Below are 68,563 nucleotides of genomic sequence, written 5' to 3'. Positions count from 1 at the left end.
GTGTTGGTTGTGATCAACCCGTTGGAAGCTGTAGAGGAAGAAGCGGTAAATAAAAGACAGCCGTTCTGCAATACAGTTCTCCGTGTGTGTTTACAACATTTATACATTATTACAAAACCTACTCTCCCTTTTCATGTAACCGCCACTTCGCCATGCTAGAAGTTGTTGTTTACTTTAAGCAACTGAGGCGGTCACATGACATCCTGTTCTTCTGGTGTCTCCCTATGTGTGCGTGACTGCCTTGAGTTTCACCCTAGCGCCCCCTAACGCATAGCAACAGTAATCATCTTAATATAAACACAACACTCTCTTAGCAATGTAACATAACTTTTCATATTTCTCACAGTGCTCGGGTGAATCCTCTGGCTCATCTTTATCTGACGTAGCTCTGCTTTCAAGTAAACAGTACTTGTACTTGTACTTGTACTTGTACTTGTACTTGTACTTGAAATGTAGTGGAGTCAAAAGTACAATAATTGTCTTTCAGTGTAGTGGAACAAAAATCATAAGTTTCCAAAAAAATGTATATTCAAGTGAAATACATATTCTCAAGAAATATGATTAAGTACATGAACTCAAGTAAATGTACTTCATCACTGTCCACCCCTGAATGTAACATGTAGGCTAATTTGTCTGCAATGCCACATGTCTGTCTTTTTATCTCTTTTCATAGTTGTGAACAGTGAAAAAACAAGATGCAACCATTGCCAACAAACAGGACGAGCTTTACCCGTCCAAGGTCAGGCTGTAAAATGTTCTGACTGTCCTCAGCGTTATACCTTTCTTGTTCCTGGATTTCATACTGTAGACTGCAGTTTCTGTTTCAAGTGATATGATGCCATATGCTCTGCAGGGAGAAATCTACTCACATGTATGCTCCTGCCGCGGCTCCTGTTGGCACTCTGTCGGACCATGGCTACCAGAGTGACTATGGCTCTGACTCCGGCCTGAGGTAATAAGATAGTAGAAGTAAAATGATCCTTCTATTGTACTGTAGCAATAACTTTGTGAAAGTGGCAATATATTGATTTATAACTGTAGAGTATCTGTGCTAAGGGATATAAATGTACTGTGCTAAGCAAAACTAAATATCTCATAATGTTAAGAGACAGTGGGAATTAGAAAATCGAATAAAGACTTCATTATGAGTGCTCTTTGCCAGAGATACAAACATGTACCTTCCAGTCTCTATGGCTGCAGACGTAAGTGCAACTGAAATTTAACCTGATTGAAGAAGAAAGATATTTACAAGCTCTTTGATTTAAGTGTGACGTGGCCATGATGGCTCGTGATTTTGCTGTTAAAAGCAGGTTTTTCTCACCAAAGGGGCACAATACGGAAAAGAAAGGTTTCCACAGAAATGGCACTGAGACAGGAATCGCTGGTGTTTAGTATGTCTCTTTGTAAAGCTGCTAGTATGAGGAGGATAGAATGAACATTATGTCTATGAGGCATTTTCACATTAAAAATGAGAGAAATTGTGATGACACATCAAAGGTTGATAATTCAAATGATTCAACTCGTCATACTGTATGTTTATTTATTCTAGAAATGTGAGATGTTCATTTGTTTGTTCAACTTTCCCCATCCAAGGTCAGGCTGTAAAATGTTCTGACTGTCCTCAGCGTTATACTTTTCTTGTTCCTGGATTTCATACTGTAGACTGCAGTTTCTGTTTCAAGTGATATGATGCCATATGCTCTGCAGGGAGAAATCTACTCACATGTATGCTCCTGCCTCGGTTCCTGTTCGCACTCTGCCGGACTATTACTACCAGAGTGACTATAGCTCTGACTCCGGCCTGAGGTAATAAGATAGTAGAAGTAAAATGATCCTTCAGGTTCAACCACTGAATTCTCTTTCAAGAAAACAGTTGGAACATAGTTTATTTTACATTGTCAAAGCTATTCTATTGTACTGTAGCAATAAGTGATGACACATCAAAGGTTGATTATTCAAATCATTCAACTCCATATACTCAGTATTTTCTTTGTGTTTTTTTTAAGTGATATTCGCTCTACATGTAGCTCCACTCAGACCATAACAGAGAGTGACAAGTCCCGGGATACACCTCCATTTTTTCAAGACAAACCCAGACGTGTAAGGTAAGTTGACAGCTAAGGAGGATTCATTATTTGTATGTTATCATACTGTATGTTTATTTATTCTAGAAATGTGACATGTTCATTTGTTTGTTCAAAGGCAGAACAATTGTAGTTTTGTAGTTAGTTGGTTACATTTCAGATCATTATATTATGACAGCTATTATTTTCTTTCATTTAATTGTCCTAATCTGAGTTTAGTGTTAAAAGTCAAATTCATTTACCAGTAAATATACATTAAACTAAGTGACAGACATTTGAGTTTTTTGAAGTTATCCAAAGAATCTGAATTTAAGAGAAAGCATGTGACCACAACAGCAGTAATCAGGTGACGGTTCCTTGTGTTAGTCAGTATCTGCTGCTGCTTAGATAAACTGTTGAAGCGCTGTGCTACTAGAAAATCAGAGAACTGCCACAGACAAGAGACAAAGACATGGAAAACTCTTTCAAGGTCACTGGTTAAAAAATAAAATAAAAGTGAAACCAACTTCCTGACTTTAAGTATCATTTTCATAGATTTTTAACTTAAGACTGTATCACCTGACAGTCCCATATGTCATCCTGAGAGATCCATTAGAGAGGATGTTATTTAAGGGAGACAGGATGCAAACAGTTGAACAGCTGAGCCGAACTCCTACATCATGGATGTTCAATGAGAACTTTGTGATTTGTAGTGTCAAAGGCAATCTATAGGCAATATTGTATTGTATGTAATTCAATGGGACCAACTGTGTCTGGGCTATAAGATACTGTAGGTTTGTTAAAATAAGGTCATTACCATCATTTACACTAAAGATATCACGTATGTCAAAGTGGATAAAGATTTCTGTAGGTAGAAGGTGGTTTCCAAACACCTTCAACACCTTCCATTATAAAACTTTGAAATTGTATTTTGTGACTAAATTCCAATTTTTTCTGTGTCATTTTTTTCTGATTAGATCGAAAGGCAAAGACACGGTAAGAGTTTCCTCTGCAGCCAAGTGTAGCAGTAAGAAGCATTATCTCAGATCTCAGCTTTTCTTTTATCTAACGACTTCAATATAACATACATTGTCTGCCATGTTCTAAAAATGTAATAGGATTGTTGAGAAATGCAAATCATGAAGTAAAACAGATTATATTTCTGTGGATTTGATGGTAAAAGAAGGTAAAAAGTGCTGTTTCTTTTCCTTTTGATATTTCAAATGATGGATTAGTTAGACTTAATATACACTGTTGGCCACTTCATATACTTTGCATCAATCACAAATTATACTTGTCAGTTTGTGTTGATCATGACATTCATCTTCATGTGTCCTCTCAGACTCTGCTTTCTAAAATAGAAAGCATTGTGGCAGATCTAATGAAATGTGAGGCTTCGCCAGTTGTCGTTGCAGTTTCCCTCGTTGCAATAGCAGCAGTTCTCTGTTTCGTCGGCAGTCTTTTTACCCGAGGTACTGCATTTTTCTGATCATTTCTCTAATGTATTACTGATAAACATACTTAAATATTTGCTAATCAGGGAAATCATTTTATTTTTCAGAGAGGGGGGCGACTCCAGAGGTGAAAATTGTGCTGCCGAGCTATTCAGGAGAAGGGAAGATCACAGCAGAAACGGATATGATGCTGAAGCAAGTTATTGAAGAACTAAAAAAGGAAGTGGAAAGAAGGGTTCGATCAGAAATTCAAGCAAAGAAAGATACAAGCGAAGCTACAGAAAGTTCTGGATTCATCATGTCTATAATCAGTTTTTTTTTTCGATTGTTAATTGTTCTTTTTATTTTTATTTTTTTTTATATTTTGCAATTCTATATTCATTGGATAGTTGAGGACATTCCACCATTTACAGACATATAGCCCTCTGTTATTACAGAGAGAGTAAAAGAGAAATCAGCAGTAAATGATCAGTATGGCTAAGAACCCTTCCTTTTTCAACATCCTTTTTCCTTTTTCCTTTTTTTAATCAAAATGTATTCAGTAGAATTTCCCATAACTATTTTACAATTCTAAAAAGGGATGTATTTTAACACTTTAATACACTTTAATGTGTGCATTAATGTGTTGGGAGACAATCCAGTAAGTTATCTACATTTCAAGACAAAAAAATGACAAGAAATGTATATATACTGTAGCGGATGTACCTGTCCTGGCATCAGTCACAAGCCATTAAAGAAGTTAATTGTAAGGGCATGCAGGGTTCTGGACCCAAAATTGACACTTTCTTATTCTTCCCACCATCAATCTTTAAAATTGATAGGAAACAGAAACAAAGGACCCTTCTCCCACAAACAGACCATCCTTTTAGCATGTCAGAGAGATACACAACCAGACCATGGGTCAAAGGGTCAGCTCCAGAGGATCAATGAATGGACACCAGGCAACTGGAGAATATAGACAAAATCTCCAGTTTGGAACAATAAGTCTCTGTCTAATGATATTTGATTGTTTCTTTTATAGGAAAAGTAATACCATAAGAACTGATTATCATTAAGCCACATTCCAATCCTGGGTAGTGACCAGCAGAACACTCTTCACAGACACAGATCTGAGGAAGAATATAAAATCAAATATCTAACTGTTGTTGAGATGTTTCTAAGTAAGAGTTCAATCCCAAACTTCTATCCTATAGAATGTTTGAAATGTAACATGTAGACTATTAGCTTTAGGAAATTTCTATATTGTTTTTGGATCATTTAACCACTTGTATCATGATTAATTCCAGGTTTGAAGGATGTAATATGAAATCCACACTCGTATTACTCCTGTCTGTCATTATTAGTGCCATTAGGTTTATATGTTATTAGTGCCACGGGTGCTCAGCTCCGAGGCACTCCTCTACAGCTAGAATAGCTGAGAGGAGTGCCTCGGGGCAGAGCACACCATATTCTCCTTCGGGCTTATTATTATTATTAATTTTCTTTTAAAAACCCACAAAATTTCACCTTTTTTCTACAAAATTTCACCTTTTTTCTACAAAATTTCACCTTTTTTCTGAGTCACCCAGCTCCCTCATACCTGCACGTAGAAATGTGATTCAAACTATAAAACGGAGGAAAACTTCTGCTCTCTCCAAAACACAACAACTGTTTTTACATAACATGTAAACTTTTCAAACTATGAGCACTCAAAGGAGGAGTGGAAATCACTTTTTCTTCAAAGTTAGAGTGACAGCGTCAGTTGGCTAGAGTGCGTGAAACAGTAAAAAATAACCTTTATTTTTATTTTTAACTCGAGCTCACGGCCAAACCGTAAAAAGGAGATAAATAATTCTTTCTGAAAATGTAGACATAGTTGTTGGGATTCATAAAATGTAACTTTGACAGGCAGGGTCTGCACAAAATTTAAACGGGGGTGCCGAGTCCGGCAGCAATACCTGTCTCACTCTCATTGACACCTAATGTAATCGTCTTTTTTTTTCAAAAGAATCTCACTCTGTCTTCGCACTGAGCTTACTCACTTATTTTAAGGAATATCTGAATAAAATAGAGACTGTAAGAAACTTCTGGCTTCAGTGTCTCTCACGGTGTTTTCGGTTTTTGAAAAGAAGTAACGGTTTTCTCATAATTTGCAATTGTTTGAAGCCATGTAGAAGTCAAATTCTGGGCAGATTTTCACATTGCCATGGCAACGGCAGCTCCTGACCTGACCTCTGACAGCCAAGGGCTGCGTGATGTCATCGCTACAGTGACACAGAGAAGATTTTTTACCCTAACCCTAACCCTATCCCGGCAGTAGTCCCCGTGGCACTCAAAATTTCCCTGGAATTTTCTAGTTTCATTTAATGTTTTGTCGTCATGGTGGAAAACAGATGTGCGAGTTTATAGGTAAACTCTAGAACTAAACTATTAAAAAGTACCGTGAAAAATTACTCTCTTCTTCAAGTGGAAACACAGGAGGAGACGGGTGACGCCCCTGAAACGTGCATCTGCCCCCAGGGGAACAGTCTTGATCAATTCACACATTGCTCTGTAGCTATGTAGCTCCAAGCTCTAAGCCCAGCTGTGAATCATCGGCTCTTAGCTTTAAGTTGCTAGCCACAAAAACTCATGGCTCTTAGCCACAGGCTTTTGTCTGCGTCTTTTATTCTTTCTTTGCTGTATGCTCCAAGTAACATTCTTTTTGTCTACACACGCGATCCTTTAATTTTATGAGCCAAGTCAAGACCAACTGAACCAAAACAACAGAAGTGCTTAATAAGTAATTAATGAGAAGTGAATAATTTTGTTACTTTTGATTATTATCATGTTTTCCTTCTTGAAGATTTTTGACAGTTTTGAGTCATCTGGTCAACGCCAGTTTAATAAATTTCTTTATTTACACACAGCTGTTGTCCTGTGGTGTTCTTTTGACGTAGAGACTGAAGATCCATTGAATCGAGAAGTCATGGCTTCTGATATGAGATCGATTAATTTATCAATAAAGTAATTCATTGTTGTCCTCCCAGAGGACTGGTGCCCCATTTTAACAAGAATAAACTCTAAATTGTGGTGTTCATGCTACAGTAGGAGGAATTCTTTGCTGCAGTCCACACTGCTGCTCTGTGCACGCAAGAGGAGAACTGCAGGATGATGCCTCTAGTGCCATTCGGTTTCTTCATTCTGACACGGTGCACAGTACTGATAACACCCGGGAGACGTCCAGCAACCGACGGCAGCAGCACCTGGCAGATACAGATCACTTCTTTGCGAACATCTTTTCACTTCAGTCATTTGTCTGCAGACAGTCTCAATTTCTCCCTTCAGACTCGTGATTTGGACGGTGTTATTCTGGACCAAAGTTTTCAGCTCATCTGATCTGGCGTTGATTAACTCTGACAGAGTAGTGACAATATCAGCATTGGTTATTTCACTTTTACCTTTCTTGACAGGATGTTTCTCTGGAGTAACGGGCAGAGAAGGAAAATCTTCCTCATTCATCACAGAAAATCTTGTGGTGTCGTCACGGGTGGAATAGTTGTGGTAGTTGTCAGTAAGTGCATTAGAAGCACCGGCGACAACCTCCATTTCAATCCTCGCAGTGTTTTTTCTCTTTCCACTGGAGCTCGACATAACTTGCTAAAATTACCTAAAAAGTTAAGGAAAACAGTTGAGTAACAAAGACGAGTCAAAATTATATCCGAAAAAGTATATTGTGGGCCATACAAAAGCAGCCTCCATGTGTGAATGTCCAATTTGAAAGCTGCACTCGAGATCAAGACTGTTCACATCTTTTTTTTTCATAATTTTTATGCAGCAGTCTGCTGGGGCAGCAGCATGTAAGACATGAACACAAAGAGACTGAACAAGCTGGTCAAAAAGGCTGAGTCTGTGCTTGGCATGAGTAGGACTCACTCAAGACTGTTGTGGAGAGACCCATGCAATGTAAGATGGAGGCCATCTTGGACAATACCAACCATCCTCTCCACAACATTCTAGCAGGTCAGAGAAGCAGCTACAGCTGCAGCAAACGTCTCATCTCACTGCGCTGCAGAACAGAGAGGTTCAGGAGATCCTTTGTTCCCACTGCCACCAGGCTATACAACACCTCAGCCAAAGGAAGTGGACTAATCTAATTATTATTGTTTATTTATTATTAACAGTTTTTATTATTATCAACAATGAGATAATGGACACATGAATTTCCCCGAGGGGGATAAATAAAGTATCTATGTATCTATCTATCTTGGAACCTCCGATGCATGATCTTCACTCTCCACTGGCTTCACCAACTGGGAACCACCTCTGTGACGACAGCACTTCCTGATATCCTGATTGGCTGAAGGCTTCACTGACACACATGATGTGTTCAACGTTTTTATTCTAAGAACTTCAGATCCTCCTTTACAGAGGTGGACAAAGTAGCCTACACAGCTCCACTTGAGTCAGGGTACAGATCCTCCTGGTCAAATATTAATCCAATACAAGTAACAGTTCTTCAGTTAGGTTTTTACTTGAGTTAAAGTAGTACTTGATGTTAAAATACTTGAGTGTTCAAAAGTACTTTTTTTTTTCATGTCAACATATTGTTGTATTGTTCCACATTTACTGAACCTAATGACTCTGAAACAACCTGCTGACTGACTGACTGACTGACTGACTGACTGACTGACTGTAGAATCTGGAGAATGAAAGCTTGTAGAATATGATACAAAGACTTTAGACATGGACATAAAAACAACTGATCAACAAAAGGAGCCTTTGTTTTCGTATTTTTATTTAGTCAGTGATGGAGTCTGGTCATGATAAACACAGCAAACATTTCAAACTAAATGAATCTTTTTTTTAAACCTTCAAACTCAGACCTTGGTCTCTGCTGAAGAATCTTCTGCCTCATCTTTATCTAACATCTCCATGGTTAGGACACTGACAGGTTCACACATGACTGACAGTGGAGGAGTTGGCTGTGATTGGTTTTTCTCCTGTGGTGAACACAGTGTATGGTCTATCACATTTTCCAAAACAGAATAAAATTCATTTAACTGACTAAAATGAGTCAAGGACTCAAGGACTACAGGACTCAAGTAAATGTACTTTTGTACTTTTTTTTCATATGGGCATCAACACTATAGTTTTCATTTCCAGCAGAAAGCTGTAAAACAGTTCAGATCAGAGTTTGTTACTGTAAAAGAAGTGATGTTCTTATAGGCCATCTATGTCATTCTCTAGTTTTCTTGTCTTTTCATCTCCTGACAACATGGTGGGCCTTCTTTTGTATTCTCAAGTCTATGGTTCTCAATAAAACAGAAAATACAAACAGAAATAAAATTGTTATCTCTCTATAAGAGTTGCTCTAGCAGGTATTTCATGTGTGACTTTTCCCTCCACACACCTTAACCCATCACCCTCCATGTTTTCATAAAACATTACTAAGATTTTAAGTCAAAAAACAAAGTGCAAGGAGGGTGGTGATTTAAAAAGCCTTTATTTTCTCATGGATTCATTATAACAATAAAAACATGCCTATGCGTTTCAGCCTTTAGGCCTTCATCTGGGCAAGTATAAAATGGCCACCATTGGGCTCTTCCATTTATAAGGTAGCATTGATCAGAATAGACAAAGGAGTCGTAACATGATAGGTCCAGCCAGTCATATGGCAGACTCTTCAATTTGCAGGTTGGCAAACAATCACATGGTCAGCATGAACAGGTGTAGTCTATAACAATTAAAATCACAAAATCAACCATGTCAAACAGAGAGAACAAACAACAAATTGATATATATACATAACATCTTAGAACATCTCAATATTTCAGTAAACTTGAAGAAGGCATCAAATAGTAGTTTCAAGAGTCTCTTTTTCAGGGGCCCAAGAAATCAGATTCCTCAGTCAACAAGATTTACAAAGAAGCAACTTTTACAAAAAAGGAGAGAAATCAAGTTCCACATTTAAACCTGGGAATCATATAGCTTTCAAAGTATATATCCAGATCGATTCTCTTTGTAAGAGCCGTTTCAATCTCTATCCACCCTGTATTGAATGTTTTATATGTTCTATGCCAGAAATCTTTAGTGTGTTGCAGTTACCATGGTTAGCTTCTTTGTAATGTAGAGCCATGGGGTATCAGGGTTACCAGTCCTTAAAACGTGCTTATGTTCAGCCCGTCTTGCTTTAAGTTTATGCTTAGTTCTCCCAATATAAAAACAACCACATGGACATTCAAGTCTGTAAACTACATATGATGTATTGCAATCAATAAATGACCTTATGTTATACTTATGACCTGATGTAATGTCAGTAATTAGTAAAAGTAGTTGATGTTAGTAGTTACCTACTCTAGTACTTCACCAAGTTTTTTGCTGCACAGGGGGAAGGCAGCTTTTCAGCTCTTCTAAAGCTGGAAAAGCTTCTCTAAGTGAACTGTCCCTTTTCAAAATATCCCACTTTCTTACAATGATTTGTGTATTTCTGTTTGCTTCATTGCTGTATTGTGTCACAAAGTACACTGGATTTGAACTTGGTTCTGTTCACAGTTTTTTCACCAATAACTCTTCCCTAGGGAGATTTTTTGCTTTATTGTAAGTTGTAGATATAACGTTTCATTTATATCCTCTCCTCTCAAATCTTTGTCTCACTTCTTTCAAAATCTTCTTCTGATTCACAAATGTGTTTAAGTCTCTGAAACTGACCAAAGAGTATGTTATCTATCAACCAAGGAGGATGGAAACTGATGGAAACCCTGAGAATGGTGTTGTGTCAGTTGGTTTTCTAAACATGGTAGCATGCAAATCTCCATTGTTATCTTTAAAAAATCAAGGAAATGAATTTCTGTTAAAGAAAAATCTAAACTGAGTTTCAAATTATTATTTGTATTGTTCAAATAAAAATTAAACTGTAGAAGTTCTGTCTCTGATCCTGACCACAGTAAACGAATATCCTCTATGTATCTGCCCCACCATATAATCTTATCTAAGTATACATTGAGGCTTGAATACATAAATGTTTCCTCCCACAATCCCATAAACAGGTTAGAATAATTAGGTGCAAAACATACTCCCATCGCTGTGCCTTTTTTTGTTTATAGAGTTGATTCTGAAACAAAAACACATTATTTTTGTTATTATTAGATTTAAGTCCATTCTGCAAGTTGAAGGATGAAAGTTGCAGGAGGCTTCTGTTGTGTTGTCTCTCTTCCAAAAATATGATAAAGGCTCTAATCCCTCTCTATGGTCAATGTTGGTATATAGTGATTCCACATCCATGGTCACTAAAAATGACGATCCAATGTTCTTTATAGATTTCATTTTGTTTAATACACGTGTGCTGTCTTGAATGCATGATTGCAGGTTTAACACAAATGGCTTGATGAAAAGATTTGGAGGCTGGTTCTGTAACAGATTCATTTCCACTGATTATTGGTCTTCTTGGTGGATTCTCTAGGTTCTTGTGTATTTTAGGAAGCGTGTAAAATGAAGGGACTCTTGGGCTGTTGCACAATAGAAAATCACATTCTTTTTGTGTAATCCACTCGCCTGTAGGAGCATTTCTCTCAATTCAGTTTTAATTTGCTCTGTTTGGCTAGACAATAAAGGTTCATAGTACTCACAGTTATCCAGCTGTCCCATGGCCTCTGTGATGTACTTGTCTCTGCCCCGCACCACTACTGCTCCTCCTTTATCAGCTCTTTTGATTATGATGTTTTCATCTCAATTTTATTGCCTCTGTGGACAAATTAAAGTCACTTTTTCTCTTAGATGTAAAGACTTTCTCCACTTCATATGTCACTTTTTTTGTAGAAAGTGTTCAGAGTGTGATTAGATATGTTAGGCAAGAATGTGGCCATTTTATACTTGCCCCATGAAGGCCTAATTCAATTCAAATTCAAACTTTATTTATAGCGCGCATTTCATGCACAAGGCAGACACAATGCGCTTTACAGCATACAACAAAACAATAACAAACAGTACAAATAGCACAGAGTAGACAAGCGCACACACACACACACACGCACACACACCAGTGCAGGGTTTTAAGAACGGGTGTGATGTGTTGATATTTTTTTGTACCAGTGAGAATACGTGCTGCTGCATTTTGAATTAGTTGTAATTGTCGAGTGCTTGTGTTTGCGAAGCCAGTGAATAGGCCGTTACAGTAATCTAATCTGCTGGTTATGAATGCATGAGGTTTGCATGAGGAATGCATGCAGGTTTTGATAGAAAATTTTTTAACTTAGATATATTTTTTAGGTGGTAGAAAGATGATTTTGTGATGTGGTTAATATGACTCCTGAAGTTTAAATTGCTATCCATGATTATGCCAAGATTTTTTGCAACAGTTTTACTCTCCAGAGAGAGGGACTTGAGGTGTTCAGCCACTCTCAGTCTTTGAGTCTGTGCACCAAAGATTAGTATTTCTGTTTTGTCTTTATTTAACTGCAGGAAGTTTTCAGTCATCCATTTGTTAATGTCACTTATACATTGGGTGAGGGACTGTATGGGAGATAAGTCATCATGGTATAGAGAAATGTAGAGTTGCGAATCGTCTGCATAGTTGTGGTAATTAACATTATGGTTAGTGATGATATGTGAAAGTGGAAGCATATACAGGTTGAACAGTAATGGTCCAAGAATTGACCCCTGGGGAACCCCACATGTGACGTCCTTTTTTTTGGAAGAGAAGTCGCCGATGGAAACATACGACTTCCTGTCATGTAAGTATGAATTGAACCATTTAAGAACAGGACCAGATAAGCCCACCCATTTCTCGAGTCTCTCTAGCAGAATTTTATGGTCAACCGTATCAAAGGCAGCACTGAGATCAAGTAAAACAAGAATGGATATTTTTTTGGAGTCTGTGTTTATATGCAGGTCGTTTATTACTTTAATGAGAGCTGTTTCTGTACTATGGTGGGGACGAAAACCTGATTGATAAATATCTAGGAGGCTATTTGATGTGAGATATTTTTTGAGTTGAATGTAAACAGTTTTTTCAAGTATTTTACTAAGAAATGGCAGATTGGAGATGGGCCGATAGTTTGCTATATCATTTGGATCCAAATTCTTTTTCTTCAGGAGTGGTTTTATGACGCCTGTTTTAAGTGATGTGGGGAAAATCCCAAACTGAAGAGACCAGTTTATGATTTTTAAAACTTCGGGTGCTAAACAATTGAAGACGGTTTTAAAAAATGTTGTTGGAATAGGATCCAAGCAACAGGTGGAGGACCTGAGCTGACCAACAATATTAGAGAGATCTGTAGGATCTAAGCGGTCAAACTGAGACATAAAACAACTGGAGCCCCTGGAGAGAGGATGGAGAGGATCATTTTTTGGTCTGAGGGCACTGATGTTTTGTCTGATTGTGTTAACTTTGCTATCAAAAAATAAAGCAAATTGCTCACATTTTTCTGTAGACACCAAATGTGATGGGATGGTGGATGGTGGATTTATGAGTCTGTCAACAGTGGAGAAAAGTACTTTACTGTTATTGATATTTTCATTTATAATTTTAGAAAAGAAAGACTGTCTAGCTTGTTTAATAGCTTTGTTATATTCATTCAGTTTGTCCTTATAAATCTCATTATGAACCTTAAGTTTTGTTTTTCTCCACTGTCGCTCTGCCTGGCGACACTTTCTTTTAGACTGACTGACCTCTACGCTAGTTCTCCATGGAGCTTTTAGTTTTTCTACATATTTAGTTTTGACTGGTGCAATGTTGTCCAGGATACTCTGTATTTTTGAGTTGAAACTGTCCACAGGATCACCAGCTGACGATACATTGGACAGTGACAACTTATTCATGGTTCCTTGAAAACTTTCAATTGTGTTGTTGTTGATAATGCGTTTTTTGATTGTACGAGAACCATTATGGTATACAGAAGAAGCAGATACATTAAAATATATGCAACAATGGTCAGAGAAAGCTACATCTATTACACATGGTGTAGTAATATTAAGTCCTTTTGTGATGACGAGATCCAAAGTGTGTCCTTTGTTGTGGGTGGGTCCACGGACATGTTGGGAGAGATCAAATGCCTCCAACAAACTCAAAAAGTTAGTGGCATCTGGATCTGTTTCATTGTCAATATGAAAGTTGAAGTCACCTGATAAGATAAGGCAGTCATAGTCGGTGGAGACCTTGGCTAGTAGTTGAGAAAATTCTTCCAGAAAGCCACTTTTCATTTTTGGTGGACGATAGACTGTGACTATTAAGATTGAGGTTTTACAGTGTACAGATATTGCTAAGTATTCAAAACAATTATATACGCCAAGAGAGATGTCCTTACAGCTATAAATGTCGGAAAAGACGGCAGCAATTCCACCACCTCTCCTGTTAGCTCTGGTGGTGTGGAAAAAATTGAAATTGGGAGGAGCAGCCTCAATGAGTGTAGCTGCACCATTTCTATCTAGCCAGGTTTCAGTGAGCAGAGCAAAGTCTAGACTGTGGGTGCTAATTAGATCATTTATTAAAAAGGATTTATTTATGAGTGACCTGACGTTTAAAAGAGCCATTCTTAATATTTGAGGTGCATTTCTGTGTGGGGTGGTGGTGACTGGAGTAATATTGATAAGGTTGCTAAGGTTAGCTGATTTTGGGAGATCAAAAATGCATTTCATAGGTCTGACATTTGTGATAACTGGGATTAATGAGACAGTGCTACTGGAATGTTTATCGTGTGGATTAGCTAACCGTCAACCAGAGAAAGCTTTGCAGGAGTGCAAGGTGAGTTCAATGTTCAGGGCTAACAGGCGAGATCCAACAAAATTTGGGTGGAGGCGGTCGTGTTTGAAGAGGTCCGCTCTCTTGTGGAAAGAGGTGAAATTGTCAACGTATGGAATATTTTTGCTCTGGCAGTAACCTTTAAGCCAGATGTGGAGGTGTCTGAGTCGGCTGAATTTTACATCATCGAAACAGGGGGGGGCAAAGGGGCCAGAAACTACACATTGTTTGTTGGAGTCCATGATGGTGTGTATGAGGGAGATGTAGTCATCTTTAAGCTTCTCTGAATGGCTGAAACTTGTATGTTTTTATTGTTGTAATGAAGCCATGAGAAAATAAAGGCTTTTTAAATCACCACCCTCTTGAGTGCCTCAGATTTTGCCAAGAATCTATTTCTGAGATTTAATTTCATGTGTCAAAAGTCTAATGTAAACTTGTGTCTGGTCTAAACATTGTTTGGGGGAGTAAATAGTGTGAATAGATTTTGCAAAACAGTCATGTTTGTCACATATAGTAACATATTCAGGGAAACTCTCATCATTTCTAAATTTCAGTTTAAATTACATTAAATTAAAGTTTGACCCCGCCCCTGACATTGACGTCAGGTCAAGTCAGGGCAGTCAGCCCAAGTCAAATTCGAACACACCCTTATAAAGAAGGTGACGCATTACAGGCAGAATGCGTATGAAATTTCATACCACTGGCACTGCTTGTAATGAGTCAGTGGCATGAACCAGAGACAGGTGACTTTATACTATTTATAGTATACTCAACACATACACTGTAAAAAAAAAAAAAAACGGTAATATTCCGGCAGCTGTTTATAGCTTTAATTTTACATGAGATTTTCCGTATTTTTGGGGCTTTTTAATGTTTAATAAAGACCATTTACCCACATAAAAACAATGAAATTACCTATAAATAAGGTCTTACATTGCTATAATACAAATAAGGCTTAAAATTGCAGAAAGGTACTGTTATTAGTTGGTTTTTATTACATAATTTTACATAAAAGACTTGTATATTAATTCATATTTGATGTAATAAAATGATATACCACACATAAAAACATTTCATTTCTCTTTCAAAAACTGTTGAAAACCTCAGTAGGGGGTTTAAAATTGCAACAATCAACTGTTAATTTTTGGTTTTTACATGTAATTTTACATAGATTTCTTGTATATTTAACATACCTTTCATGTTAAAAAAGTATTTTATTAATAGTATCTTAGCCTGTTTTGGTAAAAACCCAAAGACCTTTGGTTATATAACACTATCTTACACTACTAAAAACATCAACGAAAAATACATACAAGGCAAAAGTTGGATGTAACACTTTAATGACCAAAAAGATTGTGAACATTAAAGAAGTTTTTAAAAAAAAAAATTAAAATACATGAGTGCTCAGTATGATACTTACAGATCATCTTGATGGTTAAGATTACTGATGTTGAACAGGCGGTTTGGGTTATACACTGTGAGTTGTATAACCCAGGTATACCCTGGCTTACTACTACAGTCCATAGGGAGATAGAAGTCCAAGGTTTTGAAAAGTCCATTGCCATAAAAGTGTCCTTTATTAGTCAAGATGTTTCCAAGGTGCTGCCTCCTCCTGTCCTGTCCTGTCCTGTAGCTGTTGATGCAAGGGAGCAGCAAGGGCGCAGCAAATGTTACTGTATGTGAACATCAAGGGTTTCAACAGGTTGGATGGACTGAGTTGCAGCAATGGACCTAACACCAGCATCAGGGAGAGAGCAGAGATAACAATTATTATATGATCAAAAGTTGTTTCATTGAAACTAAAGTTGTGATGAGAAATATTTATTAAAATTTATATCACAATATTTTTAGAATTTTTGACCATAATGGTATACAGTATTTCACAGCACCAAAATACTTAAAATAAAAACCAGTAGTGTCGGCTTAGGACTGGCAAATATATGGATATTATAGTGTTGTCTTTTGTCTCTGGCTGCATTAAAGTGATATAATTTTCTGAACTTACCAGACTATTCTATTATTTTCCTTTACACACTTAGTCATTACTGATGATTATTTATCAAAAATCTCATTGTGTAAATATTTTATGAAAGCACCAATGTCATCCCCACAATATAACCTAACAAGTAGTCAGATGAACAGGTAGCCAAATAAAATGTAGTTTTCGAATAAACTCCCAGTGCCAATATAATTTGCATGTGAACAAAACATAATGTACAAAATTTTAGAGAATTTAATTACTATGTTCCTCATTTTAACATTCCATCCATTCATCCGTTATTAATCAAAATGTTCATTTTTTGAGCTCAACCCACCCAACCCGCAGAGGTTAATGCAGATCCAAGCATCTAACTAGTGTTAATGTTAAGCCCCTTTTTACACAGCCTGTTCAAGGCAGGAATACTGTGCTTTGCAGTTCTGTGTATAACACTTAAGTCAACATTTACTGGAAGTGTGTATGAATTTGTGTTTGTATGGAATTACTCACCAGAAATGTGCCGACAGAATACAGAAACAGATCCACGTGAAGGCTCATGGATCTACCAACACCAGGACAACGCTGAGGTGAACTTGGTAGCTTTTAAATGGGCCAAGCTCAATGTCCTAACATGTGAAAAAAGAAAGAGTTTTAAAAATTTATTTATTTATTCACAATGTAGTCATCATTTACTTTTTCTAGAGTTGTATATCTTACCTAGAAAAGTAATAATATCAAGGATTCAGTTGAGGACCACTCAACTTCAGGACTTCAGGACCACTGGACATATTTGGCTCAGCCTGCTGGACAGCACAACAGATACATTTACTGACTGAACAGATGTTCCACAAATGCAACAGGAGTACATCTTTTAACACTGGTCAAACAGCCATAACATTATAATCATCAACAAATGAACAGTATAACTTAACTAAGGTAAATATGACACTTGGCCTGAAATACAGTATGTCCTGGCATGCAAAATCAGGCATTTTCTCAAAACACTCAACAGCCAGAAAAAAGCGGGAGTCTATAATAGCTGCAAGCATAACATTGACTTCCAAGGCAAATTTCAACCTCTGCAGCAGCTGTGGCCGCCAAATGTTAGAGAAAAAAAGATTGTCCACAGACCAGCTGATAATGTTACAGTCTATGAACCTAACAACCAATGACAGAACCAGCTGTAAGTTACCTTAGAGCTAACGTTAGCCTAATGGTAACGTATCTGGACACAGCTAAAATGCTTATCAATTTGCCCTTCACTGGCAACGTTAGCTAGTAGCAATTGAAAACACCTTTCAATTGCACAACAATTCCACCTTTCCCTGGCAGCCGAAGAGAGAAAGTTCTGGAGGAGCAAGTTAGCCGACGGACTTTTGGAGGAGAGCCGAGTGTAGCGTAGCTCACACACAACTAACCCGGAGATCGAGGAGGCGGAGCCGAGTGCAATGCTCTGATTGGACGGCAAAGATTCAAACTTTAATATTTGAATAAGGCGCCTTTCTGTCCAGGGTGTGTACTCAAATTTAAAATTCATATATTTATTACAACCCGTTTTCCAAACATTGACTTTACCTTAAAAGTATAATGGGGAAAAAATCTGAAAAATGTCAATAATAAAAACTATATTTCTATATAGTTTTTATACAGTTTACCACTGCTTATACATGTTATACATTGACAAAAACACATTTATTCAACATTTTTGTTGTGAAAAATTCTGTAATTACACAAGATTTTTGTAAATTAACAAACAAATCTCAATAAAATTACAGAACAAATACTTCTTTTACTGTTAATTGTCAGTAATTTTATCTCATTTTATAATCTTTTTACAGTATTAAACTTGTTTTTTAACAGTTTAATCTCTTAAATAACAAAGAAGTACTTGTGAAATTACGACAAATTTGCAAATGTATTTTAACAGTATTTTTATGTGAAAAAAAAACGTAATTTTCTTTTTAAAAAATGGAAATTTTATGGTTATTCACAGTTACTGTGTTTTCATGTTATTTTATATTTGACATGTAAAATCACAGTCTAATTTTGTAATTTTATTAATATTTTCATGTATTTTAAAAATACAGGAAAAGTCTGTAAAATATACAGTAAAAATTCTGTTAAATTACAGATTTTTTTTTTTTACAGTGTAGGCTACAAAAACTTTATGTATATGGTAATAGCAGACATGTCTTTGTGAATCTTTAATGTTTATTGAAACGGAATAATCACAATAGTGGCCGTAGAAGAGTGCAATTTAAATGGCTTAATCAGGCCCGACATTAAGCCTCTACATGATTAACAGTATAGTATTATTCCCAGTGTTTTTGTGTGTTTGGTATTTGTACAATCCTTTTTATACTTTGAAACAAGCCTGTTATTAACATGATTTATGGATAGGTTAGGCTGTATATAAAGGAATAAATGATCAGAAATTATCCTTATGATTTATGATTATTTTAGCTGCCCTGTGCGCCAGATTATAACCATTCAAGTCCATTTCACCTGCTGTGATACCTCTGCCAGAAAGTGATTACAGCATCTGCCTTCTTCTCAAGCGGCCGTGCGTGCTACCGCGGACAGCATTCACATTTGGCAGAGAATCACTTTCTGTCAGGAAACCTGTAGCCAAGTCAGGCAAACGAGCTGCAGCAGGAAAACGACTGGAAAGGCAAGTGTTTGTTTCAGTGCAGTTATCTTGTTTAACAAAAACAAAGAGCCACTGTTTTTGAATCACTTTAAAGTAGAAATGTTTTTCTTTTCACTCAGTTGTCTCAGTTGTCACACCCTGGACTGCAGTTGTTCTTGTATGACGCAGTAGCTACTGACCAACTTCCTCAAAGAAAGGGTCACTTCTCATGTTGAAAGATCTATCGTTAGTGTTATAATGTAATGTAACCAGAGGTGGACAAAGTACACAAATGCATTAGTAGAGTCAGAGTATGGATATTCAGAGTATAGATATATATCCTGGTCAAATATTCCTCCAATACAAGTGAAAGTTGTTTAGTCTGATTTTAGTAGTAGTACTGGAGTACTACATTTTAAAATACCTCAGTATTCAAAAGTACATTTTTCTATCAACACATTGTTGTATTGTTCCACATTGACTGAAACCTAATGACTGAAACAACCTACTGACTGACTGACTGACTGACTGACTGTTGAATAAAAGCTTGTAGAATATGATACAAAGACTTTAGACATGGACATAAAAACAACTGACTTCCTCAAAGAAAGGGTCACTTCTCATGTTGAAAGATTTCTACTGACCTGTAGAATAAACAGCTGGTAGAACATGATAAGTCTGTGAAAATGGCTATAAAAACACAACTCCAACAAAAGGAGACATTGTCATTTTTTTAGGCAGTGATGGAGTTTGGTCGTGGTGAAAAATGAAAGGTATTTTTCTTTATTTCTAAAATTTCAAACCTGGACTTAAGATAAGGCTGTGGTGCTTGGGTGAATCCTCTGGCTCATCTTTATCTGACGTAGCTCTGCTTTCAAGTAAACAGTACTTGTACTTGTACTTGTACTTGTACTTGTACTTGTACTTGAAATGTAGTGGAGTCAAAAGTACAATAATTGTCTTTCAGTGTAGTGGAACAAAAATCATAAGTTTCCAAAAAAATGTATATTCAAGTGAAATACATATTCTCAAGAAATATGATTAAGTACATGAACTCAAGTAAATGTACTTCATCACTGTCCACCCCTGAATGTAACATGTAGGCTAATTTGTCTGCAATGCCACATGTCTGTCTTTTTATCTCTTTTCATAGTTGTGAACAGTGAAAAGACAAGATGCAACCATTGCCAACAAACAGGACGAGCTTTACCCGTCCAAGGTCAGGCTGTAAAATGTTCTGACTGTCCTCAGCGTTATACCTTTCTTGTTCCTGGATTTCATACTGTAGACTGCCGTTTCTGTTTCAAGTGATATGATGCCATATGCTCTGCAGGGAGAAATCTACTCACACGTATGCTCCTGCCTCGGCTCCTGTTGGCACTCTGCCGGACCATGGCTACCAGAGTGACTATGGCTCTGACTCCGGCCTGAGGTAATAAGATAGTAGAAGTAAAATGATCCTTCAGGTTCAACCACTGAATTCTCTTTCAAGAAAACAGTTGGAACATAGTTTATTTTACATTGTCAAAGCTATTCTATTGTACTGTAGCAATAACTGATGACACATCAAAGGTTGATTATTCAAATGATTCAACTCGTCATACTGTATGTTTATTTATTCTAGAAATGTGACATGTTCATTTGTTTGTTCAACTTTCCCCATCCAAGGTCAGGCTGTAAAATGTTCTGACTGTCCTCAGCGTTATACTTTTCTTGTTTCTGGATTTCATACTGTAGACTGCAGTTTCTGTTTCAAGTGATATGATGCCATATGCTCTGCAGGGAGAAATCTACTCACACGTATGCTCCTGCCTCGGTTCCTGTTCGCACTCTGCCGGACTATTACTACCAGAGTGACTATAGCTCTGACTCCGGCATGAGGTAATAAGATAGTAGAAGTAAAATGATCCTTCAGGTTCAACCACTGAATTCTCTTTCAAGAAAATAGTTGGAACATAGTTTATTTTACATTGTCAAAGCTATTCTATTGTACTGTAGCAATAAGTGATGACACATCAAAGGTTGATTATTCAAATCATTCAACTCCATATACTCAGTATTTTCTTTGTGTTTTTTTTAAGTGATATTCGCTCTACATGTAGCTCCACTCAGACCATAACAGAGAGTGACAAGTCCCGGGATACACCTCCATTTTTTCAAGACAAACCCAGACGTGTAAGGTAAGTTGACAGCTAAGGAGGATTCATTATTTGTATGTTATCATACTGTATGTTTATTTATTCTAGAAATGTGACATGTTCATTTGTTTGTTCAAAGGCAGAACAATTGTAGTTTTGTAGTTAGTTGGTTACATTTCAGATCATTATATTATGACAGCTATTATTTTCTTTCATTTAATTGTCCTAATCTGAGTTTAGTGTTAAAAGTCAAATTCATTTACCAGTAAATATACATTAAACTAAGTGACAGACATTTGAGTTTTTTGAAGTTATCCAAAGAATCTGAATTTAAGAGAAAGCATGTGACCACAACAGCAGTAATCAGGTGACGGTTCCTTGTGTTAGTCAGTATCTGCTGCTGAAAACTCTTTCAAGGTCACTGGTTAAAAAATAAAATAAAAGTGAAACCAACTTCCTGACTTTAAGTATCATTTTCATAGATTTTTAACTTAAGACATCACCTGACAGTCCCATATGTCATCCTGAGAGATCCATTAGAGAGGATGTTATTTAAGGGAGACAGGATGCAAACAGTTGAACAGCTGAGCCGAACTCCTACATCATGGATGTTCAATGAGAACTTTGTGATTTGTAGTGTCAAAGGCAATCTATAGGCAATATTGTATTGTATGTAATTCAATGGGGCCGACTGTGTCTGGGCTATAATTGGATAAAGATTTCTGTAGATAGAAGGTGGTTTCCAAACACCTTCAACACCTTCCATTATAAAAACTTTGAAATTGTATTTTGTGACTAAATTCCAATTTTTTCTGTGTCATTTTTTTCTGATTAGATCGAGAAGCAAAGACACGGTAAGAGTTTCCTCTGCAGCCAAGTGTAGCAGTAAGAAGCATTATCTCAGATCTCAGCTTTTCTTTTATCTAACGACTTCAATATAACATACATTGTCTGCCATGTTCTAAAAATGTAATAGGATTGTTGAGAAATGCAAATCATGAAGTAAAACAGATTATATTTCTGTGGATTTGATGGTAAAAGAAGGTAAAAAGTGCTGTTTCTTTTCCTTTTGATATTTCAAATGATGGATTAGTTAGACTTAATATACACTGTTGGCCACTTCATATACTTTGCATCAATCACAAATTATACTTGTCAGTTTGTGTTGATCATGACATTCATCTTCATGTGTCCTCTCAGACTCTGCTTTCTAAAATAGAAAGCATTGTGGCAGATCTAATGAAATGTGAGGCTTCGCCAGTTGTCGTTGCAGTTTCCCTCGTTGCAATAGCAGCAGTTCTCTGTTTCGTCGGCAGTCTTTTTACCCGAGGTACTGCATTTTTCTGATCATTTCTCTAATGTATTACTGATAAACATACTTAAATATTTGCTAATCAGGGAAATCATTTTATTTTTCAGAGAGGGGGGCGACTCCAGAGGTGAAAATTGTGCTGCCGAGCTATTCAGGAGAAGGGAAGATCACAGCAGAAACGGATATGATGCTGAAGCAAGTTATTGAAGAACTAAAAAAGGAAGTGGAAAGAAGGGTTCGATCAGAAATTCAAGCAAAGAAAGATACAAGCGAAGCTACAGAAGTGGAAAGAAGGGTTCGATCAGAAATTCAAGCAAAGAAAGATACAAGCGAAGCTACAGAAGTGGAAAGAAGGGTTCGATCAGAAATTCAAGCAAAGAAAGATACAAGCGAAGCTACAGAAGTGGAAAGAAGGGTTCGATCAGAAATTCAAGCAAAGAAAGATACAAGCGAAGCTACAGAAGTGGAAAGAAGGGTTCGATCAGAAATTCAAGCAAAGAAAAATACAAGAAAAGCTACAAAAGGTTGTGTTGTGTCTATAGTCAGGTTATTTATGATATGGCCAATGATTCTTTTTCTTTTTCTTTCAGGTTGCAATTTTTTGATGTTTAATAGTTAGTTGAGGACATTCCACCATTTACAGACATATAGCCCTGTTATTACAGAGAGAGTAAGAGAGAAATCAGCAGTAAATGATCAGTATGGATAAGAGCCCTTCCTTTCTCAACATCCTTTTTCCTTTTTTTTTTAAACAAAATGTATTCAGTAGAATTTCCCATAACTATTTTAGAATCCTAAAAAGGGATGTATTTAAACCCATGTGTGCATTAATGTGTTGGGAGACAATCCAGTAAGTTATCTACATTTAAGTTATTAAGGTTCAATTTATTTGTTAAGTCCAAAAATGTGGAAACCCATTTTGACCATAACTTAGTAAATGTATTAATTTGTAGGCAAAATGAAAATCAAATTCTTTACATTGTGTATACTTCATTAACTATCTCTGTCCATTCCTCTATTGTGGGAGAGTCAGGAAGCAACCATTGCCAAGTAATAGTTTTTTTAACCGGTTGATGTAAGTACACCAAACAAGTATTCATTGAAGTGGGCTGAATGAAATTTCATGCATTTCTGTCTAGAAATGTCTTATTACTGGATGTTCCCAAATGATATGGCAGTGATTGGCTTCATGGCTCCCACATAGTCTCCAGCACTTGGGATCCTCTCCTGTTCAGTGTGCTTTCTGCTTTGGGCTAAAAAAAACAGACATTTTTTTAGACACTTTCATCTAAATTCTCTCCATGTGTGTGAAAGATAGATAGATAGATAGATCCTTTATTTATCTCCTCGGGGAAATTCATGTGTCCATTAGCTCATTGTTGTATAATAATGATATCTAGAAAATTCCAGGGAAATTTTGAGTGCCACGGGGGCTACTGCCGGGATAGGGTTAGGGTTAGGGTAAAAAATCTTCTCTGTGTCACTGTAGCGATGACATCACGCAGCCCTTGGCTGTCAGAGGTCAGGTCAGGAGCTGACGTTGCCATGGCAATGTGAAAATCTGCCCAGAATTTGGCTTCTACATGGCTTCAAACAATTGCAAATTATGAGAAAACCGTTACTTCTTTTCAAAAACCGAAAACACCGTGACAGACACTGAAACCAGAAGTTTCTTACAGTCTCTATTTTATTCAGATATTCCTAATAATATTCCTTCGGGCTTATTAATGTCACGGGTGCTCAGCTCCGAGGCACTCTACAGCTAGAATAGCTGAGAGGAGTGCCTCGGGGCAGAGCACACCATATTCTCCTTCGGGTTTATTATTCTTCCACCAAATTTTGGCGCGTAACTCGTCCCGCAGCTTTGAGAAAACCCCGGTAATATATACATCAAAACGTGCGTCTTGATCCTGAAAGAGGTGCTATGACTTTTGGTGTTAAAATTCCAATTTTTCCCAAAGTTATTCCCAAAATACTGGGAATAAATAATGCATTAGGAATGCATTGGAATTTTCTTTAGAAACCCACAAAATTTCACCTTTTTTCTACAAAATTTCACCTTTTTTCTGAGTCACCCAGCTCCCTCATACCTGCACGTAGAAATGTGATTCAAACTATAAAACGGAGGAAAACTTCTGCTCTCTCCAAAACACAGCAACTGTTTTTACATAACATGTAAACTTTTCAAACTATGAGCACTCAAAGGAGGAGTGGAAATCACTTTTTCTTCAAAGTTAGAGTGACAGCGTCAGTTGGCTAGAGTGCGTGAAGCAGTAAAAAATAACCTTTATTTTTATTTTTAACTCGAGCTCACGGCCAAACCGTAAAAAGGAGACAAATAATTCTTTCTGAAAATGTAGACATAGTTGTTGGGATTCATAAAATGTAACTTTGACAGGCAGGGTCTGCACAAAATTTAAACGGGGGTGCCGAGTCCGGCAGCAATACCTGTCTCACTCTCATTGACACCTAATGTAATCGTCTTTTTTTTTCAAAAGAATCTCACTCTGTCTTCGCACTGAGCTTACTCACTCATTTTAAGGAATATCTGAATAAAATAGAGACTGTAAGAAACTTCTGGCTTCAGTGTCTGTCACGGTGTTTTCGGTTTTTGAAAAGAAGTAACGGTTTTCTCATAATTTGCAATTGTTTTAAGCCATGTAGAAGCCAAATTCTGGGCAGATTTTCACATTGCCATGGCAACGGCAGCTCCTGACCTGTGTGCGTGTGTGCGTGCCTAGCAACCAGATAACCAACTCTCCAAGCTCCGCTAGCTTTACATTAGCCGCATGTTAGGTCTTAAATTACATTTAGTTAGGTCTTAAATATGTAAGTCCATTTACTGCTTCCTTTGTTGCTTTTCTTTTTGTTTTGTTAAATGAGTGAATGAAGTTGTGACGGTCTCCGCTGAGACAGAGGAGAGGAGAAGCTACTAGCCCTCTCTCGCTGTCACTTCTAGTCGCGTTGCTCTCCTCCCCAGTAATGTTAAATTTAGCACCGAAAAAAACATAATAGTGGTAATTTAAATAGCGGTTCATGGGATTTATTAACCCTCAGGGGTCCCTCTGTCCTTTTTTGGACATTTTCTTCACTTTTCTTTTTTGATTAGCTGATCATTTTGGCTGTGTTACAGCTGAAGGTATGGATTTCTGCAAGAAAGTGTCTTTTTTGACATATTTTTAAAATCTAATGTCAGTTACTGTTACAGGTCTATTATACACTGGTAACACATTTTGTACCCTCTGGGGTTCCTCGCGTCCAAAAAAGGACACACAAAGAAAATGCTATAAAATCATCATATATCAATATTTTTTTCTGCTTTTTTTTGCATATATCTCTTAAACCACTTCAGTTCTGCTCAAACCTACCAAATGTTTATTAGTTTTCAGGATTTTAACCCTTTAAATGCCAGTTTGAAGACATGTTGCCTCTTGTTTTATTAAAAAAACAACACAGAATATGAGATATTTCCCACATAATACATGATGGAGGGATGTGACATTGTTTTATATCAGAGTCTTTTATATCAAGACATTTCTCAAAACCAGAATATGATCAGGGTGACTTTTGAACACTGGAAATAAATCATGTACTCATCCCGGCAGTAGCCCCCGTGGCACTCAAAATTTCCCTGGAATTTTCTAGTTAGTCCACTTCCTTTGGCTGAGGTGTTGTATAGCCTGATGGCAGTGGGAACAAAGGATCTCCTGAACCTCTCTGTTCTGCCGTGCAGTGAGATGAGACATTTGCTGCAGCTTTAGCTGCTGCTTCTCTGTCCTGCCAGAATGTTGTGGAGAGGATGGGTGGTATTGTCCAAGATGGCCTCCATCTTACATTGCATGCATCTCTCAACAACAGTCCTGAGTGAGTCCAGACTCCTGCCAAGCACAGACCCAGAGTACACTGGCCACCACTGACTGATTAACCATGTGCAGCATTTCACTGCAGACGTCAAAGGACCTGAGCCTCCTGAGGAAAAAGTTTTGGGCTTTTTTCCTTGCCAAATGAACCTACAACTAATTTTGTTGGGTTAATTGTTTTTGTGGTTCTTGGTTCTTGGTTCTCTTATGGTTCCTATATCCTTGGCTTTGCACAAAACAGATAATTTTCTCTCACTATAGTGCCCGACTGGTTCTATTTTGGGTATATATCGGATCCAGAGGTGATATCGTGTGTGTGTTGGTGATGATGCTTAAACCAAGTGTTTAATGTTCAGTGTTGATCATTTGCATTTGTATCAAAAGGAGGGAATTGCAGTGGAAAGTTTTAGTGTGATTGTTCTGTGTGACCAGTGGGCCCCAGCTCACGTTGGGAACCACTGACCTACATTAAATATACATTTAAAACAGGAATAACAGGTGGATTATTTATTTGATAAAAATTTTAACTTTCCACTGACACCATGTTTATGTGGTGTCATGACCTGGCTCAAAGGAAGGACAAAATGTGGAGACCACACATGACTCTTTAAAGTAATGTGACAGCCCTCTCCACCTGTGTACCTGTTGCTTCCTGTGTGTGGCTGCTTTCTTTACAGGTACTCGAGGTGGGTGTGGCAAAGGGTTGTCAGTACCTGGGCTCATCAGCAGACCTGGCACACCTGGGCCCTGTGTTCTATAGCCATGTTGGAGATCAGTTCTGGTTCTCTCTCCTCCTTGAGGCTCCTGTTTGGTTTGGTTGGCATTTGGTTTGTGTTGTTTCTGTTGCTGCACCATACATTGCATTCACACACATCTTCACTCATGCACTCACTGACACTGGTTATCTTACAGATTACACAAGTTTAGGTTCTTCTTCTAGATTTATTGTCTGTTTTTTTTTTTTTTTTAAATAAAACATTTGTTAATTGCCTTGTCTGTGTGCATCTCCCTCTTTTGTCATGGCCATGTGACCCGGTTTGTGACAGTAAAATTACATTTAAGAAAACAAAATGAAGTATGCAGTCAGTTCATCAGTTATGTGTATAGTGTGAATGAGTGAACATGTATGAGTGAAGTGAACCAAACCAAGTAACCTATGGGAAGAGAAGGACTGACTGCTCAGGCACCTATGTTTATAGGTGAGCACTCACCAGGTGTCAGCCATCACTCCCAATGAGCCAATCCCCAGATCCCAACAACCAGGTAATTGGTCTAGAGGCCTAGAGGCCGTCACAGTGGTGATACCTTGGCTGCGATCAAAAGGTCAAAATAATTTCTCTAACCACTTCTGCTCGACCTCCAGGGAAAATGTCATGAAGTCAAGTAAAGATGTGAAGGACAGTTCATGAGGACTTAGGAAAACAATCTGACTGCACTTACACTAGGATTTTTTAAAAACTAATTCCATTTGTAACACATGGATGATAAATCCTCCTTTACTAACCACTGACACACAACAAACAGGATTGACATGTTATAAGAAAATATGAAAAATATACAAATAGAGAAAGTTGAACCATTAGAATAATTAAATAAAAATAAGGATCTGAGCAAGAGGCCAGAATAAATTATATTCATGCATGAGTTTATAGTTTTCTGTCATTTCTATACTATTAAGACAAGAAAATTCATTTTTAGGTGTTTACACAATGGGAGGAGATTTAGTGAAACAACATTTATATATAGACTTAAGTATTTTGTTATCATGATGATATTGTTAACTATAAATTAAATCTGCTTGTTCTTCATGACGACTCCTGACTGAATTTAAAGAGAATAAATCTATATTTATGGATTTGGGTTTCAGTGGATCAGACAAGGATTTCCATCAGTTCTGGATCGAGTCACAAACATAAAACAGCTGCTCTGTTGTTTCTACATTTATGTGGGTCTGCCAAGGTGAAACTACAATGGTGTGTCACTTTAAATGTTGCCACAGCAAGGAATTGTGGGACAGCATTTCTCCTTTCCTTTCCTTTCCTAAAGGAAGGTCCAGTGTTTCCTCTGCTAAAGGAGATAAGATAGGAAGCACTGAAGCTCCTTTCCTCCTCATGTAGAGAAGTGGAGCAGCTGTGATCATGGTGCTGCTCAGAGACTTCAGCTCATTTCATCAGTTTCAACCTTCATAAGAACAAAAAGACTTTTCAACCACAGCCCATGTTTAAGGAAAGCACTGACTGTAGCTTCCTGAGAGGTACTGGGCTGCTGCTTGCAGGTCACATGACAGACAGCAGCAACAGCTGTGCAGCTAAACATAGCTTTAATGAGAACAAACTGGTGGAATCCAGAATGTTAATCTGACATTTTTTAGCAAGGTGAGCTCTGACAGCAGCTTCAGCACATACACTAGCCACGATGTGTTTTCTTATTTTTCTTTTAAGGCATGCAGCAGCACTGTAGAAAATGAGCTAATGCTAATTGATTGTAATGAGTTAACAGCACAGATTACCAGCACAACATTTGAATGGCTTGAGAGCAGCTTTAAATAAAAACTTTATTTCTAACAGAAATTACAAATACAAAATCTCAGCGTCAAACTGATCTGTGATCTGGTTCTGTTCCAGTTCTCCATTCTTCAAACGTCAGGTTTCACCAGCCTCTGAATTCAATCCACATGACAGGATAATAATGAACGTAAGAAAAAAAACTTTAGATGGAAAATAGTTCAAACACATACTTTAATATTATCACTTTGTAACATGATCCTGCTCTTCATTTTGTGATTGTTGTTACAAAAGAAATAAAAGTTGTTGCCATGGTAACTTTCTAGAGTTGTAAACTCCTGTCTGTAGTATTATAAGCCTGTGGGCTGTGTTTCAGTGTCTGATAAATCTCCAAACTCAGGGATGTTTCTCAAACTGGATTTACAACACCCCCCCCCCCCCCCCCCCCCCCCCCAACCCCCACCAACAAAGCCCCCTGTTGCTTAGCCATGTGCTGTATGAGTGACCACCTCTCACATAGGGCTTCTTTTGTAAAACTCAGTATATTTGGGAAGTATTTCTATTTTAAAGTTGTCCACTGGCTGCACGTTGGAATGAGCAGAGTGGTGATGTACGTTTTTCAGAGAGGACAGCTGGAGGTGAACATTTAGCTTCAGAGGCTCCACCCTCTAACTGCCTTCATCACCATCATCCAGCAGGAACTCACTGATCTCCTCTCTCATCTGAGACCTGCACAACACAACACAACACAACACATCTCAGATCATTACATCTCATTGTGAAGCATTTGAGTTTCTGCTCATGTTTTTTTTGGCTGGACCGCAACAGCAGGTCTAAAGACTGGGACTGATCAAGTTACACCATTGGTCGCTCAGCCAGGGATTGGAGTTTCCTCATTGGTCGTTATTATTTCGAAATGAATTGATGTGAACAAGCAGGGTTGCCAACTTTGTGCCTTTGTCGCTAGATGAACTGACTTTTCAGTGACTTGTTCTCAAAAAATCCCCTAGTGACAAATCTAGGGACTTTTTGGACAAACCTTGATTACTGTCCATAGAAGAAAGTCATGTCTGAGACGCAAAATAAGAAAGATAATTCTGATGCTTCTACCTTTCTCTCTAAGTGATGATCTAGCATGTAAATATAACTGGAATCACAGCTCAGTCTGTCTTTAACTGACATGTATGGCTAAGACGTGGTTAAAGAATCAGGATTTTAGCAGCAGCCTGAAGTGACTGCTGTTTAACATGTAGTCTTAATGGACCACGTTTCAGTCACTGTTTCAAACGTGTTCCATTGTCATGACAACAGAAACAAACAAAAAAAAAGGTCAATGAGAACAGCTTTACTGTGAATTCGGCTGTATTAAAATACTGTATGTGAGCATAGAAGCAAACAGATAAAGAGCTGAAACCAGCTGACACTAGGTAGAATGCTTATATGACGTGATGTACAGATAGAGCTGGGTCTTGTTAAAAATCTTCGAAATCAGCATTGATACAGATGCCTTGACTCTGATACCAAATGAAACTTTTATCAATATCAATTTGATCAAATCTAATTACAATAGTACAATACAATACTCTGATTATTAAAGTGCTGTGATGGTGGAGGAACAGAAAACAATAAGAAAAAAATAATGTTATAATGTTGATATGATTGGTTCGTTTGGCCCACAGTATCTTGGTATTCATACTGGGCTGACATGAAAATGACATTAAAAGAGCAGAAAAGCACTATCTATGCTTCGTGTGAACGGGATATAATTACATGTACATACGCTCTAGAATGAAAAGTGGTCTTTTAAATGAACCAAATGTCCTCCTCACCTCCTCTGCCTCCTCTGAGCCTCTGACAGGATGTACTGAGGGAGACGCTCCAGTGACGACTAGAAGAAAACACAAAGGAACTGAGAGAGGCCTGTATGTATGAAAACATTCTGTATGAGACCAAACTAGTTGTCTCCAGTTCAACAATCATGATGAACAAACACAATGTTTAGATTGCAGTTGGAAATCATGACACACATTCAGGATGCTCCTGTGCACCTGTGCAGGTGTTTCCACTCACCATGTCTTTGATGGTCAGCTGACAGCTGTAACACAACAGGCTCTTCAGATCGGTTCTCTCGGGTTCCCTGGAACAGAACAACAGCACAGAGTCTGAAGATAACGACATTGGTCTGACATGAGGCAGATGGGAGGATTTATCTGGTCAATAAACCAGGGCAAGTTAGCTTGTTATTGCTACAACACTGTGTTTGCAGTAACACCCCAAAGATACAATAATGTCTTAATTTAAACTCAAAAATCACTGAGGGTAAAACCTTCATTTACAGTGATGATGATAAGAGGAGACAAACTCAACAGGATTATGACCCTACAAAACAAATGACATTCTCATCAGACTTGGCTGTACTTTGTGCTAATTAGCAAATGTGCTAGCTATTGCTGTAGATAACAATAATAATAATAATAATGATGAACCTTATTTGTATAGCACCTTTCATACAAGAAATGTAGCACAAAGGGATTTATGGATTTCAGCCATTATGCTGCCCACTGCTGGAACCAGCTCCCACTGGAGATCAAATCTGCCCAAACCATAACTGGCTTTAGAAAGAAGCTAAAAACTGCCTCCTCTCCTCTGCCTTCACTGAATCTTTTAATCTTGCACTTTGATGACTATTTTATAATCTGTGCTTTAATACTGTTTTAATGCAGTTTTCTTTTATGCTTTTTACATCTAGTTTTCTGCTTCTGTTATTTCTCTTAAGATGCTTCTTTTATTTCTGTGAAGCACACTGGATGACCTCTGTGTATGATAATGTGCTATACAAACAAACTTGCCAAAAAACATTGATGTAAAATGAAAAACATTAACGACATTAATGTCAAATGAGATGGAATAATAATAAAATGATAACATAGAAATAACAATCAACTGTCTTGGTCTGAATCAGTTGTGTTCAAGGTTCAGGAACAGCAACTTTCCACAAGGCCTTCACAGAAAAAATAAAGCCCGGCGGTTCTGATAATCAGTGACGTCTGCAGTCTCACTTCATAAATGAGGTAATTATTTGACACAGGTCAGCTGAGAGCCTGAGTCCTGTTTAGAGCCACAAGTTTAGGATTAGCTTGTTTACAACATTTTTCCTGTTACGCCTCCTGTGTGAGTCCCTCATTACTACAGATTAATCACTGCCCAAATTAAGAGACATAAATCCCTGAACACTCACTTGGCAGAAGAACAGCAGCCTCCACCACCACCTCTCTCTGTTCTCCCACAATCCTCTCCTCCAGAGGAACAGCACTGTCCAGAGGGAGCAGTTGATTCTTGCTCCACTGGAGCTTTAATGGAAACAGAGGAAACAGATTGTACTAACAGCTGAGTGTAGAAACGTCCCCCTGCAGGATTCAGAAGACCACATCATGTGAGCCCAGCTGCAGAGGGTTTCTACCCAGTGCGGAATACCAACGTTATAGCTGTGCCACTATTAACTATATGATGCTAATGCTAATAATCTGTATTCTGTACTCTACTGAACGTTCTGGCTCCAGAAACACAGAAGGCATGACTGGAGGTGAAAGGTGCACTGTACCTGGGTTTTGTCTCGGGTTCTCAGTCCCTGTGGCTCCTGAAGGTTTATTCTGGGAGAGCTGCTCTGAGGTCAGTGTGGCCTGAAAGGCAGAAGCGTTCTCTGAAAGAAGAGAGGGAGACAAAGGAAGAGGGGAGGAAAGACGGAGGAAAAATTCATGAAGGACTTCGTGGGGTTAATGCTTCTATCTGCTCCAGCCAACCAGGTGCTCAGTGCTCAGTGAGGGCGTCTTCAGCTTGTTATGAATATCACTGTTTCAATGGAGACGTGTGCAGTGGTTTGTATTAGTTTTATTTTTCTGTATTGAGAATCTGTGACAGTCCTCTCTCTGCACACCAGTGATCCACATCTGTCTACACCTCAGTCTTTGGTCCGCATCAGTCCAAGGCTCACGCATGTTTTATATATGTTCAGTGACCAGTGAGGTCATGACCTTTTGGAAAGCTTTGCAAAGTGAAAATCTTGCTGCGAGGTTGAGCGAGTGCTCTATAGAGGTCCGATACTAATTCATTACCGTCTGTGATAACATGGCATATGGGAAAGTGATCTTATGTCTACTGTGCATGAGTGGAGGCTGTCCACATGAAGAGGGCTGACAGCTCATTCTCATGACACTGAAACAGATTATCTGAAGGTTGAACAAAAGTTACAGACGTGTGTACTTGTACTACAGCGATCATAACAGAGGAAAAACCAACCATTTGATTTTGAAGGCATATAGTTGGTCCATTAGACAACATTTATGTGGAACTTGGCATTTCAGTGGAATCTGTGGTCCAGTTTTATTCACATCAGCTGTGAAAAGTGAGCTAACTATCTCTATCACAGTTTGGCTTGACAGTCTGTCTACTGCAGAAACACACGCATTTGCAGCTAAAGTGTGAACAGTGAAATAGGGCTGACATCTGAACACAGGAGTGAACACTACATACCACACATTGCAAGTTTTGGAACTCCCAGGTAATGCTTTTAGCTTTTCTTTTAGATCAACGGTATTTTGTGTATTTTAATGTTTCATTTATGTGATGGTTTTATTATTAGTGTTAAAAGGCCTCCTGCCTGTCCTGACCCATGAGCTCACCAAGTGCAGCTCTTAACAATGCTTATTGGAATAAAGTTACCACAACTAGTTGTTACAGCAGTCATTGAGAGAGCAGCTGTTCCACACAACACTCACCAACAGCAGTGTCCAGCGCGCACATACAGAGCAGACACCTGTCAGCCTGGTCAGCTGTGGAGGAGTTCCTACACGCTGTCTGCAGCTTCTCGCTGGTCCTGCAGGACACACAGCAGGTTTTGTGATGAGCGTATGGTTCCAAATGCTTCCCCAGCTGGTTACTTACTAATGGTTGGACAAAGCAGGCAGTGGTTCATCTACCGTTTCCAAAATGCCCAGTTTCCATTATCAAGCGATCATGAAAGTGTCAAACCTTACACTGAGTACTTCCTGTAGAATACACGCCTGTGCAGATGATGTGTGTGGTTTCTCACTGACCTGTAGATGGTGCTGACAGTGGAGGGGAAGTCGGCCTGCAGTTTGGTGACAAAGCTCTCTGTCAGACGCTGGATGCTGGCTTTGTCTGTTGTCTGTGGGACACACACACAAACATGTCTGACACACATGTTGACAAGTTTATTGACTCACAGTAAACCTGTACATTTTATGTTGGTGTGAATGGACCGATGCAGTAACAGGGGCGTATATACAGTGGTTTCAGAAAGTAACTGGATCAGACCAGCCGGGACGCCTGGTAACATGTCGACTTTACCACCCTTGAACACTCAGTAGTCATGGCTGCCATGATGACACACACACACACAGACTCACAAGGTCACAGCTGTAAAAATCAAAAAGCGAAATCTCCCATTCCCAAAAGTATTCAGACCCTTTGCTCCAAACTGTGCTCAGGTGATTCCTGTTTGCTGTAGTTTTTCCATAACTAATACATCCCACTCACCAACATACAACACTGGTGTCTCGGGATTGGAGGGGGTTCAGTGATCGTACAGAAAGCTTATGGCTCCAACACATTAATTGGCATTACAAGTTCTCACTGAGATACTGCTTCTTCTTTTTTTTTTTTAAAGTTATGTTCTGGCCATTTTTGGCTTTATTATGACAGGGACAGTGAGAGAGAGACAGGAAACTCAGGGAAGAGAGAGAGGGGACGACATGCAGCAAAGGGCCTCAGTCGCACTGGAACCCAGGCTGCTGCGGTGAGGTAAATGGTATGTGCTCTAGCAGGTGAACCACAGCGCTGCGCCAGGCAATGTGTTCTGTTTGTTTTCTGTCTGGTACTGTTACTGTCACATGTACTGCCAGCTGATCTTACCTTAGTGTCCCCGCCTGGTATGAAAACAGAGGGAACGCTGAACATGTGGTTGTAGTACGCAATTTCTTTGGCTGAGTAGTCCCTCATTGGTCTCACTAATATGATGTCACCATACCTGGAGTCAGCGAAACCCTGTTGAAACACACACACACACACACACTGCAGTAAATGCAATTGTTGATCCTCTCCGATTGTCTGTCATCTATGCACGCACGCACGCACGCATGCACACACGCACACACACACACACTGCAGTAAATGCAATTGTTGATCCTCTCCAATTGTCTGTCATCTATGCACGCACGCACGCACGCACGCACACACGCACACACACACACACACACACACACACACCGTGTCCTGAGCCAGCTGTGCTCCTCTGCCCAGTGAGATACTGGTGAGCAGTTTCACAGCCACTCTGGTGCAGTTGTCTCCCAGCATCAGTTTGCTGTATCCCTCAGTGCGAGCTGTGTGCACCAGCAGATGGTGCCTGTGAAGAGAACACACAGTGGGGTCAGAGTGGACTGAGAGAGAGCAAATCTTAAAATACTCTGCTCTAGTTTCTCAACATGAGTCTGATCAGAATAATTCTGACAGGTGAGGAGAATAGCAGATATAAATACTAAATTTTCTCTGCACCTCTACCACCATTCTCTCTTGGCCTCTTTTGTATCCGACCATGTGGTATGATTGCAGGAGAGAAGAAAATAATGCTCCCATGAAAAACTACAATCACCTCCTGGTGGTTGTCTTCCTCCTCCACTCAGACTAGTTTCAGGTTACATCCCTGTTTATCCAGAGTCATAAGATATGAACCATTTGTGTGAAATCTTTGTCATAATGCTGTGTGAAGAAATTCCCTCAAGGCGTTAACTGAGACATCGTGTTCACAAGGCCAAAATCATGTTTTGTGAGGTTACCACAACCTTTACCTTTGACCTTTGAACACCAAAATCTAATCACTTCATCCTTGAGTCCTGGTGAAGGTTTGTGCCAAATTTGAAAAAGCTCTGTCAAGACGTTACTTTGATATCGTGTGCACGGGAATGGGATGGGCGGACAACATGAACACAATATGCCTCTGGCTCTGACTGTCATTCACACACCACTTGGATAATGGTCACTAGTGCTGCTAAAAGTACAGTAAGTCCAAAGTGTTTCCTCTTTCATTATACATGACAAAACAATGGAGGACAGAGTGCTGTGTTATCCTAGATCAACATCTCTGGTTAAACTTGAAACTAAATACAGAAGCAGCATCAAGACGTCCTGTAAGATTAATGATCTCCTTAGGATCTGAGTCAGGAGCTCCCTCTGTCTGACCTCAGTGTGTTCAGCAGGTCCTGTCTGGCCGTCAGTGTCTGAGCTGAGCCGATCAGCTGCTGCAGGAGCTGTGTGTGGGACTCCTGAACCTCCGGCACCGACGTTTGCTCATGGTCCTGTGCAGTCGAACAGCTGCTGCTGTCGCTCTGAATGAAGTGATCCACCGCTGCTTTGTAGGCGCTGGCCGGCTGCTCTGAGGCAGCTGGAGCCGTCACCACAACTGAACTGGGAAGATCCAGAACCTGAGAGGACGTCGGAGGAGACATTAAAGAAACAGTTGGATCTGAGGAAAGAAAAATCTCTTTCTTTGTGCTGATGTCTTCTTTTTGTTATTGTGACAGCATCAGATTGTCCATGTGACTTTTATGTATTTAGGTCACAAAGTTCATGTCACAGGAAAAGTAATAAAGCTTTTCCTGAATTTCATATTTTACCTTAAAGACCTTAAAAATAGGAATTGTAAAAAGAATTTATAAATGAACAATTAATCAATCAATAAATTGTTAAAATTGAATTCTTTAATTTCCATTTCCTTTTTCTAGCTGCTTGTCTTTTTCCTGTTAGCTAATCCATTAGCTTAGTCATTTAGCTTCTCCTGTTAGCCTTTCTGTGACTCTCTGGGCTTCAGTGGTGTAAAACCCACTGGTTAGCTCTCCAACCAATCAGAGAGCTGGTTACATCCCATGGCCAACTGGGATTGTTTAGCCTGGTTTTACCAGCACTGAAGCCCAGAGAGGAATAATAATTCATTTATAAATTCTTGAAAAGGGAATCTAGTTATTTATTCCCATTATTAAACTAACTTTTCAAGTAGTTTTTCAAATTCTATTATTTATTCATGAATTAACAAATGTATTTCTAAATAGTTTATTTAACGAGTTTTGTGCTGTTTTTGTAAATCAATTTTACATCTTATCAAGTATTTATTGATGCATTAATCTTTCATTTATAAATTCATGTTACACTTCTTATTTTAAAGCCTATTAAAATATGAAATTTATAAAAATGCTTTATTACTTTTCCTGTGACATCCCTGCTCCTCCATGAGGAAGGGGCTTTGAACTGTGAATTGGCTGAGCAGTCACCTGTTCCAGAGGCACCATGTGGAAGGGGAAACCAGTAGCTTTGAACACAGCCTGCAGCTCAGCCACCGTCCTCTGTCTTTCCTCCACAGACTGACCTACAGCTCCACCCTCTGGGAACAGCAACACACACAGTCGGTGTAAAATGTTAAGGCCACAATTGATTCAGAGAGGACCAAAGTTATGAAACTGATAACACTCAGTTAAAGAGCAATACTCTTCATTTAATTTACCATCGATGTAAACGATGCCAGGTAAGAATCTCAACTTCTTATGAGCATTCTGACTCAGACCCTGAGAGGAAGACAAAGGTTTTCAGTTTAATGAATGACAATAACCCTAACTCTATCTACAGGGTTATTAGAATCTAAATCAATGAGTAATAAACACCAGAATTTTAAGCTGCATTTCATCATCTATTAGATCATTTAATCATCATTTAGTGTTCAGGAAACAGCATGGGTTTCAGTTGTTTGGTCCATTAGTGAAAATCATCCATGGAATGGACCAATCAATGGAAGCCTTTCGGGGTTTTGGAGTGTGAGAAGAAAGGTCATGGGGTCATTATGTCAAAAAGGATTTATCTTCTGGGGACCAAATACATCAGCAAAATGTCTCCTCAGAATAACACATGGCCAAAGGTTTGCGGAAGAGCGAGCATTCCAGCCCTGTGTGACAGCTGAAGATGAGGTTGTGAGCCCATGGTCATCGATGTGCTGCTCCAACAGCCTCCACTCCTCTGGTTTCAGTCGCCCCAGCCGATGTTGAGGGATTTGTTCCCATTCAGAGCATCAGACGCTCGTGATGAGGCCTGACTCACAGGTGCTGGATGGGTTGAGGTCAGGGATCTGAGAGGGCCAGTCAAGTTCCTCCAAACCAAAACACAATTAAAGCTACTCTCTCAAATGTCATTGTGTGCTGGGGAAATAAGATTTTCTTAATTGGAACTGAAGAACCCAAACCAGGAAATGGGTTTCAACAAACTTTGCATGGGGTACAAATTTGTGGGCATCAGGTGAGACGCGTTATGTTAAATCTAGAAATGGAAAATGAGACTTCTTGTGTACGAGATTGGAGAAATGGTTAGAGGTAACTGAAAAGAGTAGGACTCATGCTCTGGTAACCAAGCGTATGGATAATAAAATAGATTTACCAAAGAGTGAGCCACAAGGAGAAAGTCTGTCCTGATTGAATCACTACAAAAATATACGGTAATCTGTCTCTTTGCTCTGAAGCCAAGAGTTTGACCCGCACACCAACAGGCTGACCTCGGCATTCTTAAAGCAAACAACACAAAACAGCTTCACATTTGTGCTGTTAGTCAAGTGGTCTGCTCTCACTCAGCTTTGGCATCATGTGAGCGTTGGCATCATTCAACAAGAAGCCTGAGCAGTGAATGTACGCAGCACCAGACCATAACGTCTACACAGCCACACAGATTATTGGGGTTTCTATGTTCTTCTCACCAAAACAGAACAATCTATCAAAAACACTGGGATTATTTCTTTGATAGTAAGACAAACAGTAAACCTCTTGGACTTGACTGAGCATTGAAGAGGACGAAGGACCACCAGATACAGCCAGCAGCACCTGCAAGCAGAGAGGATGCTCACAGTTACAGAGCTGCTGCAAATATACACATCACACCTCTTCAGTTCTGTGTGTGTAACTCAGAAAATGAACTGCAGTAAAGTGAACTTCATCTCGTTGTGTCAGGAGAGAACTGTTTACCTTCTCTCCAGGGAAGATGATCCTGTTTTTTCCCAGCATGGCTCTGAACTTGTGGATGAAGTATTCCTTGAAACAGCCCCTGACACAGACGGAGGAATGATGGGAGCAAAGTCAGCGAAACACCTCTCAAAGCATGTAAAATGATCTCCTCCAGCCACACACCCCGGCTCTGACAACACAGCCAGAGACGACAAAACGATCCTCCAACACACTGTGAACACTGTTGTTACTACATCAGATATAGAGCAGGTTGAATACCTGCACAAGCCAAGACTAAAAGATACATTTAGACTGTAAATTCTCGAATAGTGCCGTTATTTACATCAACGGCGGAGAAACAGGCTTTTATTTCTAATTATATTTCCTGTCTGTTTTCTGATCTGCTCCTGTTTAGAATTACAGTTGTTTCTCCTCCCTTACACTAATACTGTTATTTCCAGTTACCTCCACTTTTTAAGCCACTGTTAGTGCAACTTACACCTTTCTGCACAGATGTTTCTTCACACTGAAAGCCTTCCAGCTGTTCAACGGGCATACTTTTTTCTCTTTGCCAGTGGGCCTTCATGGTGAAACATTTGCAGGAATAGTTGAGCTTAATTAGCAGACACTCAGCAGCTGATAAACATGTAAACTAGGGCTGCACAATTAGTTGAGATATAATCGAAATCGCAACATGGCCAAGTGCAATATCCAAATCACAGGAGCTGCTATTGTTGTGATGAAGGTCAAATGTGTCACATTGTTGTACATTGTTAGCACCGATAGCGCTGTGGTGCTACAGAGACGCCATGGACTACAAATCATATTCTCCAGACGTAAAGGAACATGTTTGTTTAGTACAAGACCAACAAAAATCACATCGTCATCATTTAAAATTTTTTCAGTGAAAATTAAATGCAACAATGACCATTCCAACTGAAATCACAATATCTGCCAAAATAATCCCAATATGATTTTTTTGCACATCATGCAGCCCTATTGTAACCGTACAGGCAACTGGTAATAATTAGTGAATGAGAACAATAGTAGTTTTAAAAAGAGAAACTGTTTTCAGCAGAGTGGTGAGTGTGACATGTTGTTGTACTGATGGAATTGGTGCTGTGTAAAATGGACATCATGCTGAATCCCTCCAGCTTGAGATAATGGTTTAAATTACCAGGCTTTTATTTGAGAACCAACAGACAGGCAGAGCGCATGTGAAGCAGGATTTCAAATAAAATGACAAAACTACATGTGTTCGACAAAGAGTGATCAACCGTCTTTTATAAATAGAATTTATTTGTACAGCCAAACCATATCTTTAATCATTATGCTTTTCTTTACCTACAGATCCTGAATATGACGCTTTAGTAAGACAACATCTTTTTTTTTTTTGCATCATTTTTCACCAGGATTGTCTCAACATACTGCAAACAAATCCTAATGCCATCAGGACAATTAGAAAGGTGCATCAAAGGTAATCTACACAAATCTTGAAACTCAATTTTGGGCTTGTTTATGGTCAGTTCAAACATCAGATTTACTCTCTGTCTGTGGAATAACAGTTGTACTGCAGATGGCAGTAAACAGTGCTGAGTGCTGCATGTCTTACCTGCAGTATGTGTCTCCTGCTCTGATGACCACAGCTGCACTTGCCTCTTTGCATTTGACACATTTCTTGGAAACACTGATGAATGGAGGAAGAACAGATGTGTTAAAAACCCATGCATTCAAATTTTTGTGCTGACATTTACACTGTGCAGGTTCAGTAAGAGATAGAAAGCCACAGTGGCTCCACAACAAGTGATGGAGAGGAAACATTTCATCTGATGGTTTAAAATGCATTTGCATTTAATTTTACAGATCTTTCTTTTTAGTCAGAGGCATATTGTCTTTGTTCTTGATTACCACTACCATGCAGAGAAAAACCAGTACCACTTTCAACTCTCCCAGCTGACATAGACAGACAGACAGACAGACAGACAGACAGATAGATAGATAGATAGATAGATAGATAGATAGATAGATAGATAGATAGATAGATAGATAGATAGATACTTTATTTATCCCCTAGGGGAAATTCATCTAATATATATATAATATATGCATATAACATGCAGTAGTGAGAGACAAAGTTGGTGCCCCTAGGTATCTGGGTTTGTGGGGCAGTTGCCCACTTTGACTGCTGGGTGATCCAGCAGTCATGACTGACTCCACAGATCCAGGGGGAACTCTTACCCCCTCCCACACACTGCTGATAACACATGTGGAGGGGAGATAGCCTATAGAATGAACAGCTGATCAGACCCGGCTCGGTGCGTGCTGTCGCGACATGACGACTTACCTGGGCACCTCCGCGCGCTCCAGTCCATCATGGTAGTCTTCATCCACTTGGCACATTGTGAAGACCGCGGCCGAGCTGAGACCGTGGCCCGCTGTTTGTAGTTTACCAGAAAGCGACTGTTATAAAAGTGTTAGTCAGTTATTTCACGTTGTTCACTTTTAGCCACGAACACTCACGTCACATGTAGGAGCGTGGCTCTGTTTGATGACGTAGAGGAGCTTTTTCCTCTTGGCGACGGAAAAATACCGTAGTGATGCTTTACCACCACCAAGTGGTCGGATCGAAAACCATCTTACTCTTTATTTTATTTTACACAAATGGCCTAAAAAGACAGCACACATAGGCTACAACAATTCAAAATAATAATTGGACACTATACTGATTCATTACATGGACTAAAGAACAGTAAAGCAATAAAAACTGAAGAAACCTGTAAAGTCTTAAATATTTTCCTTTAATATCTTTGTTTTGTTCCACGGTACCCCTATGTATATAGCTTGGTTTAGTCTTTTTGAAATATTATTTTAATAATTTTTTTCATACTACTTTTGGGTCATCATCCTTATTTATATGTTGCATTTAATTCCTTTTATTGTATTTATTTTATTTGTATGTAATCAATAATCGATTGATCAGAGCTGCTGTTCAGATCAGTGCTTTAGACTAAATATTACTCCTCACAGTTATCAATACCGTGACTGTGGCTTCACCTTTTCCTCTTTGACCTTTGACCTAGTCTCTCTCTGGGCAGCAGTTCGGTTCAGGCTGTCTTCAAAGTTGAAAGTCATTTCTTCATATTAATTCATGTGTACTGTCATAGAACTACTGCTCATAAACAAATCTTAATGCGGTATCAGAGCTGGGATCACTCTACCCGTCAGACTTTATTTTCGGTGACTGGAATATGACACCTGATGAGTGGGAAGATAGATGGCCCTCAATGTGAAAGTTGTTGTTATAATCAAACAACTGGAGAATTTATTAGTAGGAGTTTTCTGGTAGATGTATGGAGAAGTTTAAATCCAGGGGAAAAACAATACTCCTGGTATAAACCTAATGGTTCCTGTAAATCCAGAATTGATTACTGCTGATCATTGTATAATAGAAATACAATTAGATTCTGTCTAGAAAATTTAAAAGTAAACATCTGCATCTGTGCATGGGTATTGAAATAAATAAATATGTAAGTAACTTTTTTATGCAAGTAATTTCTTTTTAATATGAGATGGATGCCCTTATTTTCCTGCCCCCCTTGTCTGTGCACAGCCCTGAGATGTTAGCTAATCCAGAAATGAACTCCTGAAAACTCACCACGGAGGAAACGATCTGACTGAATGTCAGATGGTGCTGTTCCTGCCGTTAGAGGCTGTCGCGTCTGATGATGTCATCTGTAAAGCTGGTTGTTAACATTAGTTTGGTGTAGAAATCTCTCATATCTCTCTGTGTAGTCAGATGACTCATTCTTCGTGCTCTTACATTTACTGTTAGATTTAAACATACAAGAGTGATATGATGATATGATGTTGAAGGAGACGGAGCTCAGTTCTGCTTGATAATGACAGAAACTTTAGATACAACAGCTGGAAGTCAAGCTAGCTTTCAGAGACAATCCCCTGCTGCTAATCTGTCTTTTAATGGACGCACTACTTTCATTCATCAAACATTTTAACAGCGGTGAAAACAGGATGAGACAGATCCGAGACTGTCGGAGAGTTTCAGAGGATCGTTGCTGATGTGAGAAAGATGCAGGAGAGAACAGACACAGAGAAAAGGAGGAGCTGTTACTGGAGGAGTGGGACTAGGAGTAGCACTCGGACTTGGGATCCTTGGGACCTGGAATCCAGTAGGAGGAGCAGTAGCAACTGGAGCTGGTGTTGTTGTTGATGCAAATATATCAAAAAAGGTGACAGAAGATGGAAGTGCAAAGAGAGTAGAAGAGCTAGGGAAAGAATTCATGAGGATTGTAGAACCAGTGAAGAAGAACCTGGAAGAAATAAACACGACGTGTAAAGTGTTGGAGGAAAAATCAGCTGAAGTTCATGATTGAAAAACTCTGACAGAGATAATGGAGTTTGACATGATTTTGAGACGAGTGTTCGAACTGAGAGAAATGAGTAAAGGAGTTTTGGAGGTACTTGTAACTGTCTGTTGAATCTCATTGTGGCTGTCTTCAGAATCACTGCGACCCCTGAGCAGGATGAAAAGCCTCCATCATCCAGCCAGCTGATCTGTGTCAGAAGGTCACTGATGAGTTTAAAAAGACGAAGGAGAAACTCAGAGACTTCACGGAGACAGTAAATCTAGAAAGTCAAACAGTTTCTTCATGTCGCAGTATCTTTAAACTTCTGTTTGTGACTGTCAGAGTTTGGGGGAAGGTTGGATCATACTCGGATATCTGAGTGAAGGTTCAACCTGAAGCTGGACTGTGACTGAACACGAAGAAGAAACATGTTGAAATCTTTAAGTGAAGCCTGTTACTCAGATTTCAGCAGCAGGATAAATGTTGTTCATGATGTTAAATTTCTGTTGCTTGTCAGCATGGTGGTTTGTTGTCTCTGTGTTGTTATGTCTTTGATGTTCGCAGGGTGTCAAGTTTTCTCCTCTATTAAAATAATATGTGAGTTGGTTAACAACAAACCAATTCACATTAATTGATGACATTGATAAATATTAATTATCAATGACTTAATTTTATTCGAACTGGTGTGCGACACCTTTCTTTTTGTAAATACACCATCTACTGTTTCCTTGTTTGTTAATAAATGGTGATAACGCGGTTCGGTACTTTTGTCCCGTGTGGTTTACTGTACTCCTCTGAAGTGGGCTCTGGGATTGTAGTTCTGAAGACATATACAGTACAGAGCCCAACTCAATACTGGTACTACAACCTCCATAAAGCACAGGTCGTGGAGGGCTTTTGTTGTAGCCTCTTGTGTTGTTCGTGAGTGTCCACTGGCGTTTTTCCAAAAGCGCTAATCTGACAACCAAGTGGATGTAGCTTCAGCTGCTCTCCGTGAGTTTGTAGATTCATGTTTTTTATTCAGGTCATCCTCGTAGCACCATGTTGACACTCGTCAACTAGCTCTGCTTCCAATGTTTACTTCTCCGGCATGTCTTCTCCAGCCAGGGGAAAGTAATGCTTTGTTTCGGTGAAGATAATTTCATAGCGAGTATATCGAAAAGCCACCATGTTTGTACGACATATATTCAAACTGCTGTACGGATAATGCGCCAGCTGCCAGCACTTTGAACAGTTGGACAGCTTCCTCTCACGGGAAGCGAGCTGTTGTCGACAGTTGCAGATCCTCTCCGGCTCCATGATGGCGATGTTTCGGAGCTTTGTCTCGGCGAGCACCCAGCTCCGTCAGCAGCAGCCGCAACAGCAGCAGCCCAGCAGCGGCTCAGGCTCCCCGGCAGCCCCGGCTGAGGGCATCGAGAGCCAGTTCTCCTGTCCTATCTGCCTGGAGGTCTACCACAAACCCGTCAGCATCGCCAGCTGTGCTCACACGTAAAGTATCTACTTCTTGTTTGGATGTGTGTTGCTGTGCGTACAGTAAGTTACGGTGACATGTCGCTTGTTCATTCCAGGAGTGCTGTATGTGTGATGTTGTGTGGTTTATGTGTTGTTAGTCACAGCTGGACTGGGTTAGTTCATTTGGCCCATTGTTTTTCTAAAACATCTGGCAGCAGCTGCACCAGACAGTGCTGTTGTCATTCACCTTTGACTGATGTTGACTCCATCACTACAGTTATTATCCTCAAACAGATCATGTTATCATCATATTTGGCAATATGAACAAACATCCTCTAATTCATTGCAATGTTTTAGTGGTGGAATAAGGTGTAATGTGTTTTTTATACCCCAGCAATATGGTTTTAATTGAGATGTTTAAATGAGATGCGCAAATATTTTTGCATCTTTCAAACAAAATAAATAGGGCCTGACATATTGTCAGATAGACGCTTATCTCATATTGTTATCTGTAGGCTTGTAGGCCATACAGTCGAACCCAGACATCGCAGTACTTTATATTATGATGACATTATTGTATTACTGTATTTTATCCTTTAGGTGCTTTATTTTTATAATATATAATTATATTATTGGACTTTATGTTTCAGGTTTATGTTATCAAATATTGGCCTAAGCCTTGTTATCAGTGTAAATGTCAGCTGTTAAATAACACAAATTCACAGTACAGAAATACCAAAGATTTTAGGTTGAAGGTGGTTTAGAAACAGAGTCTCAGTTTCATTGTTTGTCACTCATCACAGTGGACCTGGTACCTCATGCCTGGTGATGTATTTCACTGAACAGTAGTGAAAAGCTCCTCACTGATGGTGACATCAAGCGGCATGGATGTCGTCCACAGAGAGAAAACAAGGCCACAGTTCTGTAAAGAAAAAACAAGCTGTCAGTCATTACACAGATGAAAACTCTCTGCATGTCAGCAGACCCAAGTGCAAGAGAAATAAGAGTTCTGATGACAGACATCAGGCTACAACACCAAAAACATCTTTACCAGAGAAGTGGAAGCTTGTTCCTCTGCACTGAGAACTGCATGTTGTGGTTTTCTTGTACTCTAACTTGCACATGTCATTAATTATTTCTGGATGAGGGTTTGCTGTGGGGGAAACAGGTATCTGAAGACTGAGGTCATCTTGGATCATTTGCAGTCAAGTTAATGTTGATGTGTTACTTGTGAAGACTTGTGTAACTGATGGGATAGTGATATTATCAACTCTTACTGTCTCAGAGAGGTGTATTTCGAATTGTTCTCAGCGTGGAGCTGAAGAGAACAACAGAGCAGATCAGACCTTAGGTAGCCTCAGTTCTATTTCTGGTTAAAGGGAAAATGCAGCTATTTTTACTTCTCTGCTGCTAATGGGGTTAGGTGAAACATGAGGTACTGACACTAATGTTTGCTTCTCACTGGCCCATACATACTGTACACACACATACACACAACAGATCAGACTCAGCTCTATACTGTGTGTGTAAAACATATGTCTGACTCCCAGTGTCTCCAGTTAAAGCTTTCATCTGTCAAATCCTTGTAAAGTTAATTCATCTGCTCAGAACAGATCATTTTCACACAGGCACAACCTAAGAGTGACTGTGTGTGTGTGTGTGTGTGTGTGTGTGTGTGTGTGTGTGTGTGTGTGTGTTGTGCTGTATATTGTGACTCTTAATTCAACATTGGATTTTGAAGGAAAGACTCCTGAATATGGTAGAATTTAGGGCTGCAAAATTAATCGAATATAATTGAAATCACAATATGGCCAAGTGCCATTTCCAAATCACAGGAGCTGCAATTGTTTTGATGAAGGTAAAATGTGTCACATTGTTGTTTGCATCATTAGCGTTGTGGTGCAAATCATATTCTCCAGATGTAAAGGAACATGTTAGTTTGATACAAGACCATCAAAAATCACATCATCATCATTTAAAAAAATTTTTTCAGTGAAAATGAAAATGCAAAAACAATCACTGTAAGTGAAACATACTGCAATTGCAATATCTGCCAAAAATAATCGCAATATGATTTGTTTGAATGATTTGCGTAATGTGCGGCTCTAGTAGAATTCTAACTTCTTCCACAAAAAACCCAGCACTCAGGGACAAAGTGAATACTGCTGTAAATGACATCCATGAAATGAACCTATGTTATAATTTCATATCATTCTAATACCATTAAACCATTAGTCACCTGCAAGAAAACCAATGGAAAGTAAGTTATAACTGATTAAATGTTAAATAAACAGAAAGACCCAAACATTTCTCAGTAAATCTGTGATGTGTTTTGTTTTTTTGTTTTTTGGGTTCATCGGTTTAGGCTAGGTTATTGATAATATCATAATTATTATTGTTACTTAGTAGTTTATTGCAATACAAAGCTCAATGTAAGGAATGTCAATTGGGGGGGGGGGGGGGGGGGTTCTCCTATCTGACCATCGGAATATACTGGTCCCTTAAAGGCTGGCGAGCGTCTCCCTACACCAGCAGGGTGACTCTGGGTGGGGACAGAGAGGGAGCAGTACCTGCCCTGCTCTAACTTCACCTTTTCTCCTCTGCTGTTCCAGGTTCTGTGGGGAGTGTCTGCAGCCGTGTCTTCAGGTGACCTCACCCCTCTGCCCTCTCTGTCGTGTGCCCTTTGACCCCAAGAAAGTGGAGCGCTCCTCCAGTGTGGAGAAGCAGCTGGCCTCATACAAAGCACCCTGCAGGGGCTGTAGCAAGAAGGTAGATACTGACCGTCAGCACCAATGTCACAAAATCATGGGCGTAACTTTCCATACTCTGATTAGTGTCTGATTATTATTACTTGGTACATAAATAGATATCATCTTGTGACTGTAACTTTTCTCCAGAATGTAAGATGTATGAAGATACAATTCATATTTTATTTTTGCAAGTATTATTTATTTTACAGCTGCTGTGAGAAGTGATGGTGCCTTGAAGTGTAAAACATTTTAGAAAATAAAAGCACTTAACAGAAAATAACCCAAATAAAATAACAAAACAAATCTACTGTATAAAATAAAAACACACATACATGTACAGTACGTATCAGTTAAAATGTACACAAGCACAGAGCTGTACAAGATAAACAGTGAGACTGGTGTGACAAAATGAACCCACACCATGCTAGTGAAGATGTTACTGATATTGATATATAATGTGTGTGTGTGTGTGTGTGTGTGTGTGTGTGTGTGTGTGTGTGTGTGTGTGTGTGTGTGTGTGTGTGTGTGTGTGTGTGGGAAAACTCTTTGAATTCTGGATTTATTGAATGGGAATGAAACCATAACTTGATAGCAGGCAGATTGATACCTGAAAGTCAACATTACCTACTGGGTCTTGTTTTGAGTATAGATAATGACAGGAACAGGATCGATCCGTCTCACGTTAGACCACATTCTGGCATATGAGTGATATGATATGACTCTTGTTAGTGCTGCACTCTTTGCTTCTCTGCTGCTGTTGTGTGTTTGCGCCTATCACCCCACTGGTGCTTTCACATGCAAGTGATTAAGTAATTAACAGAAGATAATTTTGAAAAAAAATGCGTGTGTGTGTGTGTGTGTGTTCTCAGGTGGCTCTGGCGAAGATGAGGTCCCACATTGCTTCCTGTTCTAAAGTACAGGAGCAGATAGCCAACTGTCCCAAGTTTGTCCCTGTGGTCCCCACCTCCCAACCTATACCAAGGTACACACACTTGACAGTGACAGTGCTCAGCTGCAGAGACTATGTATGTTCACATTAGCAACTACATTTCCCATGAGTCCCAGCCATAGGTGCACTATCAAAGCTTCAGTGGAAGTTTACATTGTTGTATTTAAGTAGAGTACATTCCACATACATCTTTCTCCACTGTCTCACAGTGAAATAAACCCATACACAGATCATAAACCATGTGATAAATTGCACATGACCACACTGTACATTCTGACTCATTACCTATAAATTTCCAAGGCTAGTTAGCAGGATTGAATTAGCTGCTACAGGCTTGTGATAATTCATGTCCTCTCTTTGTGTCCTCTCTCATGTAGCAATATTCCAAACCGGTCAACATTTGTGTGTCCATTCTGTGGGGCCAGGAACCTGGACCAGCAGGAACTGGTGAAGCACTGTATGGACAACCACCGTAATGACCCCAATAAAGTGGTAAGAGACTACTCTCTAATATACCAGGTGATCTACACTAACTCAGCTGATCCTGAATCTCCAGATGTGCTCTCAGTTAGTCCCAGAAACAGCTTTTTTAGATAGATAGATAGATAGATAGATACTTTATTTATCCCCTCTGGGAAATTCATGTGTCCATTAGCTCATTGTTGTATAATAATAATGATAATGATAATGATAATGATAATGATAATGATAATGATAATGATAATGATAATGATAATAATAATATAATAATAATAAAAACAGTTGATAATAATAAAAACAGTTAATAATAAATAAAGATAGATTAGATAGATAGATTAGTCCACTTCCTTTGGCTGAGGTGTTGTATAGCCTGATGGCAGTGGGAACAAAGGATCTCCTGAACCTCTCTGTTCTGCAGTGCAGTGAGATGAGACATTTGCTGCAGCTGTAACTGATTCTCTGTCCTGCCAGAATGTTGTGGAGAGGATGGTTGGTATTGTCCAAGATGGCCTCCATCTTACATTGCATGCGTCTCTCCCCAACAGTCCTGAGTGAGTCCAGACTCCTGCCAAGCACAGACCCAGCCTTTTTTACCAGCTTATCCAGCCTCTTTGCGTTCATGTCGGACATCCTGCTGTCCCAGCAGACTGCAGCATAAAAGAGTACACTGGCCACCACTGACTGATAAAACATGTGCAGCATTTCACTGCAGACGTCAAAGGACCTGAGCCTCCTGAGGAAAAAGAGCCGCATGAACTTTTTTTAGAAACCCCAGAACAGTTTCAGGTTCTCAGGAACTTTATCCACATTTTGTCTACATGAACCGGGTTTTGGTTCCTGGTCTTTGCTACTGCCCACCCCAAAACATCATCATTCCTGAGGTGTCAGGGTGGAGTAGCCGTACTGAACACACTAGAGACCTCCAGACTACAACTCCTTGTAATCTGATCTTATTAACATCTTCATGCTTCCAGTTTTGTGCGCATATTTCATGTTGTATTTTACATCACATTTGATTTACTTTTGAATGCTCTGGGTGTTTTGTTTCTAATGTCTTGTATGTGATTTATCTCACTTTTGGCATTTTTGTATTTTACACATTGTTCATGTCATTTAGTTTTATGTCCAGCCCTTTAACACATATTTTGAGCAATATTCTGCTGTAATAAACTCTGACTTGACTTCAGTTCAGTGTCTGATTACACATGCATGTGACTGTCTGTCTGAGTTGTGGCAGTAGCTTGACATAAACTGTGGTGTGTGTGTGTGTGTGTGTGTGTGTGTGTGTGTGTGTGTGTGTGTGTGTGTGTGTGTGTGTGTGTGTGTGTGTGTGTGTGTATCTCTATCTCTCCAGGTGTGTCCAGTGTGTTCAGCCATGCCGTGGGGAGACCCCAGCTATAAGAGCTCCAACTTCCTCCAGCATCTTCTCCACAGACACAAGTTCTCCTATGACACCTTTGTTGTAAGTCCAATTCCTGTTGATTTTAATGTTTAAAAATAACATTTTTAACTTTTACTGCAAGGAAATCATAGAATCATTTCAACAAAGCTAAAGGGAAACATATTCTTTCACCTCTCTTTGGCTGATATCGCTCTGTATAGATTTGGATTCATCTGTCACTGAGATTTCTGCCTCCATTCTAATACAATGGAGGGAATTTTTTCTGTGCTGCTTACAGTACTGAAAAGTCATTTTTTATAAACATTCAACAGCAACATCATCGCTGAGAACACACTTCCTCTGTAGATAGTAGTTCCAGTGGAAGCCAGGGAAGGTGGTCCTGCTTTATCCCCTGATCCTGAGAAGCTCCCATGAAGAGGGTCCTGTGTCAAAATCTAGTTTTAATACATTGTTTCAGTTGTATGCATATTCTTAAATGAATGTGTTTAATCCAATAGAAAAACACCACACAGACAGGGAGGGGGGTTAATGCAGTCCAATAGCTGAATGTTTGCTGTGGTGCTCCCTGGCAGGGTGATGTGGCCATGATGAAATCATCAAATCTGATGTCACACATTCTTACATGATATAACAAAAATATAAACGCAACACTTTTGTTTTTGCTCCCATTTTTCATTCATTGAAATTAAAGATCTAAGACTTTTTCTAAACACACAAAAGACGTCTACTACGAACTTCTGCTTTGCCAAGATCATCCATCCACCTGACAGGTGTGACATGTCAAGATGCTGATCCCACAGCATGATTACTGCACCGGTGTGACTTGGGTTGGTCTCAGTAAAAGGCCACTTTAACATGTGCAGTTTTATGTTGAAAAAGGCAGAGGCTACAGATGTACAGTTTTTTATGGGGAGGGCCGTGGGTCAGAAAACAAGAGAGTATCTGGTGTAACCACTGTTTGCCTCATGCAGTGCGACACATCTCCTCTTCAGAGAGTTGATCAGGTTGTTGGTTATTGCCCACTCCTGTTCAGTGGCTTCAGTGGTTACTTCCTGAAGCCACTGTATATATAGACTTCCATATATTACACACCTCCATATATTTAACACATGTATACACACATAAAAAACATTTGACTATAAGTCACCACTGGTAAATTCATGTACTTAAAAGGCCTAATTTATTCCCAAAACTAGTGAAGCAGGTTTCCAGCTGTAGAAGAATTGTATAAGAACAATGATATGGTATAACGTTTGGGAATTTTCAGACCTTATCATCACATTGGGACTTTTTCCACTGGTCCACATCTAAGAAACATCCGCCTGTCATATTTTGTACATGTGTATGTTATGTAACAGTATGTATATGTTACAGTGAATCTACATGTTACACATGTACTCACCGTCAAACCTACACCTGATAACTGGAGTCACATGGGGGTTTATCTTCTATTGAACAACTTATTCTTTTAACCTTCAGTAATAATCACTTGCAGTTTTCAATGCTTATTGTTCTCTAGGTGTCTGACTCCCATGAGCACGTGGTTGCATAAGGAGATTTCTCCAGGTTGACAGTTTCACTATAAAAATAACTCAGTATTTTATTTTTGTGTCCACCTGACTGAGCTGATATAACTGAATTTACAAATATCTGAAACATTGCTTTTGTTCTAGTCCACACACTCATCAATTTACTGTTCCATCATACAGATCTTGTAACAAAAGTAAAAGCATAATATACTTTAACTGTCTTTCAGCAAATAATGTTAATGTGTCTCAATGAACGGTATATCAGACAGCAAAAATAATTCACAATTGATTGTTTATGAATCAGGAAAAACGGATGAGGAAGTGTTTCTTTAGTGTTTGTTTGATTCATGTAAGTGTAAGGTTTGGATCTATGTTGCACTGACTATTATAAAAAAAATCCCCATCACATTATTTGTGGTCATTTGCACATATAGTCACACAAAAGGACATTGATTTTGTGCGAATACATACAAGTGGCCCATGGAGCAGCCTCCTTAAATAATGGATGGTCCATAGAATAATATTTATTTAAACTTTATTTGTACAGCACCTTTCATACAAGAAATGTATGAAATGAAATGTACAACAAAGAAATGAAATGCTTCACATGAAAAGACATAAAATGAAACATTAAAAACACTGATGTAAAAGGAGATGGAATAATAATAAAATAATAAATCATTAAAATAGAAAAATGATTACATAGAATGCATAAAATTGGTAAGACATCAATATTCATAACAGCATTTAAAATAAGTGCTGAGCAAAGTGCAAAATTGTAAAGAGATAAGGTTTTATCTTTCTTTTGAGAACACTTCTTCTCTGGTATCTACAGGTCATGTGTTCCACACATAGACTGTATATAAAGGGTTCCACAGCTTTGGGCTGTAACTGACAAAGGCTGCATCCCCAATTTTCCTACAGCTGTTACTGGAACCTTCAATAAAGCATCAGCAGATGACCTCAGTGTTCTCGGAGGTCTATAGTTAATCAGGGAGTTAAGATGCAGCTTGGTCCTCGCCCGTTAAGGCATTTGTATATAAGGAGGAGGAGCTTAAAATCTATTCTAAATGTAACAGGAAGCCATAGAAGAGGTAGTTAGATGCAGGTTGTGTGGTGTGGTGTACAGTGACTCTCAGCTGTTGTTTCTTGCGTTTCATCAGGACTACAGCATTGATGAAGAGGCAGCACTGCAGGCAGCTCTGGCACTGTCACTGGCTGAAAACTGACGAGTCCCACCACCATCGTCCTCCTCACTGTTAGCACAAACTCCACCATAACTGCTGTCACCCTGGTCCCGCTGCACTGCTGCTGTTCCTCCCTGACTGAGAAGGTGTCATCCATCCAACAGACACACCTGACCCTCACAGTGTGTGCAGAGATCCGACTCACTGAGACGTCCAGCCAGTTTTGGATTAGGTGATAAACTCTGTCTTTTCACACCAAGGATATTTGTATTCTGGTGTAATATTAGTGTAAGCGTTACAAAACAACGGGAGTTTGGATGTACTGGATCTTCACTGCTTCATTTGGACTTAATGATTTGAAGACAGAGGATCCTGTGGGTTTGGAGTGGATCCAGTGGTCCAGACCACTTCTGAATGTGGTCTGAGTGATCGGATCTCAAATGTGTCCTCAATGCGTCTTGGGTGCGTTCACACCTGAACTTAAAGCTGATCACTGGTGATCAGATCACCTGAGACAGATGTTAACACCAGGTTTGAACAGGGCCTTCACCCTTCACCAGTAGTTCAGGTCTCTGACAACTCAGCTCAGCTCAGTAGGACATGAAGAGCTGGAGCTGTTCGTAGTGCAGTAACATGGTAACACTTGAAGTGGTACTGTCCATGACATCCTCTAATGGTCATGGTCTGTAGGTTTGAGGACCACACCATAAGTTGGGAACATCCCCTCTCCCCCTCAAAACCCAACCATTTATACTTTCTACAACCAAGACTGAAAGTAAATTTCTTTCTCGAGGGTCTGTGTGATCCATCTCAGTTGGCAGTTTATTAGGAACACCTGGCTGAAACTAATGCAGTCTCAGAAAACTCTCCAGTGACATATCCTCCTTCATGAAGCTCTGAATGTTCAGTTTTTGTTGAAACTGTTTCAGAGAGGTGTCGGTTTAACTGTGGGATCGTTTTGGAGGCTGCAGTTGGTTACTTTTTCACAGATGCTCCTAATAAACTGCCAGCTGAATACACACCTGTGCATGCAGACATCCAGTGGAGTACTAACAGAGGCAAATCAGCTGTCCACTTATGTTCTGGACCATATCAGGCCGAAGGCTCTTTACACGCCGCCACCAAACACACACACAGTTTCCTCGGCTCATTGTCACCTCAGTGCTTCGTGTGGAGCCTCACTCACAGATGTAGACAAAGAAGCTTAAAATCAGCATTTAGAGTTGTGTTAACTTCACTTGGCACAGTAATGGCAGTGTGATTGGTCAGTCTTGATGTTAGATGCTAATGGCAGATTAGACTTTTCCAATATGGAAGAATTATCAGGTTTCTAATCCATGACTCTGATCAAAGATTTAACATTCAACGCACTTCAGTCTCTTTGGACGGAAGCAGTTGGCATCAGGAGCTGGGTCCTTTAACCAGATCCCAGAACAGCTGGACTCATTGGTAAATTCACCCAAAGAGCCAAGTGTTGAAGTGAGCAGAGTCAGACCGCCAGCTGACATCCGGACCTGTGGAACTGATCAGTGTCATGTTGAACTAGTTTGAAATGTTTCCATGATAAATTGGTATTTTGGCAGCACCAAACTGGCTGATACACATCCTGGAAGCTGAGCCGCAGCTCATCCGTTACTGTCCAACCCCAGCTTCACTGAAGACAACAGCAGAGACATAAACCCAAGAGATGACAGACTTGCATCAACGAAGAAAGGATCACTCACCATGTCCCTAACAGCTCATACAACGGCGTCATTCATCCACAGTATGTTAACGTTTACAATAACAGACATTAGCAGCCCATTCACTGTCACACCCAAAAGCAAAGTTGAACAGTTCCTATTTTTTATCCGTGTGAATATTTGCACTTGTTAACGTTTTTTTCTACCAGATTGATCTGCAGATATTAGCTGTAAAAAATCAGACAGGTTGGAAGTGCTGGATTGAGGTCTGACCTCCGTGTTACTGTTACCTGCTTCAACTCTTGCTACAAGGAATATTTTTATGATGCATCTGCCAAGATAAATGAGTATAAAAAGATATATTTTTGGAAAATGTTTCCGTTTCAAAACCACCAGACTAATATCAGACATGGGTCACATATGTGTCTGCAACCTTTCTGGGACACTGAAGTTGATTTACAAACTTGAATTGCTGTTCTCACACACACACACACACACACACACACACAAGAAACTTGTACAGGACTAGAGAGGATGGGACTTGTTGAACAGAGGTGTTTTCTGTAGTTGCACCAATAGATGGCGTCCTTCTCCAGACATGCAGAGCCATACTGAAGCCCTCACACACACAAACACATGGAGACCATGTTTTCTATGGAGGCAGGATGTGGAGAAAATAGAAAGGCTAACTTTGGCTAATGTTTCCACAGAAAGATGCATCCATCATTTGCACTTTAATTCATTCAGTTTTTTAATAATAGTTGGAATTCTTTTTGTATAATCTTAACTCTTGTTTAATGTTTTTTGCAATTAAATCTCAATGAAGATGAGTCTTTAGTTTAAAAAAAGATCTTGTAAATTGTAAAAGGCGTCAGATGTTAGTTTGTTTGATAGAAAATGTACCATTAGTTTAATTTGTATGACAAAAATCTCAAATATTTGTTGACTGAATACTTCATTTAAATGGGCAGCATGTGCCATGTGTTTCTTCCAATGATGTTTTTTGTGAATCCTCTTTATGCAACAGCAGAGCTGACGTTGACCCACTGTAATCACAGGAGGAGTTCTGGCCTGTTGTCACCACAGATCACAGATCAAAACATGGATCAGATCATACAGAAGTGAAGTCTTCAGACTGAGCATGAAGCTGATTTTCTTTTGCATTACTGATGCAAATTGGACTGTTGATAACTACAGTGGCCCTGAGAGATCAACACACTGCTGCACAACTTAAGAAAAAATGCAAACAGACAAAACACAAACAGCTTCAGAAATCATCTTCATCAATTTGACAACACATGAAGTGTTTCCAGGGGACACTAAAAAGTGATGCAGGGGCACCCCGGTGCATACTGTAAGGGCTTAGTCCTAACCGCAGTGAGCCAGGTTCATGCACGACTTGTGGCTCTTTGCTGCATATCATCCTCTCTCTCTCTCTCTCTCTCTCTCTCTCTCTCTCTCTCTCTCTCTGTCTCTCTCTCTCTCTCTCTGTTGCCATTGAAATTAAGGCAAAAAAATAACTTAAAAAAGTGATTAACTTGGCTAGGACAGACTTGAGTGGATGTATTATGAAACATCTATGTGCACTTGTTCAACACTTCTTAACTTCAAAAGTTGCAAAGTATTGAACAACAAGTTTGTTGTGAGTACTTGCAGCTCATGTGTTGTCAAACTGATGAAGATGTTTTCTGATTTATTTGTTTTGTCTATTTGCATTTCTTAAGTTTCAGTGTGTTGAGCTCTCAGGGACACCGTAGATAACGGACTGTGCAGACATCAGCTGTCTGATGTCAAAATTCACCAGGATTCAGTTCAATAACTTCCTATTATTTTCCAACACACTCCTCTCAGTTTCTCTGTTCGTGCATGAATCATAAAACATTGGGATGAGCCCAAATCCCTTGCTCTTGTTGATACAGTTTTTTCACTGTAATCTGAGCTTCCAAACATATTGACCAAAATATTAGAGCCCGACCGATATTGGATTTTTGGGGTTGATACCGATATTATGGAGTGAAAAATTCAGATATCAATATATCGGCCTATATTGTCAAAAATTACATCAGTGCACTGAAGTGGTAAATTTAACTGGGAATTAAATAACTATCGAAATAAATAACTATAAATAAAAAACATAAGAACAAATACACTATGTATATATATCATATATATATATTTAACTTAAATGAAAACAAAGGATCAAATATACATAAAATGCTGCCTATATAACTTGACTTTAACCGAGCATTTCCACTGCATTATTGCTTCTTAGTAAAAGTTTTCATATCAGTGCATATCGGAGAATATATGCACCGATACCGATAATCTGTGATAGACCGATTAAAATATATCCAATCTCACACCTTTGTGTTGACATTAGGAGGTGCTGCTGCACTTTAAAAATTAACCTCACGTTCAGTCTGAACACAGCTTTTAAAATTTTAATGAAAAAAGTCACAGCTCCATCAATGAGTTTTTTTTTCCTCTTCAGAAAAACTGATGACTGACACTTTTAGCGTATGCACCATGAAAAGATTCATCTGTCTTCTTTCTGGTGTCAGTATTCTTCTTCAGTAAAGTGCATATCATGCTCATAATATAAAAACTTTAAATCTTTCACGTAAATGAAAGCTGTTTTTAATATTTGAGTGGATTTCACAGCCCTCAAACAAACACAACTATTTCTTCTGTTTTTTATATTCATGTTATAATAGCAATCTTTTCTAAATGCTTGTTACCTTATGCTTGTTCACAGCACTCTTACCTCTGTAGCAGAACTCTTAGAGTCTTATTTTGTTACGGTTTATGTACTCCATGTTTATCAGTGTCTTTCTGAACTATTTAGTTAAACACATTTCCCTCAAGACATGTAAATAATCTGTTTTTGTGCTGTTGCATTTAATATGTTATGAAACTGTTCCTGCTGATGTTTGAAGGCAGCTGTACAGGTTACAGCAACTCAGCAGCCACATACACAGAGAAACACGGAAGATCAGGAGCTAAGTGTGTTAGACTGTGGAGGCTTTGGAGGATTTTCTTAACAATGTGTAGTGCAAACATGGATGTGCATGAACACTGTCTGGCTTGTTAGGATTAAAGGAGTGGTTCAGATTTTTATCGCAAAACAATTCTCACTTGCCATGTGTAGTCGCTGTAATCTGTAGTAGCAATCAGCGACATGGTAGACATGTATTTTAAATTCAGATGAAGCTAATAGTCTGAGTGACCCAAATCAAGTGGGTAGCGTTGTTCTGGTTATTCATATGGTGGTTTGTTGTTGGTGATTCCACAGCAAGGAAATACCGCCTGTGGTAACAGGAAGAGCAAGTTTCATTCTCAAAAGTCTGTAACTTAAGGTGACCAGATTTTTTAAAATGAAAACCGGGGTCATCTCCAGTTCGACGGTCAATATATATCAGTAAAAATATCCAATGTTTTTATGTATTTTGTGTAATTATGTAAACTGTGGTGAAGGCCAACTGATAAAATTAGTAGGGTTGCCAACTGTCCCACAAAATAGCCTTACGGAAACATCCCCTAATTGGAAACAAAAAGATGTTTTCCGTATTGAACTGATACTGCTAGTTGTCCTGTATTTTTGAGACTCAATTCAGTGTAATTCTATGGAAGATAAATATGACAGGTTAGACTATTAAAACAGGGTATTTTGTTTGATTTCTAACCAATGAGTGAGGCAGATAACCTTTTGTCTGCCTAGAAACAACAAAAAAGGAAAAATTTGATTTGATAAGTCTTATTTATCTTTTTTTTTTCTTATTTATTTCTTATTTTGCTAAAGCTAGCAGCCAGCTCGCTCTGTTGGCCAAACAAGCACAACGCTAGACATCTGCCTGTCTGCTCTGCTGCTCCGCCCTGTCTTTAATTCAGTTAAAAACGCTGCCATTTGCGGGGACAGCTCCAGACGGAGACAGGCCATGGAAAACAGGGATGTCTGGTCAGCCTACTGTAATTTTTGAGATAGCTAACTCAGACTGTCCACACCTCATTAGCTTTAGGATGCACAGAACAAAGGGAATGCTACATGGCTAGCATGGAAGGAGGTCTACAGTGATTACAGCGACCACAGACTCTTTGTGTACATGTGACATGTGAGTATTGTTTTGTGATAAACAGGAAAAATCCAAACCTATCCTATAAGTATTGCTAACTAGCCAACAGACTCATTTAGCACCAACATGCTAATGCTACCTTCTACTAGCACAGCAGATACTGTATTTAGCCTGCTAATTACATTATCTAAACCATTCTAGCACCTCCAACTTAACTAATAGAACTGTAGCCTGCTTTAACCAAGACCCCAGATGGCTAACAGGGTGTCAGGGACTGACTGGACCCCAATGAAGTGGATTAATGGTAAAATAAGAGCTGAGGTGACAGTCGGATCTCACCCTACTTGCTGCTTTAAAGGGGCAGTTCACAGATTGTACATACAGAGGTCAGTTTAGTTGTCATTTCCTAATCAACAGCTGTTTACTATCTGTCTACTTTAGAGAATATTACTCTCATGATGTTATAGTGATGTCATCAGGGTTAGCTCAGCTTGGGCTCACAGACAACAAACTTACAACAGAAAACTGTTACAAACTGAAGGCATGACATTTGAAAATTGTGGGTGTTTACCAGACAAGACTCTAAGAGAAGAGATGCCGTCCAGTTGAATTATGGGAAATGTAGGAGCCAGTGTATTTGGAGCTGTCACAGCCGCAGCTGTTGATATATTTTTTTAACACTTTCTCTCTTGAGTTCCTCACTAAACCCCTGGAGTGCCCCTGTAAAACATAAAACCACAACACCACTAAAAAACTGTCAATGTCATGTCAAGTAAAAGTGAAACAAACTTTAACCCCAAAACACTGGAGTAAAAGTGAAAAGAGTAGGTGGGTGCCATTTTCAAATTAATTACACAAAAATAAAGATTTATTGTATTAAAAAAATCAGACATCACCTTGGCAAAATGTTCACAAGTAGGCGATATAATGTAGATTCAAAACAGCACATTGTCTTGAGACCAAACTGATTAACTTCTTACTCTGAGGTGAGTTTCACTGAGGTATGTTTGAGTGGAAAGACGTTTGAAGACGAGTGCAGACGAGTAAATCTGAAGTCTGCCTTCAGTGTGATATAATATGCATTCTTTATAAACATAGTAATAATACCAATAAGAAGTGCTTGCAGTGCCAGTGCTGCTGGAGATGATGATGATGTCTGGATTTTCCAGTTGTTGCACTGCTTGGGATTTTATCAAAACACTATAAAGATTTTTTTTTGTTTGTTTTTTTAGCATTTTTTTTGTTTCCCCCTCAAATAAAATGGAAAAACACAGAATATGTAGTAGTTGTGTTTTTATTATATGGTCTTAAATATGCAACAACATGCTTTGTTGAGACTGTCCTGCGCCCAAGTCATTTGTGCAGCAGGTTAATTATGACCCATAGTTCGGTTTTGTTGCTAGGCTAGTGGTCATTGTAATAATGGTCATAGTAATGATGACAGGAACAAAGGGAAAAGTGCGGTGACGTAGTATAAAGAGAGACAAAGTCCACGTCAGGAGGAGGTTGTGGTGGATGGATGAATATGACACAGGAGAGAGCTGTGCCATTCCCACGTGAAACCAGCAGTTTATGTTGTTTCTATTATCCATGACCGTTCAACAAAGTTAACCACGTTGTTATTATTGTAACCATGACAACAAAGATCGTCTGTTTAAGAAGTACTTATTTCAACTTAAATCACAAGTTTTTTCTTAACCTAACCAAGCCATGACCGTTATTATAGTGACCACAGCGACGAAGGCAGGTACTCTGCTCTAGGTACAGGTTGCATGTTTATTATTGTAACCATGACCACCGAGGTCTGGTATGCCTGCTGCTGCAGGGGCAGTATTTCAGGAGACATTGCTATGGGTCGTATCGGAGGGTTGAAAGAAACGACCTGTGTGGTTGTTCATGTTGGAGGAGTTGAAATAGAAGTCAGTACATTAATGCTCTGTCATAGGCTACTAACTTAGTTTGTATAAGGTCAAATATAAGATCATACACACTGTGCCTGAATCACTGTGTCTCAGGTGGTTTTGTCAAAATTGTGGTTGTGGGGTAAATACATAAAATCATGAGAAGAATTAAGTTTTCATCTCCCTGCAGTGGTATCTACTCTATGCAGATAGTTTTGGATTTATGTGAGATATGTGTGAAATGAGTTTGTGGATTCTTCATAGTAATCATGACTCTGTTTGTGTAAGCACCACACATGAAATTCCATTCACCTCCATCATATTGATGTGGAGGCAGACGTCTCAGACAGATAAAACCAAAGCTTTCTGGACAGACAGGAAGTGAGAAAATACAGATACTGTGTATATCGGGTGAACTGACCCTTTAATAGATGAAGTAAAGAGCACGAAGGGTTCACAATATGTGGCCAGAGATGACTGCAAAGACACACACATACACACTCTTGTGGTCGTGGTGGAAAAAGAGGCGGGGGTGTAATGGCTTGGTTTGGCATAGTTGGAAATGTTAGCACGCAGCACCTGTTGCAACCTCACTGAGCTGCACAGATATACCCAGCTCCATCTCTCCTGTCTGTCTCTACACCACCACAACAACCTGCCCCCCAACCCCACAGAGTCACTCTTCTTTTCTCACTTCACCTATATAAACACGACCACACACACACTCATGATGGCAAATACTGTTAATTTTACATTCTTAGTTGTATCGTGTTTTTCCAGCAACAAAGTGAGATGTCTTAAGACAAATGGCTGCCACGTCAGCATCATTGTTGCATACTCTCTGTGGACCTGGAAGAATCAAATGTATACCTATACTTTCTAAATCCAGATTAACAGGAGCATACTGCATGTTAGACATGTGTGAGGACAATCTGCAAACAATCACTTATTGAACCACTATTAAGATTTAGTTTTGAAATTATTATAATTTATATTAGAGGCATCCTTGCAAAGGAATCCCTGCACACTGAAGGTTGTAAGATTTTACATGTATAACTGCACACTGTCTTATTGAGGATGCACCAAAGCACATGGACAAGCAGGTTAAAGGAAGTTCACTGGTTTCAACCATGATTGTGGTGGCTGCATTGTTTGCCACCTCCATCATTCACCGTCATATAAAACTGATTTTCAATGGCAGATATGATTTGAAACACTGTAACCACTGGGATTACATGTTTTATGATCACAACAAGGTAAGTTCAATGTGAAAAGTTGCAAAATGTTCATATTGAATGTACCTGCACTGACATTATGTTTCATTTATTTTTCCTAAAATATCTGCTTGTAGCAACAAAAGCATGTTTAGGCGACACCAAACATGTGTTTAATGGTAGGGAAAGATCTTTCTAGGTTAAATTTTAAAAAGCCATGTTTACTTTTTCAATATTTCACCAAAACCACCATCAAGTTTCATCAGCCCAAACCTAAACCTCCCTACAACTTCTGTGTGGTACAAGAACACAGCACTTCAATAAGCAACAATTTTATTTTTATATTATTATTATTTTTAAATTTTTAAATATTTCTATTTAGTAGCATATAAACATGATTTTCAGGAGGCAGACTTGTACTGCCTTGTAAATTTGCATCTGGAAATCATATCTTTATAACAGGAAGGCTGACTTACAAGGGGAGCATGAGCTTTGAAAGATGTTTACCAGCAAGGGAGGGTCTAACAACAACATGCTTTTGGTTGCATTATGGGAAATGTAGGATCCAGTGTTTTTGGAGCTCTAGCCATGTAAGGGAGCAGAACCCTATCTTCTGCTGCTTTGATTTTGCCATAATATTTTTATTTCAATTTTTAACACCATGAAGCACAGCCAGTTATTCAATATATTGTATAATTCAGCATGATTGCTGCATTGACACAAAACCAACAACAGAAAACCTCAAAACAAGAATTCTCCTCCTGTTTCAACAAATGTCTTTAGAGGAAATATAAATAATAATAATAATTTCTGGGAAACTTGGAAACTACAATGTCCACAGAAACATAATAAATGAAGGGCTTCCATATTTTCTCAAATATATGCTATTTAACTTTTAATATGTAAGTTATCCTTTCTAATGGAAGGTTTTATCCACTGAGTAGTGCTTGGTCTATCAGTGTTTTTCCATAAACATGTGAAATATATCTTTTGGTGCAAAGCAAGTTGAGGTCTATAAATGCTTATTTACTTTTACTGTAATTATGTTTTTATGGAAATAAGCCCAACAGAGAAAGTTTAGGGTCCAGTACGATTTGTTCTGAAGTAATTTTCTCAGTCATATCTCTTACATCTTCCCAAAACATTTGAATCTTTCTGCATTGCCAAACGCAATGAAACAATGTCCCTCTAGTTTCTGTACATTTGATACACATATCTGGTATGTTTTTATTTATTGATTTAATTCCGCTGCTTTGATTTCTATTTGATCTCTAGGAGTTTACTGATATTCTCTGTATTACCTCCCGTTATGTCTCGCACAACAAGAAGTGTGTGTATCAAAACCTGTTATATCTTATTCCCCTGTTGTCCATAAACACATCAGTGACCATGAACACACACTGTAGCTTATTTTGATTTAGTCCCACACACACCATCCTGCAGCCTCATATACTCAGCACTAGAAAGAAGCGTCAGGCAGGACTTGCACAGCCACACACCTTAACGTCTGTGTATTGAGATGTTTGACTGTCATTTTCACTCATGAAGCTTTACACACAACCCTCAAATATTCATTCTGCCTCTCCTCATCTGACCACAGCATCTGACCTTCTCCATCCTTCAACCCTAATTAGCACACACACACACACACACACCCTAGTCCACACTGAGGCAGATGTCTTGGTAACAAGTGCAACACAGTGTCATTTGCAGGGTATCAGAGGCCTGTGGTGATGGACTGGAAACAGCCACAGACTCACTGTGGAAAATACCGACATAATCTGCCGCCCATTGTTGTCTATTGCTTCCCCCACCCAACACACACATATCCACACTCACACACGTGTTTTTTACTGTATCCGCTGGCCTAATATCGTAGCCTAATAATAGGTCTCATGTCTTGACAGCAGCTAAATCCGGCAGCGCTGTCTTATATTCCTGACACACTGTGAGATGGAGAGCTGCCCTCACGCCTAATATAACAGTTTTCCATGTATTTATAGGCCTGCAGGGAGTCAGAATAGCATCTGTGTGTACTGAAAATGAACCGAGCCGACTGGTTGGGAATATTTAGACCTTGTTCCACGGTTACTATTCATAGCATTCCATTACATCACAACAGAGCCATTCTGGGCAAACAACAGGTGCTCAGACTCATACTACAGGTGCAGGGCAGGGCAAGTGTGTAGCATTGTGACAGCAAGTCAAACATCTCTGCTGCTGCTGCTGCTGCTGCTGCTGCTGCTGGAAAAACTTGGATCATCTTTTTATTAAACTGCACATTGTCACCCAGGACAATCTACAATATATGCCCAGACTGTGCTGACTGATAATTCAACTATACAGGCAGCAATCTTTTACTGCTTGACTTCAGCTCTGTCATGATTGAGTTGGCCTTCCACTAACTTCTACAATGTTCTACAGTGCAATGTCTCATTCAGCTTTTCTTTAATCTGTATCTCTGAAAACACAGACATTTTTAGCTGCAGCTATTAGATCATTTAAACCTTTGTGATTTTAAATTAGATTTTTATATTGATTGTAATCTCTGCTGTGTTACAACGTTTGCAGCGTTGTCTCCTCTCTGTCCTGCTGATATAACAGACTCACCTCTTCAGTTGCAGGCTGTGTTCGGAGTTATTAGTGTTGTTGAAAATGTCAGTGGGATTATGAATGAGGTTTTCCCACTTCTGCAACAGAACCGAGAAGCTCTGTTGTGGATTAAATCTTCATCGTTCTGTGGATGATGTGCAGCTGTATGTCTACTGAACCCCCACCAAGAGATTACTTTGATTTGAGCTGGATTTTAATGTCTTAAACTTGGAAACAGCAGTGAGACAAAATAACCCCGACATCAGGGACCTTCAGATGCATCCCAGTGGAATTCTACAGTGGTGGAAGAGGTATTGAGCAGAAGTAGCAGTACCACACTTTAAAAACACTCCTACATACATTAATTTACTGAAGTAACAGTACAGTATTATCAGCACACCGTACTTTAATCAGAAGAAACTAAGAAAGAAGAGCTTATCAAATTAAAGGTCCATATAGTATAAAGGTAGATGTGCATGTGTAGTGTGATTATAGATCAGGTCTAGGTTCTATATTAATACTGTGAAAGTATCAAAGCCTCAGTCCACAGAGAAATGCACACAGCCTGTATTCAGAAACTGAGCCTTAAAACCAGCCGTCAGGACTTCTGGAACTTTGTGATGTCATTACAAAGCAGTCACTTGCAGGATTTGGTTTCTCTGAGTGTTTACCTGAAATCTGCTATATTTTTATTGGATCACTCAGAAAACAGTCAGCCAATCAAAGAGAGGCTCAGAGCCTCCTCTCTTCTGATTGGCTCACCGACCTGTTGTTACTAGAGCTCCAGAGAGAAGCCTGAGAGAGGAGATGTAAAACTACACTGAGATGGTTTTTGGTTCTTAAAACCACAAATATATCTTCTTATGGATCAACACTTCAAATAAAACACAGGAGGAGAGGAAAATATAGATCTTAATTCATTTAATTTTGTGTGCTTCATAGATCATCTCCTGGATGTCTCCTGGATGACACTGAAATAACAGCTGACAGCAGCAGAGAGAGGAAGAGCTTTAAAATTTTGACAGCAGTAAGATGATTGGCTCACAGAGACAGAATCTGATTGGTTGAACTGAAAGAGTGACAGCCCTCAGTCAGATGATGGAGTTGGAGAGGGAGAACGTAAATAAACAGAGAAGCATGAAGATAAAACTTCCTGAGCTTCATTCACAGTATCACAGCTGACAGGAAACTATGATTCTTTCACAGTGTTTAAAATGTGTGATTTGTTATATTGGGCCGTATGAATTATTCTGACCTTTACCTTTTAAAACCTTCAGTATGTAAACTGACATTATATGGAAATATGATGCAGGAGTGGAGTCTGTGTTTCATCCCTGTGGGGTGTTTTATACGAAATGCATTTTAAATGTTTGATAGTCAAGGAGGCACATGATGAATTCTGCTGAGAATTAATGTGAAACTATTTGTTTACAGTGAAATGAAGTTTGGATTTATCAGTTATTGTAGAGATGACTTCCTGTCTATGAGCTTCCTAACAGCAGCTCCATCTGTTCCCTCGTGTCACCACACAAATACATAAAAAGGTCCAGACATTATTTCTCATTAAGTCAACAAGCATTTATTTTTAATACAAAAACATACACAACAATCCAGTGTTTTCACTGAACAGTTTCATCACAACTAAACTTTTATTCACTCACTTTAAAATAATTTCAAACAGAAACAAACCAACTTCATGACATCTATCACAACCTTGATGTGATTTAATACTAGCTTCATGTAAGTGAACACTCAGTATGCTACTTTCTACTGCAGCTGATCAGAGAGAGAGGGCCTCGCCTGTTGTGATTAGATGTAACACGCCCACCACTCGGGTTTGGTGTTCATCCAGTTTCTTTTAACACTTGTTCCTCATTCACCTTTGATCATCAGGTCTGTCTAAGCTCATGATGCAGGATGCTCATGCAGGCAACAGAAACATTGCTTCAGCTGTTCGTTAGGGTGACTTTAAGATGTCGCCCACACAGTAACATAATACTCTTCTGAGCTCAGTGATCTCTGTTACTACACTATTGTTTGGTTTTTTTTTCTCAGTTTTGCTCATAGTTGTCAGTGTTTCATTCTCCAGACAGAAAAACAACCATATACACTCTGAGTGCAGCCAATGCCGTTGTCTAGTTAGAAACAGGTGTTCACTAGGTGTTTTCTCGAAGGACGTCACATTTCCTGCTGTCATTTTCATCTCCGTTTGGCTTTAGCTCATTTTGTACGGTGGCCCTGAGAGCTCAACGCGCTGCAACTTCAGAAAACACATACAAATAGACAAAAGACAAACAAATTCAGAAAACATCTTCATCAACTTGAGAGCACATTTGTTGCAAATGCTCACAACACAACCAAATACACAAACGCACTGCAAATAGCACAAACAACAAAGGAAGTGTTTCCAGGGGACACTAAAAAGTGATGAACCCGGAACACACTTTGTGACGTTGGAAATTAAAACACTGAACAAGTGTGCATGGATCTAATACATGTATTAGAATACAGCCATGTTAGTGCGTCCAACCGGGTTCATCAGTTTATAGTGTCCCATGGAAACACTTCTGTTGTGATGTGAGTATTTGCAGCTCATGTGTCGTCAAACAGATGAGGATGTTTTCTGAAGTTGTTTGTGTTTTGTTTGTTTACATGTGTCTTAGGTTGCAGTGTGTTGCGCTCTCAGGGACACCGTACATTTGACTGCTCACCTTACAAGATTTATAACTGTGTTATGACACAGTAGTGGAGCTTGTGCAGTGTGCAAATACCCTGTGTATACCATAAGCTGCACAGTGCCTCATGTGCATCTTCACTAAGCTAGAGAGAGATACCACGAGGGGCTGTCTGAGCCAAGATTGTTGAGAGTGGGAACGACATGAAGCAAGTTGAAGAACGACATCTTGACACTGATCACCATCCTGTGTCACAGCAGTTACTGTGAGGTCTATGCTTAAAGCACGACACAGCCTGAGAACACATCATTGGTATGAATACTGTAGTGGTGACATCAACAATTGAAATCTGATACCTAGCTATAATCAAAACCTATAGTGGAGACGCAGGACCGTCAGTCCACCTCCAAACACTGAGCCTGTTTGATAAGCAGGGGGTCTCAGCTGAGGTCAGGAGCGTGGGATGAAGATCCCATCACAGCAGGGGGGCCACAAGACTCCCATTGTCCGCCCAACATTGTAAACACAAACACTTGGATCACAGGAAATTACAGATGTTAAAACAAAATTATGTTGAGTTCCTTCTGGAAAATAAAATCAAAGTATTATCACATTACATCTTTTTATACGACAGCCAGGCCTGGACGCGTTATGTTTTAGGGTTGTCCATCCGTCCGTCCGTCCAATTCCCGTGAACGCGATCTCTCAGTAACGCCTTGAGGGAATTTTTTTTTAAATTTGGTACAAACACTCACTTGGACTCAAGAATGAACTGATTAGATTTTGGTGGTCAAAGGTCAATGTCACAGTGACCTCACAAAACATTTTTTCGCCTTGTGAATGTGATATCTCAGAAACTCCTCAAGGGAATCCCTGAAAATTTGGCACAAATGCCCGATTGAACTGAATCAACTTTTGAAGGCAAAGGTCAAAGTTCAAGGTCACTGTGACCTCACAAACACGTTTTCAGCCTTCTGAATGTGGTATGTCAAGACCACGTTAGGGAATTTCTTCAGACATTCACTTGGACTCAAAGATGAACTGATTAGAATTTCATGGTCAAAGATCAAAGGTCAGGAAGGAGAGATTGTGACCATATTTCCTGCACCTTGGCGGAGGCATACAACCATGAGTAGGTAATTCTAGTTTTCTCCACTGCTCAAGTTTTTGTGATCCACAAAAATTATGCAAAGACTAGCAGGACCTTGGAGACCACTCCAAAGCCACTGTTGTTCAGCCAGCAGTGAGGTTATACAGAAAGTGTGTATTGGAGCAGGGCGGAGTTTACAGGCTGTCAGGACACAGGGCAGCCGGCCTCTTGGTGCTTGGCTAACAGCGAGATCCTGGAGAAGGTCTTGAAGCAGCTCGCACACTGGTACTTCTTCACCTCAGAGTGGGTTTGGAGGTGAGCTCGCAGGTTGGATCGGTCGGCAAAAGCTCGGCTGCAGTGGAGGCAGGAGAACGGTTTCTCTCCTACAGAAGGAACACAGACTCGATATCAGTCATAATAACAGCAGCTTGTATGTCTGTGTTTCTGTTCATTCAGCGAACTCTGGCCAATCACAACCACATTCCAAGCAGGGATGTCGTGATTTACCAGTATTACGATAACTGTGATATTTAAGAAATGAAATAT

General features: G+C 39.2%; 4 protein-coding genes and 1 long non-coding RNA gene across 6 annotated transcripts in view; 3 read left to right on the top strand and 2 right to left on the bottom strand.

Annotated features, from left to right (window-relative positions):
- Positions 1-652: 652 nt before the first annotated feature.
- Positions 653-4,406, top strand: LOC111239234. 2 transcript variants are annotated; one of them, XM_022769070.1, is made up of 7 exons: positions 653-739; positions 854-952; positions 1,708-1,806; positions 2,007-2,105; positions 3,041-3,059; positions 3,406-3,535; positions 3,625-4,406. In XM_022769070.1, exons 1-7 carry the CDS (start codon positions 696-698, stop codon positions 3,936-3,938), a joined length of 804 nt encoding a protein of 267 aa, XP_022624791.1. In that variant the 5' UTR covers positions 653-695; the 3' UTR covers positions 3,939-4,406. The 2 variants fall into 2 exon arrangements, with proteins under 2 accessions (XP_022624791.1, XP_022624792.1); XM_022769071.1 differs by lacking the exon at positions 1,708-1,806.
- A 17,395-nt stretch (positions 4,407-21,801) lies between these two features.
- LOC111239230 lies at positions 21,802-23,622 on the top strand. Its single transcript, XR_002665853.1, has 3 exons — positions 21,802-21,812; positions 22,159-22,288; positions 22,378-23,622. It is a non-coding gene; the product is annotated as an uncharacterized LOC111239230 (long non-coding RNA).
- A 5,491-nt stretch (positions 23,623-29,113) lies between these two features.
- On the bottom strand, positions 29,114-41,231 carry ctu2 (cytosolic thiouridylase subunit 2). Its single transcript, XM_022769041.1, has 17 exons — positions 41,201-41,231; positions 41,025-41,115; positions 40,293-40,367; positions 38,702-38,780; positions 38,501-38,560; positions 37,204-37,264; positions 36,974-37,083; positions 35,889-36,130; positions 34,920-35,055; positions 34,566-34,697; positions 33,728-33,819; positions 33,410-33,507; positions 32,236-32,334; positions 31,873-31,984; positions 30,705-30,771; positions 30,464-30,522; positions 29,114-29,363 (listed from the first exon to the last, which is right to left on the bottom strand). Exons 2-17 carry the CDS (start codon positions 41,078-41,080, stop codon positions 29,303-29,305), a joined length of 1,539 nt encoding a protein of 512 aa, XP_022624762.1. The 5' UTR covers positions 41,081-41,115; positions 41,201-41,231; the 3' UTR covers positions 29,114-29,302.
- A 2,874-nt stretch (positions 41,232-44,105) lies between these two features.
- Positions 44,106-53,530, top strand: rnf166 (ring finger protein 166). Its single transcript, XM_022769047.1, has 6 exons — positions 44,106-44,532; positions 47,109-47,265; positions 48,116-48,228; positions 48,573-48,687; positions 50,030-50,137; positions 52,770-53,530. The coding sequence occupies exons 1-6, from the start codon at positions 44,342-44,344 to the stop codon at positions 52,833-52,835; spliced, it is 750 nt and encodes a 249-aa protein (XP_022624768.1). The 5' UTR covers positions 44,106-44,341; the 3' UTR covers positions 52,836-53,530.
- A 14,691-nt stretch (positions 53,531-68,221) lies between these two features.
- Positions 68,222-68,563, bottom strand: part of LOC111239226 (protein snail homolog Sna-like) — a 9,475-nt gene continuing 9,133 nt past the window's right edge. Inside the window, exon 3 of the mRNA XM_022769058.1 lies at positions 68,222-68,400. Within this exon, the coding sequence (XP_022624779.1) occupies positions 68,222-68,400 (179 nt within the window). The remainder of the gene's footprint in view (positions 68,401-68,563) is intronic.

The sequence above is a fragment of the Seriola dumerili genome, unplaced genomic scaffold, assembly GCF_002260705.1.
Source record: "Seriola dumerili isolate Sdu_G_001 unplaced genomic scaffold, Sdu_1.0 BDQW01002174.1, whole genome shotgun sequence".
NCBI lineage: Eukaryota > Metazoa > Chordata > Actinopteri > Carangiformes > Carangidae > Seriola > Seriola dumerili.
Note: the sequence above shows the minus strand (reverse complement) of the source record. Positions and strands in the feature narration are given on the sequence as shown.

Excerpts from the sequence above, each read along its gene's own strand:
- LOC111239234 (XM_022769070.1), top strand. The coding sequence starts at position 696 with ATGCAACCATTGCCAACAAACAGGACGAGCTTTACCCGTCCAAG. Across the intron at positions 740-853 it reads ACGAGCTTTACCCGTCCAAG|GGAGAAATCTACTCACATGT; the intron begins GTCAGGCTGTAA and ends TATGCTCTGCAG. Across the intron at positions 3,536-3,624 it reads CGGCAGTCTTTTTACCCGAG|AGAGGGGGGCGACTCCAGAG; the intron begins GTACTGCATTTT and ends TTTATTTTTCAG.
- rnf166 (XM_022769047.1), top strand. The coding sequence starts at position 44,342 with ATGATGGCGATGTTTCGGAGCTTTGTCTCGGCGAGCACCCAGCTCCGT. Across the intron at positions 44,533-47,108 it reads ATCGCCAGCTGTGCTCACAC|GTTCTGTGGGGAGTGTCTGC; the intron begins GTAAAGTATCTA and ends CTGCTGTTCCAG. Across the intron at positions 50,138-52,769 it reads TCTCCTATGACACCTTTGTT|GACTACAGCATTGATGAAGA; the intron begins GTAAGTCCAATT and ends GCGTTTCATCAG.
- ctu2 (XM_022769041.1), bottom strand. The coding sequence starts at position 41,080 with ATGTGCCAAGTGGATGAAGACTACCATGATGGACTGGAGCGCGCGGAG. Across the intron at positions 36,131-36,973 it reads ACATGGTGCCTCTGGAACAG|GTTCTGGATCTTCCCAGTTC; the intron begins GTGACTGCTCAG and ends ACGTCCTCTCAG. Across the intron at positions 34,698-34,919 it reads CACAGCTGGCTCAGGACACG|GGTTTCGCTGACTCCAGGTA; the intron begins GTGTGTGTGTGT and ends GTGTTTCAACAG.